Here is a 72089-nt window from a genome sequence, read left to right on the forward strand (position 1 = left end):
ACTTCTGTCTCATTTCAAGGTCCATGTACCTATAGTTTTTCTCTTTAAAAGTTTCTCCTCTCCACTTCACTTATCAACCTTCCTCTTAGAATTCAGCTCTTAGCTTAAACACCACTACTTCCTCTGGGGAAACTTTCCCGATTCCCTTAGGCTGTCACTGCTTTGTGCACTTTGTCTCCTTTAATGGACCTTATCCAGTTTTTGGAAGTCGAGGCATCTCTAAGTGAGGGGGACAGCTGATAAAAAGGAACGAAACAAGGTGGAAGAAATTAGCATGGACGTTCTTTAACAGAAAGTTCCAGAAGAATTTTTTGGCGATCGTGGCATTTTTTCTCAGTGTTGTACAGCACAAAAGCCACTAGCCACTTGCAGCTATATTGCACATGAAATGTGGCTAGTTTGACTGAGGAAATGAATATCATTGAAGAACTCATGAACTGAATTTTAAATTTTATTTAATTTTAATTTGTTTAAATTTAAACACCCACACATGGCTAGTGGCAACTGTATTGTTCCACAGATGTCTTATGGGAAGACACCTGCCTCAAGAGAGTACAGGGGCAGAGAGAGTGGAGGCTAAGCTTTGCTACATAGAGCAATGGCTCCTTCAGACTGGAAGAAACCGCAATAAACTAAATCTAGTGCCTCTGAAGTGCTGGCCAAGTGTAATGGTGCACCCCCCATAAGACTATTTATAATTTGAGCAGGATGCTTGGAACAATGAAATGGTCTAAAGATATTCCAAGACTGGTTCTCTTACGGCCAAATTGAGAAAAGTTTTTTTTTCTTTCTTTCTTTTTTTTGTTTAGGGCCACACACACAGCATATGGAGGTTCCCAGGCTAGGGGCCAAATTGGAGCTGTAGCCACTGGCCTACACCACAGCCACAGCAATGCCGAATCGTTAACACACTGAGCCAGGCCAGGGCTTGAACCTGTGTCCTCACGGATACTAGTCAGATTTGTCTCTGCTGAGCCATGCATGGTGGGAACTCAGAGAAAAGTTTTTTGGGTTTTTTTTTTTTTTTGTCTTTTTGCCATTTCTTGGGCCACTCCCATGGCATATGGAGGTTCCCAGGCTAGGGGTCGAATTGGAGCTGTAGCCACCAGCCTATGCCAGCGCCACAGCAATGCGGGATCTGAGCCAAGTCTACAACCCACACCACAGCTCACAGCAACGCTGGATCCTTAACCCACTGAGCAAGGTCAGGGATTGAACTCGCAACTCCGTGGTTCCTAGACGAATTCGATAACCACTGAGCCATGACGGGAGCTCCAGAAAAGTATTTTTTTTTTTTTTTTTTTTTTTGAAGGAGGGCTTTTGCCTACCTCTGCCACCTGGGGTCAGGGTCAGAGCCACTATCTTTTCAGAGGGTTAATAGTTACAGTGCCTGTATCCAAATTCGCAGTTTCAACACCAGTCTAGATAATAGCCTTCTGCCCTCCCTTCGTTTCTTGGCTTTTTACTAGGCTTTGAGAAGAGAAGGTGGAACAATTCAGTATCTTTTCCTTAAAAAGCTCACAGACAAGAGAAGATAATAAACATGGCCACACACTAGCTGGTTGCCAGATGTTCTAGGCTCTGCTGCTATTTTGCCAGACTAGCTAGCTCTCTGTGCCTCAACTCTCCCATTTGTAAAATGTCAGGGCAGGAGAGGACTTCTGAGGTCTCCGCCCTCTCTGACTTCCTGGGCACTTACATAATGTAATCAAAATTATAATGATAATAATAACAGCCGCATTAGCAGAGCCGCATTATGAATTCTAGGCATCGCGCTCCATGCTCCAGTGTCATTTCACTCAATCCACAGGACTGTTTTGTTAACTCCCATTTTGTGGATAAGAAAACTGAGGCTACTTGAGTTTAACTAACTAGGTCACACAGTAAATGGTAAATAGTAAATAGCAGTTGGGTTTTAAATCCAGGGATTCCGTTGCCTAAGCTTCTAATCCCTTTGCTGTGTGCACTGCTTCTCTTCAAGGGTGGATCAGTGAGGAGTTCTGGATTCAAGCAGGGAGGTATTTTTGTCACGATTATTAGCAATGACTGTTTTTTTGTGCGTACTCTGACCGCTATACTGTATACGGTGGTCCATACTAGCGCCCTCAGTGTACAGATGGGGAAGTGGGATTCAGGCTCAGTAAACTGCTCAAGGTCACACAAATAGCAAATGACAGGGGATCATATCCTGGAGGTCTGCCCCCACCCTCTCCACCTCCAGCTCAGCTCCCGCACCTCAAGCGCCGGGTTAGGGAAGAAGCAGAGAGGCCGCCGCGGACCAGGTCTGAGGGCTGGCTGGGTCTGCACGCCTCCGCCGCGCACGCGCTCTCGGGCTCCGGGTCCGGGCGCGCCGCGGGCGCGAGGACGGCAGCTGGGAGCGTGCGCGCGGTGACGTGCCGGGCGCCATGTTGGAGGGCTGGTGGTAGCGGCTCGGGGAGGTGCTCGCTCTCTCGGTCTCGCTCTCTTGCTCGCTTCCCCCGGCTCCCTTCGGTGCCCCCCCCGGTCGCCTGCGTGCCGGAGTGTGTGCGAGGGAGGGGGAGGGCGTCGGGGGGGTGGGGGGAGGCCTTCCGGTCCCCGGGAGACCCGCGGAAGGAGGCGGAGGCTGCGAGGGACTCCGGGAAGCCATGGACGTCGAGAGGTTGCAGGAGGCGCTGAAAGGTGGGGGTTGCTGCCCCCTCTCCCTTCCTCTCAGTCTTCGAGGCCCTCTCCTTTCTCCTTTTGCGGCGGGGGGCTCCGCGGGCCTGGGCCGGGCTGGGAGGAGGGCGCCCTTCACCAGCTCCCCTCCCCCTCCCACCTCCCCAGGGGCGGGGAGCCCCGTGGGCAGCTCCCTCCCGCCCCGCTCTGGGCTTTGTGTCGGCCGCCGGCGTCTGGGCTGGGGGAGGGGAGCCGGGAAGCCTTCGCTGGGGCCCCGGCCCCTCTCGTACTCCCCGAGCCCGGGTCGTGGGCCCTCAGCCCCCTCCCAGGCGAGCTTCGTTCTCCATCAGGCCCCCGCACGCCGGACTTCGTGGGGAGAGAGAAAGTAAAAGGTTTCGGGGGGTGGGTAGAGGGGCGGCAAAGCAACTTTCAAGTGTCTCTCGGAAAGCCTTTTTCGGGGCCTCTGAAGTCATTTCTTAACGCGCCCTAATTTTAAGGTGGTTGCCTTCCCCGCTCTGAATTGGCAGGCTGGCCTTCCATGCAACAGGCTTGGGAACAGTGGTTCTCAAACTTAGGATAGCGTGATTTCAGCGTTTTGAGAAATAGGCGTTTTTGGGAGATAGCTACAAGAGGTAGTTGGTGTTTCTTAAAATGTAGATTTATGAACGTACCTTAAAAACAATTTGTGGGCATCGGGATCTGGGGTTTGTATTTAATCAATCTCAGATGGATCTGGTCTTGGTGTTCCCTTGGACCACACTTTGAGAAGCATTGCATTAAGGATGGTTTGTGGAGAAATTTAGTGCCCCCTTTAGGACGAGTCTTGTTACCTGTGAAGAGGTACATTTGAAGTCGAACTAGGAGAGTCAAGAGGTGGATATTTGGTTGAGAGGCTGATTTTTAAAAATTTTTAAATTGATGCTTAATATGAGGAAGGACTGGGAGGAAAGTTTGTTTTTAGAGGACATTGGAACTGGTTGGTGCACTTTGAGAAATACTAATAACTTTTCTTTCTTTCCTTATCTAGATTTTGAGAAGAGGGGGAAAAAGGAAGTTTGTCCGGTCCTGGATCAGTTTCTTTGTCATGTAGCCAAGACTGGAGAAACAATGTGAGTGAAAACACGTAGTCGTTGTTATAGTTCAATGTATCCTTCAGAATTGCTTAGACAAGGGACTAAAGTCTATTTCAGAAGCGTTGAATAATTCATCTGTCTAAACTGTACAAGCCCAGTAATTTAAAGCATGTGTTAAGTGTATATAGCTTTATTTACTTCATAGTGCTCTATAATGAATTTTAAGAATTTGTTAAAATTTTCTTTGTGCGTTTGCACATGTAGTATTTATTATTCTCGAAGAGCTAGAGAAAGGAAGACTGCATATTCCATTATGACCACTTTTGGCCATAACAAACAGGCTTATTTCCAGAATTTTGTGGCTTTGATTCTGTTTCAGATTCTTTTGGTGGTATTTTCTCATATTGTCCAGTATTCAACCTTTTGTTGTTGTGTTTATATATGTGGGTGCTTGAAGTTTCACTTCTGTTTATTCTCTTGAGCTCTTAGGGTGATTATCTGACATATTCCAGATGCTACAGTTTTGACTGTCCTGTAAACTTTCTAGGATAGCTAGCTTGTTAACATATGCTCAGCATTTTATTAGGCTTGTTTCCAAATGTTGTGATGAAGTTGAGAACTGTTTCCAAAAGAACATTTTAGTTCATTGTTGTGTGTGTAGTTTGTTTGCCAGGAGTTTTCACACTGAGTCTACGTTTATTTGTAGAGAGAAGTGCAGATTTGGTGATTTACTTGTAATCTTTGTGTGAGGGATAGGGAGCTGGAAGGGGAGAGGTTTCTTTGGATGTAGTATTAAAAGGGGGGCTCTTTTTGGCTCCTCTATAAATGCCTAGTTTTATTTATTTATTTATTTATTTTTTTGAGATCTAATAGAAGAGTATTAGCTTCCACAAGTGATGTGTACTTGCTTTGGCTTTATTACCAAATGTTCGTTTCTCACAAGATTGCTTACATTTGCAACTTAGCCTTCTGATAACTAGCCTGATTTTAGAAAGAAAAAAAAAAAAACTATTTTAATGGTCAGGCAGGCAAGCTGAAACTCTTTAGTGCTTATTAAAATTATTAGTCATCTTAAGAATGTGACATGATATGTTCAATCTTAAATTTTTTATCTAGTACTTTTAAAAATGGAACCCTTTACGGGAAAAAAAAGGCAAATTTTTGCCTCAAAAGTACAGTAGCTCAGATACCTTGATTTAAAAAAATTGATGCAGAATGACTGATTTGTATTTGTATTGGTTGCTAGTGATCCAGACTTTTACCTGTCTACAATATCAAGAGGAATAGCATTTTACTTTCAGAGTTTTGACAGACAAGATTATTTGGAGTTAAATACTTAAAACCTCTAGGTCTATACCAACTGCCTTCCCATTTTGATAAAATGCATTGACCGTAAATGCGTAAGTAGTTGAAAGTTTCTATAAGAAAGCTTTTAAATATCCTGTCTGACTGGATCACTAAGTGCCTGGGGAAATTTAACCTGATTTTTCTGGACAATTATTTTTCCTGATAGAGGACTTAAGAGGTCATCAGTTGTCTCAACCCTGTCTCTTGTCCACCCCCACCCTCCAATCCTTAGGGGTTTTTTTACATTTACTAAAGTATTTTGTATAAAAATGATTGGTGGTGTTAGTTTCTTCATGGAGTTTGGAAAATATTTTAAAATTTATGATTGAAACGGTTTTTACATTTAGCTTTTATTTACCCTTTGTTGATTTTTTAAAAATCAATATGGGCATACCTTAACTTTTGATACATTAATTTGTAGTTTCTGTCATCATTTACGGGTAAACTGAGTTTGGTCTAACTTGTAACATTATAAACATGAGAGTGAAGACCTAAAGAATAGCAGTTCAGATCTTTTTAATGTTAGGTTGGATGGGTCCCTTAATATTAAGAATTCTGGGAGTTCCCTTCGTGGCTCAGCAGTTAATGAACCTGACTAGGATCCATGAGGATGCCAGTTCAGTCCCTGGCCTTAACTCAGTGCATTAAGGATCCGGCGTTGCTGTGAGCTGTGGTGTAGGTTGCCGACTTGGCTTGGATCCCTAGTTGCTGTGGCTGTGGGGTAGGTCAGCACCTGTAGCTCGGATTCAGCCTCTAGCATGGGAACCTCCATATGCCACGTGTGGCCCTAAAAAGGAGAAAAAAAAAAAAAAAGAATTTTGGGACTTCCTGTTGTGGCGCAGCAGAAACGAATCCAGCCAGGAACCATGAGGTTGTGGGTTCGATCCCTGGCCTGGCTCAGTGGGTTAAGGATCCAGCATTGCCATGAGCTGCAGTGTAGGTCACAGACGTGGCTCTGATCTGGCATTCCTGTGGCTGTGGTATAGGCCGGCGGCTACAGCTCTGATTAGACCCCTAGCCTGGGATCCTCCATATGCGTATGTGCAGCCCTAAAAAAAAAGACAAAAGACAAGAAAAAAAATTCTGTAGTTCTCTTTGTTTTCATTGATACGTTATAGCAAGAAGCACAACAAGAGGTATGTAAACCTTTGTTTATGGGCAAAAATTAGTGACAGTCTAGGCTATTTATCTTTCATTTAAAAAAATTGATTTTTAGCTGTTTTTAGCTTCAGAGATATTCTAGAAGTTTAGGTTCTTACTGAGGAGGTTGTAGGAAAAATTACAGAGCATTGGAACAGTTTTCTTTCTAGTCTATTAAAAATTACCTGTAAACATCTAATATGGGAAATTGGGAGATGCCAAGACATGGGTTATTGAATGGTATGAAGAGAAGATTCCTTGAAGCAATCCCCAAATGAGTTGCTTTTGGCTACTTCAAAAAATTATTTTTGTGTTGGTAAGTTTACTTTCTCCTGAAAATGGGACATTTCCTTGAGCAACACTTTTCTGAAGGTAACAGTAAATGCCAAGTATAAAGTCCTGAATAAGCAGATACACATGTGGTAGGTTTCCGTCATGAATTTAAACAAATGGGTTTTAATTGCAGTTATTCTATTTGATGGTCAAATTATCCCATATTTGGCCAGTGGGAGCCCCTTCTACTTGTTTTCCAGAGTCATTTTGACTTGACCCTAATGGTTTTTGATAGCACCCTTACTTTTCTGTTACGAGAATATGTTCTAAGCTCATTCCTGTCCCAGATCTGTAATCAGCCGTTTCTCAAGAAGCCCTGTCTTCTTTAAGTGGGAAATGGTGTTTAAAAACTACAGCTTGGGTGCTAGAGAAGCTTTTACTGAGTTTGTCATTGTTTCTAGCCTCTTCAAGAGACAGAACTAGATAAACTACTTCATGAATCATACTTTAATTTCTTCCAAACCAGTAATCATGGTTCTTAGGGACACGGGTTGGTAGAATTAGGGTATCCCATAATTATTGACTATATCTAACAAAGTCTAAAAATCATACCAATACCATTAATATAATTACTAAGAACATAAAATTTTTACATATGGTCTCCCAATTTCTAGCTCCTGTATAGGAAAACTACTTGTTATCTACATTATCTGAGCATAAAGCTGTTAAACATAATTTTCCCTTTTAACTGTCACTTAGTCCTAATTTTACAGTGGTTAAGTATCCATTGCTTTCTACCAGCCTGTATATCAGTGTCCCTAGTCAGTTTGGCTGTCTGAAGCTCATTCTTTTTTTCGGGGGAGGGTCTATTTAGGGCACATGGAGGTTCCTAGGCTAGGAGTCCAGTCAGAGCTGTAGCCGCTGGCCTGAACCACAGCCACAGCAGCGTGGGATCCCAGTCACATCTATGACTTACACCACAGCTCATGGCCATGCCACGTCCCCAATCCCAAATCCCCAGTCCCCAAATTGAGGCCAGGGATTGAACCTGTGACCTCATGGATACTGGTCAGATTCGTTTCTGCTGAGTCATGATGGGAACTCCTGAAGCTCATTCTTTAGTAGATTATTTAGGCAGGGCTCATGAGAACAATATGTCTTGAGTGAGTTCTTGTATGTTGCTAACAGTTTGTCTATGCCCTTTATTCTTAAAGGTCAGTTTGGCTGTAAATAAAATCTTTGGTTTACATATTTTGTCCTTGAGTAGCTTAAATGTGTTAATTCCAGTGTTCCCCCCCAATTTAGAGTTACTGTCAAAAAAAATCTGATAATCTGATTTCCTTTACCTATAAATCACCTATTCACCTTGCCTCAATTCCCAAAGGATGTTTTCTTTAAGGTGCAGTAGTTTTTCTAGACTATGTTTTCGTGTTGGGCTTTTTGGGTCGGCATACTCAAGTATGTGATGTGCTCTTTGAACATGTATTTTCACATTTAAAAGAAAAATTCAGGAAAATGATTCTTGAATTATTTCCTTTGGCTTTCTTTTTCAGGGATTTCTTGTATTTCTGTATTGAATTATCTTTGCGTATCTTCAGTATTTTTTTATTTTGTCCCGGAGTTTTTCCCCTCATTCTTGTTTTTAGGAGAGAACTTTACTCAATAATGCTAGGTTTTTTTTTGTTTTTTTTGTTTTTGTTTTTGTTTTGCATTTTTTTAGGGCCACACCTGCGGCATATGGAGGTTCCCAGGCTAGGGGTTGAATCGGAGCTACAACTGCGGGCCGACGCCACAGCCGCAGCAACGCTGGGTCCCTTAACCCACTAAATGAGGCCAGGGATTGAACCCGCAACCTCATGGTTCCTAGTCAGATTCATCTCCTCTATACCACGAAGGGAACTCCCAATAATGCTGTTTTTTAAAGCTTCATTGATGGAAAACAGTTAACTTCATTTATGGAAAATATATGGTTTGGTAAATTTTGACATCTACACTCAGTGAAAAAAAATCACCACACTCCAGATTGACAGTATATCCATTACTCTGAGAAACGTCCTCTTGCCCTTTGTAATCTTCCTTTTGTGTGCTCTCCTCCCTCAGGCAACAAAAGATCTGCCTTTTGTCATTGTAGATTATTTAGCATGTTCTAGAGTTCTGTATAAATGGAATCATGCAGTATATTCTTTGCCTTTTTTTACTCAACATAATTTGAGATTGATCCATGTTGTTTAGAAGTCAACAGTTCATTCCTTTTACTTCTTAGCATTCATTGCATGAATATCCTACTTTTTTGGAGGTGAGGGGGGTGTGCAACCGAGAAGTAGAAGTTCCTGGCCAGGAACTGAGCTGCAGTTGCATCCTGTACCATAGCTGAGGCAACACCGGATCCTTAACCCTCTGAGCCACACTGTAACTTGCAGATACCCTACAGTTTCTGATTTGTTCACCTGTTGATAGACATTTGGGTGATTTCTAGCTTTTTCTTTGCCTTTTTTTTTTTTTTGGTCTTTTTGCTATTTCTTGGGCTGCTCCCGCAGCATATGGAGGTTCCCAGGCTAGGGTTCTAATCAGAGCTGTAGCCCCTGGCCTACACCAGAGCCACAGCAACGCAGGATCCGAGCCCTGTCTGCAACCTACACCACAGCTCACAGCAATGCCGGATCCTTAACCCACTGAGCAAGGCCAGGGATCGAACCCGAAACCTCATGGTTCCTAGTCGGATTCGTTAACCACTGAGCCATGATGGGAACTCCCTAGCTTTTTCTTTGTTAAAAACAGAAACAAAAAAAACTGCTATGAACTTTTGTGTATATGTCTTTCTATGCATTCTTTTTTCTTGGTTAAGAACCCAAGGGGAGTGGTTGGATCATGTGATAAGTGTATGTTTAACCTAAGAAATGGCCAAATTGTTTTCTAGTGTGATTGTACTAGTTTGCTTTTCCACCATTATTAATGGGAGTGGAGATCAGTTTCTCCACATCCTTTCCAACACTTAGTATGGTTAGTCTTTCTCACTTTAGGTGTTCTAATAGGTGCACTGTGGTTTTAATTTGGATTTGCCTAATGACTCATGATGTTGAGCATCTTTTCATGTATTTATTTGTTCTTTGTATATCTTCTTTAGTGAATTGTTTCTTCACATCTTTGTCCATTTTAAAATGGGGTTTTCTTATTGGCTTTTAAAAATTTCCTCCTTTGAAGGGCTCTTAACTGCATTATCTTTTATGATCATTTGCTCTTGTATGGTTTCTAGTTTAGTCTTAATCTCATGAAGTAATTTTTTTTCCTCTTCTAATTGTTGTATTCTGTTGCTTCATTTTTCTGAGTTTCTCTGATTTTGACTTCTGTCATTTTTCTGTGTCTTTAGCTCATTTTGAAATAGTGTAAGATTTTGATCTGTTTTTGAACAAGTCTTTCCAGCTTCTCCTTGCTATCCTGAGGGATGTTATTCTGGTCCTTACTTTCCTTTTTTTCTTAAAATGATTTTTTTTTTTTTGGCTTTTTCCTTTTTTTTTAGGGCCACAGCTGCGGCATATGGAGGTTCCCAGGCTAGGGGTCAAATCCGAGCTACAGCTGCTGGCCTACACCACAGCCAGCTCTGAGTTGTGTCTGCAGCCTACACCACAGCTTGCAGCAATGCCGGATCTTTAACCCACTGAGTGAGGCCAGGGATCGAACCTGCAACCTCATGGTTCCTAGTCGCGATTGTTTCCTCTGTGCCACAACAGGAGCTCCTCTTACAACGATTTCGTATTTGATTTGTCCTTGATATTTTTCTCTTGGTTCATTTTTATGTGATACCAGTTTTCCTGAATGTTGAGGAAGAGGCATGGTTCAGAGTAGCTATTCCATAACTTCACAGCGCTCACTCATTGTTTTTGTGAAGTGTTAAGAATGTGGAGCTTGCTTTCAAAATTTCTGGACTCTGTTTTCCTATTTTTATTTGGACCTTATCTTTCCTTCATCTCTATTGTCCCTTTCTCTTGTCTGTCAGCTCTTCTCTGCTTGGGAGCTCTGGTGGGTCACTTTCAGGAGCTCATGGGAGCAGGGCTGCTTCTCTCTTCCAGCATTAACTGGACGTCCTTTCTGTCCACTCCTTACTAGTGTGGGCAAAACTTTTCTTAGTTTTAGGTGCTATTCTCAGATTGATCTGCCATTATTTCTTGGGAACTACTGGCTCTTTGTGGTTCTCTTATTTGTAGGCCTTTCAGATTCACTACAGCTTGTCTGTTTTCTCTTGTAGAGATTCTCTTAATGTACAGATTTTTTGACCATCAGTTTTTCCTCATCCACTTATTTTTTGGGGGTTTCTGAGACAATCTTGTCAGCTAGTTTTGTTGCAGATGTTTTTGTTTATTGGCTTTGGTATTTGCTGTCTAGTTATGTCTGATATATAGGGTTTTGGATAGATGAAAAATTGTAGCACCTCTGCCATCCTCTCAAAATTACACTTTTTAGGAGAACTTTTTAAGCCAGTCCTTATTAAGATAGTACCTCATAGTATGAGTATGTAGTACATAGAAAACTTAGGACACTGCTTAGTAAACAGAGTAAATGATCAGAAAATTGTAGTTGTTGTTATGTTGATAATGCTTACATTGAGTTTGCATCCACCACCCCCTGCAGTTTCAAGCTCTTTATGTTCAGCAATTTTGACACAGCAGTAAGAAAATAAAAGTTAAGTTACTTAGTCATGGTAATGAACAACAAATCTGCATTATTGTAAGTAAAATTTCCATAAGTTCATGAGATCCATCTTCTGTGGGCTTCTTGGGAATTTTTGTTTTGATTAACATAATTTTTATTGAACACTTCAACATTATTTCTTTTTTTAAATAAAACTTTAATTTTAGTTTTTATTTTTTTAATGGCTACTCCTGTGTCATATGGAAGTTTCCAGGCCAGGGATTGAATCTGAGCCATGCTGCACCCTTCACCACAACTGTAGCAATGCTGGATCCTTTTATCCACTGCACTGGGCCAGGGATTGAACCCACACATTTGCAGTGGCCCCAGCGGATTCTTAACCCACTGCACCAACAGCGGGAGCTCCCTGAACATTATTTCTAAAATGTCAGTTTTAGACATATTACTGTCACATACTTTCTTACTGATTTTTCCCACATTCTTAGAACATCTGTATAATTACTTACTTAATGCTCTTTTTTAGGTCAGCTTACTTTTTAACTTTGATGATTAAGATAGGACCATGAGGGAGTTCCCACTGTGGCTTAATAGTAATGAACCCAACTAGTATGCATGAGGATGTGGTTCAATCCCTGGCCTTGCCCAGTGGGTTAAGGATCTGGCATTGCTGAGCTGTGGTGTAGGCTGGCAGTTGCAGCTCTGATTTGACCCCCAGTCTGGAAACTTCCATATGCTGCACATGGGGCCCTAAAAAGGAAAAAAAAAAAAAAAAAAAGACCATGAAGAAAATTATAGTTGTTTTCATTTGTTTCATCACATATTGCTGTTAACCTGATGTGTTATGTATGCTGCACAAAATCTACTTAATGATGTGCTAGAAGCTAGGCATGCCAAAATCGTTTTCTTACTAGAATTAACCGGATCTTCAGTCTTTTTTGGTGTGCAGGTGGGTTCGTATTTTCCGTGTTCAGTCCAGATTTTTACTAGTAGTTGGTTAGTCCCCTAATTTCATGAGAGTTAGCATGTGGTAATGTCATTTTTAGAAGGAGCGTGGCTTGATTTTGAATTTAACTTGGCAGCTTATCGGTGCAAATTAGGGCAGATCATTTGTGAGTTTGTATCCTCAGTTGAAAAATGGGGTTTACACCATATATTTGCCTTGGCTATGGTGAGGAATAAATGAAAATATGTAGCTGTAGACAGTAAAATTTGGGAGATAATAGAAGTTAGGATGTTCTCTCTGTTGAGCATGCAGCAAGTCTGGGGTACTGCATCCTGTGGAAGGGGCTCTGGTTTGAGAGTTAGGAGAGCACAAGACAGACCTGGATTTGAAATCCCAGCTCCACCACTTGATTACTCTGTTGCCAGGGCTGACTTCTCTGTGCCTTAACTTCCTTGTAAAATACGAGTAATAAATATATCTTAAGGATGTTGTAGAGATTCACTGAGTTTATAAGTGTATAACGTGGTGATTAGCACATGGTGACACCCCCCTCACCCCTGCTACTATTTTAGTCTCCGTTAAGTCACTTAAATTACTGTGGGCCACACTTCCCTCATATACTAAGTGAGGAGCTTGTAAAAGATGATTTCTAAGTTTCCTTCCAGGTCAGAAGCCTATAGGAGTCTATGTTTGTGATAGTAGTTGCCCCAGTGGTATTGTGATTAGCAGTGATTAAAGGTGGGGCACAGTCACAGTGGTTCTTAAATGTCTACTGATGGTGAAGATGTTAACTGTTGGGAATGTGTTTGGTGACAGTGAAAACATTGAAAATCATTTGTCTATACTTAGATGAGGGAGAACAATCAATGTTACTTACCACTGACTCATGAGAACCACAAAGGGGCTTCCCAGAATGCCTGTCTTCACGTTACCTATTTGTACATGTGTGGTTTTTACCTTCATCTAGAGATGCTTTTTGTACCTTCCAGTGAATGAGGGTTTGTGATGCTTATTGTGGAATATTACTGGAAGCCTGTCACCAACTTCATGTTGCTTCAGAATTTCTTGTTAGTAAGAAGATAAGGAATTTATGGTCCAGAATTTACAGTGATTTATTTGCCTCTGTTTTGTGGACTGTAGGTTTTGGATATGGGAGTTTATTATTGGGGTAAGTAGGTGAGTGACGAGTGTGTGTGTTTGTGTCTGTCTACCTAAATCAATTTTTAGTATCACTAGCAAAAAATTAAATGATTAAAACAGTATGGACAGTTGAGTATAATATTGGCTGTTTTATTTAATATATATAGCTACAAAGGCATTATACTTTAATACCTAATGAATTTGAGAATGTTTTTCACATTTTCATTTTTGCTAGGCCCTCAGATGTGTTCAGTTGTTCATCCTTGTTCTGTCTGGTTTCACCCATAGCAATCCTTTCTGTATATCAGTCTGCCTGGGTTTTGTACTTCTAGTGTGGAATCTACCTTGTATAGTAGGCACTTCTGTAATAACCCCAAACTCCATTCCTACCAAAATAGATTGAATGTTACTGAGAACATACACCATTGTAAAGCATATAATAGCTAATTTAAGTCACAATTTAGTAAAAGTATAGAATAATAGTAATAGTAACCCATGGCTTTTAAAAAAATGTGCCATATATGTGGTAGTTCAATTACGGCTTTTTTGTTATCATCTACCAGTTTAACTTTGTAGAGGGGGGAGAGAAAGCTTTATGAGAGGATTTACTCTAGAGTGAAGACACCCTTGGATCTGTATGTGTCGACTTATTTCTGTTATCCCTGTCCTTGACCCTAGGTTATCAGGCACTCATGGTTAAAATTCTAGTTTCATTCATTATAACCTATTTGAATGACCATGGTGGAACAAGTTTAGTCACCTAAGCTATCTTTTCCTCTGTTCCTCAGCTGAAAATGTGAATAACGATGCTTAGGTCTTAGAATTTTTTGTGAAATAGCAGGCATTCAACAGATCTTATATTCTTTTGTTTATACACTGTGATGTAAGAAATAAAAATTAGTAGTCAAAGTAACATTTATTTAATACCAGTTTTGATACCTAAAGTTTTTGCAGCTTACTGAAATGAAGTCCTAAGTTTGAAAACATACCGACTAGTAATAGTGATCTTTCTCAAGATCCAAAAGTTCCCTAATCTCATCAAGCTGAGCAAGCTGTTCATTTGGCTTGCCAAAATTTTGCTTCAGCTATTATGTTTTCTTTCTTTCCTAAAGCTAGGTCTGACTTAGATTCTCTCAGACATGCAGTACCTGTTCTTGTACTATTTCCTTATGGTTTGTCTGGCCTCGCTGCAGTGGGTGGGACCTCTTCAGTACTTTAAGTCTCATTCTAATGTTATTTTTTGTTTTATGTGGTGTTTGTCAGTACTTCTATCTACTTAGAGTCTTTGATTTTAAAATCTTTATGGTACTAGGATTTTCATATAAAAACTTTGTTTTGGGTTATTGTTCCTTTTCTTCCTAAAAGACTTTTAATGAACATTTATTTTGTACCAGACACTATCAAATGTTTTGATAATCTAATCTGATCTTTACTACTATTCTCTGGAGTAGGTGTTGCCCCTTTTTAAAAATAAGGATACTGAGGCTTGCAAACTTAAATAATTTTAAGATTGTGCAACTGATGAATGACAGAATTGGGATTTAAAGCCGGGCATTCTGGCTCAGATTCTCTCGTTACCTGTACTTCATACCACTTGTTACTTGTTGTCTTCTCACATCTTTACTCTATCTTTCTAGAATCCTTCAGAACTACTCACAATTTGAAGCTATGCATTTGGTAGGAATTTATTATGACTGTTGTTTTTGTAATTTCTGAGGCTTTCAAGCTGCTTATCTAAGCCAGACCCCATGTACCTGTCCAGCTCTCTTTCCTTGTGCTGTTCTATAATATGACCTTGTAGGTACTGACACCACAGATAGTTTTCTGGGCCAGGGAGGGGATTGTGGCAAGTATGGGAGGAGGCTGGTTTTGGTGGTAGGTGATTTAAGAAAAACTATAGTAGGGGCTATTTAGTGAAAGGGTCAACAAGTAGGTGACTTGATGTACACTAACATTTTTGATTTTGACCATTTTCTGGTGACTTCAAAGACTGAAAACTTTCAGTAATTATAATTTTGCAGAGGTATAAATTTGAAGCATGTAGGTGGTGTAACTGATGTATGAATTTCAGCTGGAAAGTGTAAGCCTCTGTAATATATGCTTCTTGGATTTGTTATTCTCAGTCACCCAAAAATCTTACCTTTGCAATATTGGGAGGTAGTTGATAGTATTTGGAGGTGGTGAAACTCCACTAAATGTATGCTACAGAAGGATTTGATATTTGAGAGATGTAAGAGGTCTTGTGAGTATATTTATAATTTTTGCGCTATTGTGTATTATTGGTGGGAAGGAGGGTGAGGTGGCTTTTCTTTAACAAAATACTTCTATTCAGAATTGTTTGTACTAAAGTGCATTTAATATTTTTGAAAATTGTCAGATATTGTCCATGAGGACTTCTGGATAACTTTTGAGATTATGGCTATTTCTGTCTCAAAGTGGTTCTTGAACTGGAGGCTTGTCCACCTTTTCTAGGGCTTTTGTGCACAAAAGTGTTTCTGCTAGGAGTAATCTTGAATGTGAGTCGAATGTGGCCTGGTTTTCTTTTTTTCTGCCATTGAGGACTTTTGGTCAGCTGTGGCTTTTCCTATTCATAGGCTGTTGTAAGACAGCTTGTTTTTCTTTTCCTGCTGTATAGATATTAGTTCCTCTCTAATTTTGTCTTAACCTTATCATATTAGAGGCTGAGGGATAAAACCTTGTTACTGTGTCATCCACTTTTGTAAATATTGTCATAGCATTTAGCTTTGCTGTCTTATTAGTTGCCTCTAGTATATGGTGAAGTTAATGCCACATCCAGGATGTTGCCACTTGAAAAAATTCCAAAATATTAAGTGACTATACTAACAGTTGATAGATATTAAATACTTATTTTAGAACTTTCAGTCTTTCTGAAAGTATCTTAAATATGGAGACTATCATATAATGCTTTTAATTTAATTTTTTTAAAATTTATTTGGCTTTTTTTTTTTTTTTTTTTTAGGGCTGCATCTGCTGCACATAGAAGTTCCCAGGCTAGGGGTCAAATCAGAGCTGCAGCTGCTGGCCTACACCACAACCACAGCAACTCAGGATCTGAGGTTGCGTCTGTCATTTACACCATAGCTCACAGCAACACCAGATCCTTAACCCATTGAGCAAGACCAGAGGTCGAACCCTCATCTTCATGGATACAAGTCTGGTTTGTAACCTGCTGAACCACAGCTGGAACTGGCATAGTTTTTACTTTTAATTTTTGAATTTTTAAAAATTTTATTGGAGTATAGTTGATTTAAATGTTGTGTTAGTTTTAGTAGAGTGGTTCATTTATACATATACATTTATCCATTGTTTTCCAGATTCTTTTCCTATATTATTACAGAATATTGAGTAGAGTTCCTGTGCTTATACAATAGGTCCTTGTTGGTTATCTATTTTATATATAGTAGTAGAGTATATATGTTAATAATACCAGACTCCTAATTTATCCCCCCCCCCCGCCGACTCCATGTTTCCCCTTTGGTTACCATAAATTTGTTTTGGAAATCTGTAAATCTCTTTGGTAAACAAGTTCATTTGTGTCCTTTCAAAAATTAGATTCCGGAGGTCTCTTTGTGGTGCAGATGAAACAATCCGACTAGGAACCATGAGGTTGCGGGTTTGATTCCTGGCCTTGCTCAGTGGATTAAGGACCTGGTGTTGCTGTGAGCTTTGGTGTAGGTTGCAGATGCAGCCCAAATCTAATGTTGCTGTGGCTGTTGCATAGGCCGGCAGCTGTAGCTCCAATTTGAGCCCAAGCCTGGGAACCTCCATGTGCCATGGGTGTGGCCCCAAAAAGCAAAAACAAAACAAAACAAAAACAAAACAAAAATTGCACATGTAAGTGATACTTTTTTCTTTTTTCTGTACATTTTTTCTGATTGAAGTGTAGTTGATTTACAGTGTTGTGCCGATTTCTGTTGTATAGCAAACTGACCAAGTCTTACACGTATATGCATTCTTTTTCTCATATTGTCTTCCATCATATTCTATCCCAAGAGACTGGATATAGTTCCCTTTGCTCTACAGTAGGACCACCTGGATTATCCATTCTAAATGTAATAGTTTGCATCTAGTAACTCCAAACTCCCAGTCCATCCTCTTCCTCCCTTCTCCCCCTTGGCCACCACAAGTCTGTTCTCTTATGTTTGTGATTCTGTTTCTGTTCTATAGATAGGTTCATTTGTGTCATATTTTAGATTCCACATACAGGTGATAACATGTGGTATTTGTCTCTTTCTTTCTGACTGACTTCACCTAGTACGATAATCTTTAGTTGCATCCATGTTGCTGCAAATGGCATTATTTTGTTCTTTTTTATGGCTGAGTAGTCTTCCATCGTGTATATATACCACATCTTCTTAATCCATTCATCTCTCAGTGGACTTCTAGGTTTTCGTGTCTCAGCTATTGTGAATAGTGCTGCTATGAACACAGGGGTGCATTCTCTTTTTGAATTGTGGTTTTATCTGTGTAAAAGAGTGGCATTGCTAGATTATGTGGTAATTCCATATTTAGTTTTCTGAGGAGCCTCTTTACTGTTTTCCATAGTAGTTGTGCCAATTTACATTCCTACTTACAGTGTAGGAGGTTTCCCTTTTCTCCACACCCTCTCCAGCATTTGTTATTTGTAGACTTATTAATGATGGCCCTTCTGGCCGGTGTGAAGTGGTACCTCACTGTAGTTTTGATGTGCATTTCTCTAATAATAATCAGTGATGTTGAGCATCTTTTCATGTGCTTTTTAACCGTCTCTCTTCTTTGGAGAAATATCTGTTTGTGTCTTCTGCCCATTTTTTGATCGGGTTGTTTGGTTTTTTCTTTTTCATATAGAGCTGCATGAGCTGTTTGTATATTTTGGAGATTAATTTGATCACTTTTGAAAAGATTTTCTCCCATTTTGTGGGATGTATTTTTTTGTTTTCTTTATGGTTTTCCTTTGCTGTGCAAAAACTTTCAGGTTTAATTAGGTCTTATTTGTTTATTTTTATTTTTATTTTCATTACTTTAGGGGGTGAATCCGAAAGATACTGCTGTGATTTGTCCAAGAGTGTTCTGCTTATATTTTCCTTTAAAAGTTTTTATAGTATCTGGCCTTGCATTTAGGTCTTTTTAATCCACTTTGAGTTTGTGTATGGTGTTAGAGAAGGTTCAGATTTCATTTTTTTTTTTTTTTTTTTTTTACATATAACTGTCCTTTTGCCCAGCGCTACTACTTAAAGAGACTGTTTTTGCTCCATTGTCCATTCTACTTTGACCATAAGTGTGTGGGTTTATTTCTAGGCATATTTTGCAAAAACCTGAAAAGGAAACGAATCATAGTTTAATAAATAAGAGAAGATAGAAAACTACGAACAGCAGTAAACAAATGGAATGATGCTGGTGTAAAATAAAGAGGCCAAATTAAAATGAGATACCAATTTTCACCCATCAGATTTTCAGAAGTGACAGTCACTCCAATTTCTTTGTCCCCAAATGTGCTTAATATTTACATGATCTCAGTAAAATAAAAAAAAAACAATTTAGTAAGTAGCCTTTAAAGAAGTCATCAGAAAAAACTAAAGTATACTTGAGCAAACCTTTGTGTTTTGAGGAATTAAATTCAGATTTTTCAGGTATACTTGAAAAAAGAAATCCAGTAGCCCTTTAGAAATAAAATGGTTCAACTTGGCTTTTTTGTATTCAGTTTGAATGCTTTTTTTTCTGAATTACAAAATTTCACCATTTGTGGTTTAATTTTTCTAAATTTGTAATTTCACTGACTTTAAGCAGTTATCTTTTTTTGTTTGTTTGTTTTAGCCGTAACCCAAGGCATATGGAAGTTCCTGGGCCAGGGATTGAACCTGAGCCGCAATTGTGACCTATGCTACAGTTGTGGCAATGCCGGATCTGTAACCCACTGCACCACAGTGGGACCTAATTATCTTTTTTATACTTTTAAAAGGTGAAAAGCTCATACTGAAAAGAAAAATTTTATACATATGATTGGTTGAAATGTACAAACTTTAGTCTTTCAGATTCATAAATATACTTACAAATCAGATCTAATTTTTAACGTAGGAAAATCAGACTTTTGGCCTGATGCAGGAGCATTTATATATTTTGAAGGCCTAGGATATTTATATTGGAAAAAGATAAAATTCACCCAACCATAGTCAGTGTTGAAGTTCAAATTAGGAAGAAAGTAGCCATAAAATAATATGTCATAAAGAGATTATTAGTGTGTATAAGACATTCTGGATCTTTGACAGTCTGGGGAGTTATATGTGGAGAAACTTAAAAACCCAGTTCTCTGAATACCGTGGGTATTCTGCTAGATCGAATTCTCAGATGGCTCATTTGGGAAGGCCACTCAGACTTGAATTAATGTACTACTGTCACAGCATTTTAAATAATAAAATATAAGAACTAAACTTTTAAGTTGTAATTTGAAAATCCAGAAGAGACTTTTTCCACAGCTCAGATTTCTGCTTAAACCTAGAGCATTAAAGATTTAATCCCAAAGGAATTTTTAGCTTCCTGAAAGCATGAAATTAATTTAAAACTTTTTTGCTTTCAAGCATCACAAACTGATTTTGGTTCACATAAGCCCAGAAGAAAACAAGAAGAGAAAAAGATTTACTGGAAGAATATCGAAGTAGTGCTTGGAATCAAAGGTTGAGTTATACCACCAAGCCAAGGATATGAGGATGGGATACTTCACGGCATTAGCAGTAGAAGTTGCTGGAGTTTTTTTGGGTTTTTTTTTGTTTGTTTGTTTTATAAGTTCCTGACAAAGGAATAGCTCCAATAAATTCCTTTCCCTGGACTCTTTCTATTTTGGGCTCTTCCTATTTTATGTTGGCCTACTTGAGGATTAATTCTCTTTTAGCAGGGGAGCAGATGGTATAGGCAGGGAACCAGCTGACTACTGCAGGTCCATCCTCATATTCTTTTCTAGGAAAGGAAAGTGGGAAAACAACTCATTGGTATATGCTGTCACCAGCATATGTATATACAGTATCCTCAATTTTTGTTATACAGGTAACATGTATTAAAATGGGCTTAAAATTGTGGTGAGGTTATAGCTCTGACTTACATATGAGCAGGAAATTACCTTGACTTTTAAGGATCTAGGTAAAATTAGTACTAACCCCTATTCTATTGTGAGAAATTTGGTATTCTTACCAACTTCTCTGAATTGCTGAAATGCTTAATTGTGATTTAAAGCTGTAGCTTTTGCCAAGTTAGTATCAAAGTGTTTTCATGACAGAGTTTCCTCCCCAAAGAGAAAGTCTGTTGAATAATTTTTAACTTCTTGAGATTCCTAACCAGATCTTGTAAGGAAAAAAAGACGTAGAACTATTGCTCATGGTCTGGGGCAGAATATAATAGTTGTTTTAAGGGTTAAATACATAAACTAAGTGTTTTGGGAGCCGTAGTGTCAGAATTTGATTTCTGGCAAGGAGAATTAGGGAGAGCTTCATGGTATAAGGAAAAGCTAGAAGGAAAAGTGAATGAAGGAATAGAAAATTCAGGGCTATGAAGATAGATTTGGGATAGATCAGGGAGTGTCTTGTTATCACATAGAATTTTGTGTTTAGAAAGACTTTACAAGTTATTGATGATTTTTGAGCAAGGGAGAGATAAATCATAGCTTTGTCTGGGGAAACTTGAGTCTAATTCAGGGGAGTTAGGGCAGTCACTTAGGAGGCTATTTATTACCAGCATTTAAGCTAGAGGAAAAGAGAACTTAAAATAGGGTAGTGTTAGTGTGAATGGACAAGTGTGAATGAACATGAGGATTCAAAGATCACATCAAGTTATGATTATTTAGACATTATCATTTTCCTCTTGCTTGAGTTTCTGTCTAGGCTTTCTAAATAGTTTCCTAACTGGAATTCTACTTGCCCTTTTTAGTCTGTCTAATCTATGCTATTATCAGTGATTGTGCCACTATGTAAGTATGTTCTTCCCATGATTAAAATCTTTACTTAGCACCTTCCCCCTTGCTCAGGTAATAGTTTAAGATAATTATAATGACATTTAAAATGTATATGATAATGGAGGTTGGCATGTGGCACAGCAGGTTAAGGATCTGGTGTTGTTGAAGTTGCAGCTGTGACACGGGTTCAGTCACTGGCCCAGGAACTTCCACATGCCCCTTGTGTGCCCCCCTCCCCCAAAAAAGCATATGATTGTTCATGACTCTACTTGGCTAATCTCTGCTTTGCTTCTTTTGTTTTTCTGCTCCTAAACTACTCGCAATTCTCAGGTGAATCACTCTTCCGCATCTTAGTGCTTAAGCATATATTGTTTCCTCTCCCTGGAGCAAAGACCTTTCTTTTCCTTTGTGTTCATCTTTTAGGATATGTACAAATTGTCTGAAAAACCTTCCATGACCCTGGATTAAGTGCTTCCTAGCCTATTCTAGAATTTCATTGATTACTTCTGTCATTGCATTTTTGTTAAATTTTTTGTTTAGCTTGTGAATTCCCTGAAGGCCAGTAGACTTTTTTTTTCCTGTCACAGGATAGCTTAGAGATAACATATTTGCATTGATTGGGCTTTGCCTTTTTGGTGAGGGCAGGGTTGTGGGGGAGAGCTTATTGTTTTCACGTAACTAGATGTATTGACTTATTAAGAGTCAGTGGATTCTGAAGCCAAAATGCCTGGGTTGAAATTTTGGCTCTCTTGCTAACTAGCTCTGCAACCATGGGTAGGTTATTGAACCCCACCTTATTTCTTGGTTGCTTTATTGGTACTAAAATAAGCGAAATAATATTGTTTAACTCATAGGGTTGTTGTGAGGGTTGAGTTATTAGATACATAGTGCTTAGAACAGTGATGCTAGTTGTGTGTTTGCTGCTCTTAATATTATGCATTGCATTTTAAATATGGATCTATGCTCCTATTGCTAAAGTAACAGTTGCACATATAATATTTCTCAAAGCTACTTGGAAAGTGGTGCTTTTCTTCCTGATTTCTTACACTGTAGATGAATTGCTACTATTATTCTAGAGTAGGCTTCAGGATATTTACCAAATAATTACTGAGCACTTACGTTTGCCAGACATATTATTGGTACTTGTGTTATATATTGGTGAACAAATATGTGAGCAGACAAAAATATGTAATAAATACATAGTGTTATGTTACTGGAAGAATAAGAAATATAGTAAGGGAAATGAGAGTTTAAAGGTGGAGAGGTAGTTGTAATTTTAAATAAGGTGGTCAGAGTAAGCTTCATTTTTAAGGTCATATTTGAGCAAGACATCAAATTGGCCATGCATATACTTAGTAGAAGAGCATTCCAGTTACAGGACTTGCAGCACAATGGCCCTTAAGAAGGAGTGTGTCTCACTCTTTCAAAGACTAACAAAGGAGACCACTGTGGCTGGAGTAGACTACAAAGGAGAGGATATCAGAAAGTTAAGGGGATTGAGGTCAAATCATGTAAGGCAGTGTGGATCATGGTAAGGACATTAGCTTTTACTCAGTGAAATCAGGAACCACTGTGGAGTTTTGAGTTGATAAGTGACATCAGATTTAACTATTAAGAGAATTGTATGAACAGCTTTGCTGAAAACATGCTTTAGGTAAAGGAAGCTAGAAGCAGGGGTTGTTGTTTAAAATATTTTTGAAGAGATGAATTAAGTGGTAGCAGGAGGTGGTGAGAATTAGTCACAGTTTTTAAATATTTTGAAGGTACAGCTGCTAGGATTTCCTGAAGATAGGGTGTGGTATGTGAGAGGAGTAGTGTCAAAAATGGTGCCCGTTTGCCTTAGCAGCTGGAGGGATGGAATTTCTCCACAGCTGACATGGGAAAGGCTGTGGGAGGAACAATGTGGAAAAGACCAGGAGCTCAGTTTTGGACTTGCTGAATGCTCTTTTGATATAAAGCAGGTGCTCGGATGGGTGAATGTGGGGATCCAGAGATATCAGTGACAGATAGATATTATTTAAATTCTCCAGTATTACCAAGTGTAGAGAAGTGATTGACTAAGCTTTGGATCATTTCCAGCATGGAGCAGTTTGTGAAACCAGGAAAGGACAATGAGCAAAAAGGATCAGCTAGTTAAAAGATAGTATAAGAAAGTAATTAAGGGAGTTCCTGAAGTGGCACAACAGGATCTGTGGGGTCTCTGCAGTTCCTGGACGAAGGTTCTATCCCAGCCCTGTACAGTGGGTTAAAGGAACTGGTGTTGTTGCAGCTATGGAGCAGGCCACAACCGCAGCTCAGATTTCATCCCTGGCTCTGGAACTCCATATGCCTTGGGGTGCCAAAAAAGGGGGACGGGGAGTAATTCAGGATGAATGATCAACTATGAAATACTCATTAAAGGCCAGTTAAGTCGAGATGTGAGGAATGATCATTGAATTTAGTGGTATATGGAGGTAATTGATGATCTTGATACGAACAGATGAGTTTTAGTGGTGGGACTAAAAGCTTGTTTGAAGTGAGTTTCGGGGATTATGGGAGACAACTCTTTCCAGGAACAAAGGAGAGAGAATAAATTATGTGGGGCTAGGAGGGTAAGTGGAGGGAGGAAAAAATTTTTGAGATGAAGGAAGTGTAGATGTATTTGTATGGTAGTGAAAATGATCCATTAGAGATTAAAAAGTTGATGTAGTTGATGAAAGGGAAGAATTAACACAAGTGATGCTTTTGAGTGGATACACAAATGGAGAATATGGCATATGGGTAGATGAGAGCATGGATAGTTTATAATAGGTGGAAATTAAGAGTGTGTTCATGAGTATGCTAGTGGGTGGGTAAATGTGGGACTCTGGAAATTCAAGGTCTTTGAGTAGGAGAGTGGGGGGGAGAACTTATTGAGGTTGAGGGGAGAGAAGATATGAAATACTTGTCTAGAAGAGTCTTAAGAGTGAATAAACTAGGCAAATATTAACCTGGGAGTTCTCTTGTGGTACAGTGGATTAAGATCAGACATTGTCACTGCAGCTGCTTTGGCAGCTGCTCTGGTGCAGGTTCTATCCCTGGCCTGGTAACTTCCACATGCTATGGTCATGGCCAAAATAAAATAATATTTTTATTTTATACATCCCTGGGATACTGGAAACCAGGCAACATGGTGATGTATTTTTCTATAACTTGGTGTTTGTACCCATGTGTGCTGCTGTATAGGCTCAGATTTGGTAGGAATTGCATTTTAACCAGTAAAATTGATCCTTGTGAGTACAGTGAAGCCAGAGAGGGACTAGAGAATCAACTGTATGCAAGGGGGTAACTAATGATAAATTAGTTAACATCCTGAGTTTCTTGAGGGCAGATAGATAACCATTGTGTGCTTCCTAGATGTCAGCTACTTTGCTAAGCACTTTGCTTACACTAATGTAATCCTCACAGCAGTTCTGCGAAGTAGATACTGTTACCCCATTTTACAGATGGGAAACAGAGGGAGACGTGAGCCATAAATGGAAAAGTGACTGAACTAAAATTGGAACTCAAACAAGCTTTCAGACCCTAGAACAGTGCTTTTAAATTTTTTTCTTTTTTACTATGTTGTTTTTACCTTTTTTTTTTTTTGTCTCTTTGCCTTTTCTAGGGCTACTCCTGCGGCATATGGAGGTTCCCAGGCTAGGGGTCCAATCGGAGCTGTAGCCACTGTCCTACACCAGAGCCACAGCAACGCGGGATCTGAGCCACGTCTGCGACCTACACCACAGCTCATGGCAATGCCAGATCCTTAACCCACTGAGGGAGGCCAGGGATCGAACCCGCAACCTCGTGGTTCCTAGTCGGTTTCGTTAACCACTGTGCCACGATGGGAACTCCTGTTGTTTTTACTTTCATCAAAGTTTTACACCTGTGAGATTTGGGGAGTTTATTAATAAACACAGGTAACAAAAAGAACTTCTGTATTCTTTCCTTTATTTCCTGTTTCCTAGAGACAGACCCTGTAAAAGTCATTGGTTTTTTTTTTTTTTTTTCTTTTTTTCTTTTCTTTTTCTTGAGGGGAGTAGGGGTGTTAACTTGCTTATTTCTAAGTTATGGTCATACAATATTACTTTTTTCTTTAGATTTTTAAAATCAGTTAATTAATTTTTGCTTTTTAGGGTTGCAGGTTCGACATTTGGAAGTTCCCAGGCCAGGGGTCAAATTGGACCCATAGCTGCCGGCCCATGAGCGAGGCCAAGGATCAAACCCACATCCTCATGGATATGAGTCACATTCATTTCCCTGCGCCACAATGGGAACTCCCAATTATTGATTTCTTAATAATAACAGTGGAGGATTTAGTTTCTTTTACCTGCCCTCCCTGGCTCCACTTCTCACTTCCATTGCCCATTTTCTTCAGTGTAATTAATTACATTGAAACTTTAGCTCAACATTTGTTACATACATTGTTTTAGTGAATGCTGCTTTTTCATTTAACTTTCATTATATTTATGGCTCATTCAACCCCAGACTTGAGTTATTTAGATCTCATTGCAAAATACGAGTTGTATTGGGTCTTCTGTCAATTTTATATTAAAAAAATAGCAAAACTCTTGTGGAGCCTTTTTAACTACTCCATCCTAGACTGATTGCTCTTAGACCTGCCTTAATCCTCCCGTCCTGAAATCTGTCTTTATCATCATCCTGAAATTCACTTGTCTTGGGTCTTTAGTTTCCTAGCTATCATGTCATACTCTTTCTTGGTTTATTTCATTGTTTTGGTGGAGTGAGAGAAAGCAAGTAGCAAATACATCTTTTTTGTACTTTCACCATCTGAAAGTGTGTTTTTCTTCTACTCACACTTAAGTGGATAGTTGGGGAACAAAATTCTGGGTTGAAGAAATTCTCTTCAAATTTTCAAGGCATTTTCCTTTTGCTTTCTTGCAGTGAAGCCCCATACGCGACCTGTTTTATATCTCTGGAATTTTGTAGACTCTTTTTGATTCTAGAATTACACAGTTTTACTATGATGTCTTATTAACCTGGGTCTGTTTGTTAGGCTTTGTGAGGCTCTCTCAATTTGAAAAGTAGTGTTTTTTAAATATGAGAATTTAAGTTTATGTATTAAATTTATATGTATTTTTTACTATGATGAAAAACACATAAAATGTATGTACCACTTAGCCATCCCCCCAGTTTTATTTGAGACATAGTTGACATATAACTAACCATTTTTAAGTGTAAAGTTCAGTGACATTAAGTATATATACAATAGTGTGCAACCATCCCCACTATCCATTTTCAGAACATTTTTATCATGACAAACAGGAATTCTGAGCCCATTAAATAATAACTCCCCATCCTCACCTGCCCTGAGCCCCTGGCAACTGCCATTATACTTTTCTCTATAAATTTGGCTGTTCTAGTTTATCTCATATAAGTAGAATCATACAGTATTTTTTTCTTTTGTAGTTGGCTTATTTCACTTAGCATAATGTTTTTGAGATTTATCCATGTTAGCATATGTCAGAATTTCCTTTTTTTAACAAGGCTGAATATATATGGGAGTGTCCTTTTTTAAGGTTGAATACACACCCACATGTTTTGTTATCTATTCATTTGTAGATGGACATTTAGGTTGTTTTCACCTTTTGGCTGTGGCAGGTTATGTAGCTGTTAACATCGGTGATCAAGTATCTGTCTGAGTCCCTGCTTCCAGTTCTTTAGGGTATATCCCTAGGAGTGGAATCACTGGATCTTATGGTAATTATGTGTTTTAACTTTTTGAGGAACTGTTTCATGTGGCTGTACCATTTTACATTGCCACTAACAATGTACAGGGATTCCATTTTCTCCACATCCTTGCCAGTGCTTGTTATTTTCTGTTTAGAGGAAATGTTTTTTGATTTAAAATGGAAATCCATTTTCTGTGTCCTTATTTTCTTTGAGCTCTGATCATGGAAACCTTGAACTTCTCATGCTACCCTGATTTTCTGATAGCTTACCTTTCTTTTTTTCTGTTTCTTAAATAGTAAACCTTTTAAAAAGTGTGTTAAATGGAAATGGTGCCATTATTAAATTAGAAGTTCTGTGCAGAATTACCCAGATACTGAGAAAACTCAATAGAGATTCCTATTGCTCTAATTTTTTCATATTAAAAAAATCCTAATTCTATTTGATAAGTATGAGTAGTTTTTTCCCCTTCAAAACATTAATAACCCTTTTATTTGAGGAGCTCAGTGCATTCCTTTTTTTCCCCTCCAGCTCTTTTGAGGTAAAATTGATAAGAAAGTTAAACATTGTGCTGATTCTATATATATATATATATATATATATATATATATATATATAGAAAGGATTCCTCCCATCTAGTTAACTAGTGCATCTGTAACTTCACATATTTATATATTTTCTTTTTTCTTTTGATTTTTTTTTATTTTGAATGAGAATATTTAAGTTCTACTGTCAGCAGATTTCAGTTATACAATAGTGTTACCAAACTATAGTCATCATGTTAGGCATTAGATTCTCAGACTTTATTCTTTTTTTTTTTTTTTTTTTTTCCTTTTTAGGGCCATACCTGCGGCATATGGAGGTTCCCAGGCTAGGAGGTGAATCAGAGGTAGAGCTGCCAGCCTACACCACAGCTGCAACGCCAGATCCTTAACCCACTGAGCAAGGTTAAGAATAGAACCTGCCTCCTGAATGCCATTGAGATTTGTTAACCTCTGAGCCACGACGGGAACTCCAGACTTTATTCATCTTAGAGTTGCACGTTTGTACCCTTTATCTTCCTCTTCCTGTTTCTCCAACCCCAAGGCCCTGGCTACCACTTCATGCCCAGAAGTTGGATTTCTGGATCATATAGTAGTTGTCTCTAATTTTTGAGGAATCTCCATGCTGTTTCTCATGGTGGCTGTGCCTGTTTATATTTCCACGAACAATATACGGCTTCTCCTTCTCTACACCCTTGCCAGCACTTACCTCTTTTTGATAATAGCCATCATAATAGATGTGAAATGTTAGCTCATTGTGGTTTTCATGTGCATTTTCCTGAAGAGTAGGAATGTTAAGCGCTTTTTCTTGTATGTGATGGCCATTAAATGTCTTGGTTGCAAAAAAATCTCCTCTGCCCATTTTCAAATAAAGTTGTTTCTTACTATTGCATTGTATGAATTCCTCATGTCTCTTGGAACCGTGAGGCTGCCACAATGGGAACTTCTAATGCAGTCTGCAAATAGAGATGGTTTTATTCTTCCTTTCAGACATGGTTGCCTTTTTTCCCCCTTGCCTAGTTGCTTTGGCTAGGACTACCACTACCACTAGTGAGAGTGCACATTCTTGTCTTATTGACATTAGAGGAAAAGCTTTTAGCTTTTTGCCACTGTGGGGGCTTGTCAGTTAACTTGTTTTTAAAACATTTCTATTTTTAAAAAAAATCCAGTTTATCCTCTTAGTTTCATTTTATGTAGATGGAGATTTTCAGGAAGGATTATCCATTTCAGTGTTGATGTGTTCATTTTTCTCATATTCAGACAATTCTTGGACCAGAATACAAATCGTTCTTGCAGTAGATGCTATACTTCTAGTGTTTATTATTTTGCTTCATTTTGAGTATGTAGATGCAGAAAAATGTTTTCTAAATAATTATATCTTTATTAGTAATTGTAGCCCATAACACTGAAGCATACTTTAGAATACTAATAAAAAATTATCTCTCTATATATGAAATAGCACAAAATAGACACCTACCACACTATAAAAAAACCAATATTGCAGACACTGTAAGGACACTTGGAGCTTTACCTTTAGACTCTAAAAAGGATTCTCCAAGATGAAACCTCTGTACTAGAATGTACAATAATCTGCCGCCACTCCTGTGTCAACTCATTTTATATAGCAGTAACAGATTATAAAGAGTAATCATTTATGTGTGTTCACTCCAGCCTCTTTAAAAAAACTGGTATTTCATTGCTTCTTTTGTTTTGCACCACATGAGTTGGTCTCTGGGTCCACATGGAAAGGTTTTTTTGTTGTTTTGTTTACTTCACTTTTTTCAATGAACAGACGACTACACCAGAGAAAAAAATTCTAGATCACATTTCTACAGCACATTTTCCTGTATGACTGGAATGATTCATAAGATAGATTTTAATGCTAATGAATGTTTATTTTTTGAATGAATCTTAGATTTTAGAATTTTTCTTCTGCTTCTTCACACACACACACACACACACACACACGCATGCTATTTTGTTCTTCACATTTTGTGAGAGTTTGGTCTTGTCCCTCTGATTTTCCCAGCCTTAGGGTTTTTGAGAAACCAGTGTACTTTCCAACTAAAGGGATTGTGTATTGCAGTGCTTTTCAAAGGGTGCAGCTCCCCCACCTCCAGTTCATTTGGTAGTGTCTAGAGACATTTTAGCTGTCACTATTTGGTCAAATTTGTGGTAGGAATTACTGCCATCAAGGTGTAGAGGGCCACAGATGTTGTTGAACATCCTACCACAACAGAGAACCCTCCAGCCTAAAATGTCAATAGTGCTGAGTTTGAAAAATTCATTTGCCCATGTTAAACTCCTTCTGTCTTTAAGGTCTATACTGTTCCACTTCCTTTTTCCTTATTCTACTCATGCTTTTAAGGTCCACCTTAAAGTCCAACTTTGTCTGAAGCTTTTCCTTGATGTTTGTAAACCTGCCTTTCATCTCTCTTTTCTCTGGGTTCTGCTATACCATCACTAACATCTTTGCATGTAATAGTTTATGCAGTCTTATTTCTATTTATTATCTTTTGTTTTCCAAACTATTTTTTTTTTTTAATTTTTTGTTTTTGTCTGTTTAGGGCCATGCCCGTGGCAGATGAAGGTTCCCAGGCTAGGGGTTGAGTGAGAGCTGTAGCCACTGACTGGCCTATACCACAGCCACAGCAACACGAGATCCAAGCTGTGTCTGCAACCTTCACCATAGCTCATGGCAACGCCAGATCCTTAACCCACTGAGAGAGGCCAGGGATCAAACCCGCAACCTCATGGTTGCTAGTTGGATTCGTTTCCGCCACACCACGATGGGAACTCCAGAACACTGTTTTTTGAACTTATTGTTTTAATTGGTAGGGAGAGATCAGTGTGTGGAGGAACATCAGTCTTTAGCCATATTAGAATCCTTACCATGAATATACGGGTTGCCAAAGAAGAAACCCGTTTATACTGAGGCATTATCTGAACGTTAGTGTTACCTATTGAAGCTTTATCTTCCATATGATGAGATCTTTTGTGTGTACAATCATCATTAGGTATTTAAAACTTTTTGAAAAATTCACTTTTAGTGGCAAGTACTTTCTCTTCAGAATTTGTTTCATAATTTTATTGCTTTGGAGCAGGTATTGTCCCATTTTCGAATATGAGTTTCTGAGTAAGGAAATGTATGGCGTTTCAAAGATAATATTTAAATGGGAACAATTAGATAAATATTTTAGTGTCACTTAAACATTTATATAAAACAGCAACTTTTGTTTTTGTAGCAGTTGGTATGAGAACCCAAAAGTTATGTTCATAATTGTTATACAGAGTAACTTTACTTTTTGTATATTACCACGAGAGTAAGAAAAAGACAATTTTAAAGAGGCTGAGTAGGCAATGGTTTTTGTTTTGTCTTCTTTTCTTTTTTGGCTGCCCTACAGCCTATGGAGTTCTTGGGCCAAGGATCATATTCTAAGCTGCAGTTGCTACCTGAGCCGCAGCTGCATCAATGCCAGATCCTTAACCCACTGTGCCGGGCTGGGGTTCGAACCCTGCATGCCTGTGCTCCCAAGGTGCAACCGATCCCATTGTGCTATAGTGGGAACTCTAAGTGGGCGGCGGGTTTTAACTGGGGATACCTTTTGCCTCCAGTGAACATTTGGCAACATTTATAGACATTTTTTATTGTCAAAACTTGAAGGCGGCGGGTGTAGGTTGGTCACTGCTGACTTCTGATGGGTAGACATCAAGGATTACTGCTCACAGAGTTCCCATTGTGGCTCAGCGGTAACAAACCCAACTAAGTATCCATGACGATGTTGGTTTGATCCCTGGCCCTGCTCAGTGGGTTAAGGATCTCGCGTTGCGGTGAGCTTTGATGTAGGTCGCAGAAACGGCTCAGATCTGGCATTACTGTGGCTGTGGATTAGGCATTGGCTGTGGAGTAGGCTGGCTGCTGCAGTTCCAATTCGACCCCTAGCCTCGGATCCTCCATATGCTTCAATTGTGGCCCAAAAAATAATTTTAAAGGATTACTGCTCAACCATTTTACAATTCATTAGGATATCCCCTTTTGATGAGGAATTGTTGGGCTTACAGTGTCAGTGATGCTAAAATTGAGGAACTCTGGGGAGAGGGATTGCAAAAGACTTACTCAAACTGAAAAATGTCTTGTGGCCAGTAAACATAGGTAAAAAATCACTCGCTAGCAATCAATAAAAGACAAATTAAAGTGTTTTTCTACTGTTAAACATTTAAGTGTTTTGAAAGCATGCAGTTTTCAAAATAGGTTTTTCTATATTGACAGCACTGTAAATTGATGGAGTGTTTCTCAGGGACTTTTGAAATATGTATCTAAAATGTTTATATTTTGTACTTTTGACTTGGTAATTCCACTTGATTGGAATCTGTCCAAGATAATAAACAGATGCCTATGTTGGAAATTAAGATAACTCTGGCTCAGGTTGTCAGTGAGACATGTGGACAAGGAGAAATTTCGACAAGGCTCTTTACTTCGGCAGAAGGGCACGGGTACTCCAAAAAGCATGCACTCAGAACAAAGGACTCTCCCTTATTTATCCCTAACACAGGTGATTTACCTGTCCCCTTCCCATTGGTCAGGTCAGGGCGCACACTCTTCCCGGTTGGCCTGAAACAAATTGTTGCTGGGAAAAGAGGTAAAGAAGAAAGGGGTCGTAGGGGGTGTTTCAGCCGAAACCAGAGCAAAATGGAGTAACCAAGATTTCCTTTGATAGAAAAGACATGTTACTTTCCACACCTACAAAGTTTGTTACTGGGATTTTAACCATAGTTATTTTTAACTGTAATGTGCTGGAAGCAAACCTAGATTCTTTTAAAAAATAAATATTGGTGAAAAAATGGAGTAAAAATGTACTTTAGTAATGATTACTGGGCACATTATGGACAGTTTTCATTTTGTTTCTGTCTTTCTGTGTTATATAAATTTTTCCAGTGACTATCCTATTTATGGAATCAGAAGAAGGGAAGACAGACCAGACGTCTTTTTAATTTTTAAACTCTAGTAAAATTTTGTAGTAGTTTTGTCATTTCTCAAAATATTTATTGAAAAGTCTGTGCATATAGCAAGTTCCCATTTATGCGTGGGCCTGTTTCTGGGCTGTCTCTTCCACTGATATATTTTAATATTTGCTCAATAAAGTATAATATATATACTTTGTAATTAGGCAAAAGGAATGCTCTTTAGATTGGGCCCCACTCGTAGAGGTTTTCTGAACTAGTAATTTGTATTTTTATAGTTCATGAAAATGTCATGATTTTGTGTAAGCAGTTGTGTTCTTATTTTTGCTCTTCTTTCGCTCATGTAATTCAATATTTAGATTAAATATACTTGTCTTTGTTTGCTTCATTCAGAAAGTTAAGGCTGAATTCTTTGACACTTTGTGTCCTGATTCAAAGTCTGTCACTGTGTGTCAATGACTGCCCATTAAATTTCCTTTGTTTTCTTTCATTTGTCTTTTTCCATATTCCCCTTTGCTTACAAGTGGTACAGTATGTGCTGTTCCTTGGAGGTAATTACAGCACTCCCATGTTCTCTTTTGTTAGCTTTCCACACAGATTTTGGGTGGAAACAGGCTAAATAGGGAGTAATCTTAGTAGAATTTGGAACTGTAAGAGGCAGCAAGTTAGGATGTGACTTGATACTTCCCCCTAAAATGTTCTAGAACTGGCTAGGAAATAACAGTTGGATTTTGCTCTTGAACCTGTGAAAAAATACCTTTAACCTGAGCATTGTCAGGGAAATATGTTCGTTTTAGTATAGACTTGTGAGTTCCTTTGGAAGAAAAAGGTCATTGTGGTGTTGGTAGGAGGATATATTTATCTGAGTTGTTTTGCCTTTCTAGAGGAAAAGCTGCATAAAGGGAAAGTGGAAGGGAAAGAGAAGAAGAGGGAGTTGAAGTTACTTAAAAAAATTAATGGATAATGAATTTCATTAAATACTTAATTCTAGCCAAGTAGATTTAAATTCTGAGTATGTATTTTATCTTGGGAGGAAATTTTTATGTGAAAGAATTGATTCTCAAGTTGAATATGTGTTTATGTTTCATGAGCATCTGTTTAGAGTAATTTATTTTCATTTGAAAAATAAGGGTTTTTTTGTTTGTTTTTTAGCTTTTTATGCAATGAGTACATTACTAGGAAAATTATTTTTGTTGCCAAATTTTTAGTTGATTTATTCATGGCGTGGTTTTGTGCTCAAATTACATAATTTCCAGTGATGCATTTTCTGCTTTTGTTTTTATCAGATGGTTGTGTTGCATCAAAATGCATTCTTCCATTTTTTCCACACGTATTTTTTCTATTGTATATGGCACAGTAACTTTTGAATTGCATCTCAGATCTGATTTAGGATAACTTTACCTGATACATTCGAAACTTAAAATACAAGTTGTACGTAATTGATTTTATGGCATTTAATTCCTGACTGATCTAGAGTCTTTGATGCTCCTCATAGTTTTGCTTTACCTACTAGTTTCCTTCACTTCTCCTCTCCCTATTCCTATTAATATGTTGTTGATGTTTGGATGTCATGGGTAGATTTGCCAACAGTTAATGGGAAGATGGGTTAGAAAACTGTGTGTGTATGGAAATTCTAATTCGTGAAACAGGTTATGACTAAGTGGGTGATTGTTAAAACTACAGGAAGAATTCTTAATTTAAGAAATGAAAAGTTTAAGACTCCTATTTCAGTAACCTTACCTGGTGTGTTTAAGTATTAGTTAAATGTCTGTAGGGAGTGTAGTGAAATTTAAAGATTAAATTTTAGTAATCACTGACAGTAGTATAGTACACAGAAATTAATATTAGGCAAGTCAAAAATTACAATGTGCCACCTCCTGATTGTTAAACCTCAAATTCTCCTTCCCAGAAAAAAACTTGGGAAAGGAGGGAAAAGGTAATCATATAAATAGCTTTAAATAATGACCCTGAATGAATTTTTTAAATAATAATAAAATTTACCTGCCATGTAATTCACTCATTTAACAGAGTGGAGTTGTCAGGTTACATATCAGCTCTGTTTAACTTTTTGAGAAGCTGCCAAGCTAAACTTTTCCAAAATGGCTACACCATTTTGCATTTCCATCCATGTATAGGTTTCCACTTGACCTTCATCCTCTCTAGCACTTGTTATTGTATTGTCTATCATTTTTATTATAACAGCCTTAGTGGGTGAGAAATGCTATCTTGTGATTTTGATGAGTACTGGCTAATAATGTTAAGAATCTTTGTGTGCTTATTGGCTATTTATCTGTCTTCTGAAACTCTGCAACTCATTAAACAATAACCTCTTACCCATTCCTTTTCCAAGCCCCTGACAAATGCCCTTCTGCTGTCTCTCTGAATTTGACTATTCTAGATTACCTCTGACAAGTGGAATCAAAATATTTATTCTTTTGTGTCTGGTTTACTTCGAGGGTTTAGCATAATGTATTCAAGATTCTTTGTTGTAGTATGTGTCAGAATTTCCTTCTTTAAGGCCGTATTTCATTTTACATATATATTGTACATTTTGTTTATACATTTGGGTAGTTCCTACCGTTGCGTATAAGTGAATTTCGTGCGATTGAGTTTCTGTTTTCACATTTTTGGAGTGTCCAGAAATGGAATTGCTGAATCATTCGGTAAATTCTTTAATTTTTTTTTTTTTTTTTTTTTTTTTTTTTTTTTTTAAGGAGGACCCACCATACTGTTTTCCGTAGTGTCCTCACCATTTTATATTCCCACAAGCAATGAATAAGGGTTTCTTTACATACTACTGGGCAGTGGTTGTTATTTTATGTGTGTGTTTAAAATAGTTAATGTAATGGATGTGAATGAAGTTCTATCTTCCTGTGATTTTGATGTTCATTTCCCAAATGATTAACATTTAATCTTTCCATTTGCTTGTTGGCCATTTGTAGATCTTTAAAGAAATGCCTGTTAATATACTTTGCCCGTTTTTATATAAGTTGGTTTGGTTTTTTGCTGATGAGTTGTGGGAGTTCTATATATATCCTGAATATTTACACTCTACCAGATGGATGATTTGCAGATAGTTTCTCCCATTCTGTGGGTTGCCTTTTCACTCTTTCTGATAGTGTCCCTTTGATGCACAAGGTTTTTTTTTGTTTGTTTTGTTTGTTTTTATGACCACACCTGAAGCATATGGAAGTTCCCAGGCTAGGGGCTCAATTGGAGCTGCAGCTGAGGCCAGCCATGGCAACACTGGATCCAAGCCACACAAGAAGGTAATCACTACCAGTATTGTTTGGTATTGCTGCCTTGATTTGTGCAAGTATCGTCCGTTTTACTCACTGCTGTTTTTGCACCAATCATCGTTGCAGATGTCAACTCAGTGAATAAGTTATCTCTATTCTTAGGGAGATAGCTTTGACCTCTTGGGCCACACTTAGAGAATTGCTGCCTTAGTTTATAGGGTTGCTGGATGGAATGGAAGAGTGACTATGGAGTAGTAGTCTTATCTTGCCTGAGTAGTCTCTTGTCTAAGATGTTTGGAGAAATGGTTGCCATTCCTCACTCTTGTATTTCCTGTAATTTAGGCTATTCAGGCTGGTATCAGCATAAAATTTCCTTATATTAGTGGTAGAATGTGAGGGGACCGGGATAAAAAGATGTTAAATTCATGAATAGATATGGAATGTACATAATGTATTATGTATTTTTACTTTGCAAGATACATTTTGGATAGAACCCTATGATAAATACTTTTTAAATGACAAAATATTTAAAAAATTAGTTGAAAGCAAAAGAAAAAGGAGAAATTAAAGGGTTTTTTTTTTGGTACTTATCAGATACAAGACAAGAAATATTTACTAGTCTTATAAGCATTATGGCTTGGATGATAACAACTTGAGGTATGGAGTCATTCTGATTTGTCCAGTTAAAATTATCACTGTAAAGTTGGCCTAGTTTCTAGTAACCTACTTTAAAATGGGGGCAGTAACACCTCCCTGGTTAGGTTTTTATGAGGAACAGAGTCAAAATAATGTTTTAAAAATGTGAAGAATGGGACTTAGACAATAAGCTTTAATTGAGAAATAGTTAATTTTAAAGATTTTAAGCTGAGATTTAGATTTTGTTTGGGTCGGGAGTAGGGAGAATTTAGAAGGAACCAAGTTGGAGTGTGTGAGTCATATTGATCAGGCCTGGTACAGGATACTGAAGAAACACACTCCCACTACTCCTTGTCCAAATCTTAAGCTGTATTTGTGCTTTGTGTTCAAGCTACATGGTATTACATTTTCAAAATTTTTTACTTATAGGATTCAGTGGTCCCAATTTAAAGGCTATTTTATTTTCAAACTGGAGAAAGTGATGGATGATTTCAGAACTTCAGCTCCTGAACCAAGAGGTCCTCCTAACCCTAATGTCGAATATATTCCTTTTGATGAAATGAAGGAAAGAATACTGAAAATTGTCACTGGATTTAATGGGTATGCATTTAATTCTACTTTTAAAGGTTTAATTTTTAGCTGAACAGTGATTGTTCTCTTAGTTCTGATGTGTCTGGTTCTTTAATAACTGATTATCCATTAGAATAAATTCTGTCTCTTGTGGTATATATAGTAGTTACTGATTTCCAGCTTACATATATTTAAAATAGTTACACCTTTTTTTTTTGAAACTCGAATCATCTTTATATGGTTTTGTGGCATTTTAGATTTTAAATGTGTATGACAGTGGAAATGATATCAGGAAATATTTAAAAATTTTTCTTTCCATTTTTTACTTAATGTTATAAATTTTTATACTTTGTCTAGAACCTGTTTAACATTGAGATAAGTAACATTTCTTTTAAAATGAAAAATAACAATTTATGGAAGAATTCAGCTTAGTGACTTTTTATTTTAAAATATTTTTTGGAGTCCTTTTTTTCCCCTCAGTAAGTAACCATTTTAGCCCTTTGTAAAACATGGCTCTGGAAAGTTACTCTTCACTGAAATGAAACTGACCTTTAAATGGCTGTGTGTCATACTCTATGTTGTTTTAAATATTTCTCTTTTTAGGACTTTGTATTTTTACGGTTTCCTTCATTGAAGGAACGAAGTATTTGTAAAGTTGAATTGTTCAGTATTTAGATTGTTATTAACAATTTGGGTGGTGACAATACCTAATCTGATGTATTGTGTCTATGTTAACCATGAATTCATATTTACGGTCAATTTTTATTTGAAGGGATTTCATTTGTATTTTTAGGTAGCATAAATGCTTTTGTTTTTTTCTTCAGATACTTAATGACATGGGATTTTGCAACAAGATAGTGTAATTCAGATAACCTTTTTGCTGTATGTACTGTTCCCCACTTTTAAGTTTGTTTGGTTTAAAATATCAAATCCTTAAGCTTTGGTTTTAGGTATTGTTGCCAAAATACTTTTCTTTTGGGAGAAATTAAAGCTTTATCTTTGAGCTGCCCTTGGGGATTTGGAATTGGAGGGAGACTTACTTTCACTGTCTACCCTGTTGTATTATTGAACATCATTTAATTGTATGCATATATTTACTTATAAGTACTAATTTTTTTTTAAAGCCCATACCCAGATGAAGCCACATGCTATGTATTAGAAATATGTAAGATTTACTGTTGAAATGAATGTGCCTAAGAGTACCTCTTGGGTGTTTTTTTAAGGGCCTCACCTGAGGCACATAGATGTTCCCAGGCTAGGGACTGAATCGGAGCTGTAGCTGCTGGCCTGCACCACAGCCACAGCAACGCTAAGCTGCCTCTGCCACCTACACCATAGTTCAGGGCAGCACTGGATCCTTAACCCACTGAGGGAGGCCAGGGATTGAACCCGCTTCCTCATGGATACTAGTCACATTTGTTTCTGCTGAGCCACTATGGGAACTCCGGGGATATTGTTAAATAGTGCAGAAGCAGATAGGTAGTACTTAGATATTATAGGAACTCATCTTTTATTTCAATGAATTATGGCTATCATTTTAAAATAAGAGTTACAGTGAAACAGGTCAGATTATACCACTACTTTGTGAGTGTGAAGCTACTTTACTTGTTCTGAATTAGTAATACTGTTTTCACTTCTTTCAAATTAAGCTGGATGAAACACAGATATATGGGTATTAAATAAATTAAATATTTGTAATTTCTTAATTTCTGAAACAGGTTATTGACCTACCTTTGAAAATGACTTGGTCATTAACTGCCTAAGCATAATTAAACATAGTTGCTTTTAAAACATTTTTCATCTTTGAACCATAAATGTTTTGTCTGTATATTGATACATGCTACATTGAAATAATGTGTATAATATTTTTCAATTTCACTTTTGTGTTTTGAATATACACAGATTAGTTGTTGGCTTTTAAAACACATTTTTGCTGGGAGTGGTAGGTAGAAGTATCATTTTGTATTTTTTTTTTTCAGTACATGTAAGTTTGTCCTTGCCAGCATACCTTTCCTGCTATTTGTAATAGATTATCTTTCAAATTATAAAAGTGTCATAAGTGTGTTAATAGTTTAAAAAGATCCCTAGTTGTCCTCGGAATATATAGAGAAAAGAAACTAGGATAATGCTAGTTATAGTTTACTTGACCCATCTTCTTTTTTTTTGTCTTTTTGCTATTTCTTGGGCCGCTCCCGCGGCATATGGAGGTTCCCAGGCTAGGGGTCGAATCGGAGCTGTAGCCACCAGCCTACGCCAGAGCCACAGCAACGCGGGAACTGAGCCGAGTCTGCAACCTGCACCGCACGCAGCTCACGGCAATGCCGGGTTGTTAACCCACTGAGCAAGGGCAGGGATCGAACCCGCAACCTCATGGTTCCTAGTCGGATTCGTTCACCACTGCGCCACGCTGGGAACTCCTGACTCATCTTTATATCAGTATATTTACAGCTTCTGTGTATTTGAATTATTTTCTACTATATGAATAGATTATATAGTTCGTTTTCCCTGTTCCCATTGGTGGTGGATGTTTGGCTGTTACAAGTGCAAGTGCGTACAAGTGCGCATCCTTGTACGTAGTTTTTTGTGTTGGTGAATGTCATATGTTGAATATATGTATAGATTGTTGCTTTTTTTTTTTTGGTTTTTAGGGCCGCACTTGCGGCATCTGGAGGTTCCCAGCCTAGGGATCCAATCAGAGCTACAACTGCCAGCCTATACCACAGCTGTAGCAAAGCCAGATCCAAGCCCTATCTGCGACCTCCTCCACAGCTCAGGGCAGTGCCGGATCCTTAATCCACTGAGCAAGGCCGCAACCTCATGGTTCCTAGTTGAAATTTGTTTCCCCTGCGCGCCATGATGGGAACTCCTAGATTGTTGCTTTTTTTTTAATTTGTAGAAAAGGAGTTAATAGGTCATAGTGTATGCACACTTAAAATTTCTATTAATACTGCCAGATAGATCTTACAGAATGTGTTTATTTATGCTTCTGTGTGTATATAAAAGCAGATAGTTTATTTCTTCAATATTTTTGTGGGTATGTGTGTGAATTTGTGTCTCTTTGATTGCAAATGAAATTGAACATCCATATCTTTGATGAATTGTGGCTTTATATCTTTTTTCATTTTTCTTTTGCTGATTTTCTTATTGGTAAGTTCGTATTGTTTTTGTTTTTGCTTTCATTTAGTAGAACCTCTATTAAATACTTCAGAATACTTTGGCATGAAAAGATTATCCATTTCCCAAAATTAGTGTTATTAGTATATAAATATTCCCTCTTCATAAAGAGGAAATTGTCAGTTCACTTGATTAATCTGCTTGATCGATTGTTTGCTTGATTTCCTGATCTTGGATACCAGGGGTGACTATCTTTTTCATTACAAGGCCTAGAATAGTGAATGCCTGAACATCATAGCTCTCAAATAGATATTGAATGAGTGAGTGAAAGGAATAAAAGCATGTTTCTCTATCTATATTTTGTTTAATGGGGCATGGTAGATAGAAGTCCATAGTTGAATGCTTAAAGGTCTTTAAAAAAATTTTGGTCATATTATCCTTTTAAAATTATTTTTGAACTTTAAAATTTTATAGGAGAAAATGGATTATAGCTACTCTCCAGAACTGAAGTTAAAGTTTCTTAGGTGAGAAAAACCAAAAATTAAAAATCAACAAAATTTAAAATTTCAATGAATGGTCGATTAAAAGACATTTGTTAGCGTCTTATGCCCTCTGTATGGGATTAATATGGGTTTACTCACACTGGGGCCATTTATGAAAATCCTCTTCCTATCAAAGATACCATGAATAAATTTAGAAACTGCTTGTAGCTAGTAGTTCATTCCTATAATGGTACACAAAGATTTTGAGAGGTAGAGAGAATATAACTTACATTCCTGGTAGTTTAGAAAGATCATTTCCTCTAAAGTAATGAAATGGAAGAATAATGAATTTAAATTAATTGCTTACGTCTTCTTCCACCTTTGACAGTCTCTGTTAGACCTAAGATCTCTCTAAAGTAAGCAGTAAGTCTCACTTATGGTGAGTAGTTGACTGAAAGGTCATGGCTATGTATTTATGACAGGATTTAAGCAAAGTGCACAACAATTTCACACCTAATAATCTTTAATTGTTACATCATCTCTAAGTCGTCATTTTGTAACTGAGGAGTGCTTATCTTTTGTCATGTTAGTCTGACTATTATTGAATTTCTTCTCCAAAGTTATTTTAATGTACATAATTGTGTTTTGCCTAAATCTTAAAAACATTCATGATTGTTTTACATATGTGTGTGCACAGATACGTTTTAAGTTTCTACCCTTGAGAGTTTGCCTCTTCATACTTTTTTAAAAGGTTCTTATGCAAAGTTTTTAATACTTGTAAATCTAGACTTGTAGATTCAAAACATTCACTCCTTTTCTGATTTTGTAATGTTTTACAATATTATTACAATCTTATTATAAGATTACTCAGGAATGGAAGGAGGGGTTCTATCTAGCCTTTTGTTACTTTGTTCTTTTACTCCTGTGACCTGTTTTATTGCTTGCTGGAGTGTCTACTCCTCTGTTCAGAAAAATAAGAGTTTTTCATTTTTTGTTAATTATTTGTGTGAGTATTTGTTGAGCATATTGAATCTATTAGGTGAAATTTTTTTTTTGTCACTCCTTTTCTTAGTATAACTAGTTCAGAATAAGAATTAGTTAACTTCCCTCCTTACTCTACTTCCTGCCTTGCCTTGTCTAATAGAAATAGAGTTTTATGTGATTTTTTTTCCCATAAAATATTATAATTGAAAGAGGAAATAGCAGAAATATATTTTTTCTTAAGACATTTATTTGATGTGAGGAAAGTTTAGGCGCTACAGAAAATGATAAATTTGATTAAAACTTGACAGTTGCTATAGATTTGTTTTGGTGTGGGGAATAGTGCAGATACTAGTTCAGGGTTACTTAAAGGAGTTAATTTTTCATTTTCCTAATTTTTTTTTTTTTTTAATCTTTTTAGGGCCGTGCCCTCGGCATGTAGAGGTTCCCAGCCTAGGGGTTGAATTGGAGCTTTAGCTGCTGGCCTACACCACAGCCACGACAACTCAGGATACTAGCCACATCTGTAACCTACACCACAGCTCACAGCAGCGCCGGATCCTTAACCCACTGAGTGAGGCCAGGGGGGATCAAACCTGCAGCTTCATGGATACTAGTCAGATTTGTTTCCGCTGAGCCACTGTGATGGAACTCCCTCATGAACTCCCTCAAGAAAAAATTTTCTTAAGTTTTTATACTTGCCATTTTACAGTGCTGTTTTCGATAAATTTCAGAATTTCTAACATTTGATATAAGGTATAAAATATATTCATATTAATATTTATGATGTGCATATTTATATAGATGTTAAGTAAAGCCTGATACAGAAACAGCATGTTTAAGTAAGATGATGTGCTTTAAGTAAGGTGATGTCGCTTTAAGTAAGTGTGGTGATTTCTGACTTCTTTAGGACTTGGGTAAATAAAAACTTAACCCATTTAACCTTTGATATTTAAGAGATATTTAAGTTAGTTTCCACTTAAATGGTTCAGGTAGTACTCAAATAATTCTGTAACAACCAAGGCACAATATAAATATGGCCATTGGGAAAATTACATCTTTATGTATAAAACAAAAGTAAATTGTTATATTAGCATTTTTTAATAGGATGTCTGATTTTATGGTTATCTCTCTCCTTTTTTTTTTTTTTCTGTCTTTTTTTTTTTTTTTTTTTTTTTTTACAGCTGCATCTGGGGCATATGGAAGTTCCCACGCTAGGGGTCTAATCAGAGCTCCAGCTGCCAGCTTACACCACAGCTCACAGCCAGATTCTTAACCCACTGAGCGAGGTCAGGGATCAAAGCTGCATCTTATGGATACTAGTCGGGCTCATTTCTGCTGAGCCACAAAGGGAACTCCTGATTTTATGGTTATCTCCTTAGTCTTTTACTCTGATGGCCTCTGTATTTTCCCTCTTTGATCTTATTTTTATGAGTCATGCTCCTTATATAATGTAGATTTAAAGTATAGGTTATCTGATTTTTTTTTTAATACTAAGACTGAAATGTGCGTTTCTCTTTTTTTGTATGTATCTAAAAAAATATGGCATATCTTTTTTTTTCCTTTTTTCTTTTTAGGGCTGTACCCGTGACATATGGAAGTTCCCAGGCTAGGGGTCAAATTGGAGCTGCAGCTGCTGGCCTACACTACTGTTACAGCAATGCTGGATCTGAGTCATGTCTTTGACCTACACCACAGCTCACAGCAATGCTATATCCTTAACCCACTGATCGAGGCCAGGGATTGAGCCCTCATCCTCAGGGATGCTAGTCAGGTTTGTTTCCACTGCACCACAATGGGAACTCCTTAATTGATACATCTTGATGATGAGACATTTATACAGATTAAGATAACTTAAAAGCAAAATATAAATTGTAGTCACTATAATCTTTCTTAGGTTAAAATACAGTATAAAAAAATTTCTACCTTTAGGGCTTAGTGTTATTGTTTAAAATTTCCAGGTTTTGCTTAGATTCTTTCTTTGATATTTAGTAGCTTTCTTGGTATTTGAATTCTCATAGTGTTTAGGTATACAAGATTTCATTTTTTTTTTTAAGTCAGTAGATGGGGCCAGATTGCAGAAAAATTCAGATCTGTAAGTCATGTAAAACGTATGATCCTATTTGATCAGGTTTGTTACTTTCTTTGGAATAAAAAAGAATATTTTTTAAAACATTTTTTGTATTATTGCGCTATAGCTGGTCGTTGGAGGGTTTCTGCCTTTTCACAGTCTACAACAAATACTACATGGGATCCGGATGATGATAGGAACTAAAATTTATTGAACACTTGTAAAATATTTCAGACCCTAAGTGGTTTATATGTATGGCACCATAGTCATTGCTCATGATAATCACATGAGAAGTGCACATTTACAGTCCTTGACTTCCAGAAAAGGACATGAACACTTGAAGAGATATATTCACTTGAGCAAGGTCTGCTAGTGGACTGGCCAGTATTTTTGTTTTTAAAACTACACTACCTAATATGTAATTTGTAGACATTAAAAGTAGACTGGTTGATTGTATTCTGTAGCATTTCTTAGTAATACAGTTTGAAATACTTAATTTTTTTAAGTGTTATTGGATATTATAGATGTACATTTTTTTGGTTTGCACAATAAAATGGAAGCTGGTCGTATCCTAAAAAGTTTTTCTTTCATTTCCTTAGTTTTCATTTTATGTGGGCTAAGAAAATGATAGATTTGGTAGTATTTTTCAGAGTAAACTGAATGCATTTTATTTTGAATAACCCAAGGTATTTCTTTCCTCCTTTTTTCTTTTTTTGTCCGTGCCTACAACATGTGGAAGTTCCTGGGCCAGGGATTGAACCTGCGTCACAACTTTGGCCCAAGCTGCTGCAGTGACATTTCTGGATCCTTAACCCACTGCACCACAAGGAAACTCCCTAAAATACGTTTCTAGTAAATGATTTTATAGTACACCTTTGCTAATGAACATCTTCCTCCATCTTCCTCATTTCAGGATTCTGGTTCACATTTTTAATTGAGTGTTAGTAACATTTTTTTTTCTCTTTTTTCTTCTTAGCATGTGTCTTAATTTAGCTAGTGATATTTATTGGGAAGAGTGTTAACATTTTCAGGACTTAGAATAAGGTGTCTTTGTGTGCTTATGTGTAGTGAAAGAGTAACAGAAGGCAGAGCTTTCATATAGTGGTACCCGACATTCATTTTAGATTTATCTGGTTTATTTTTATACCTCCTTTTAAAGACCCACCTCAAATTAAGTTTTCCCACATTTATGTTCCATACCCTGGCATACATTTTATTCTGTTTCCATAGCACCATATATATAATTTTATTAACATTTATTTTTGTAATTTTTTTTATTTGTAGTTATTTACACTTCTGACAGGTCTGCTATTGAGTATAAATACTTCTAGCTGATAGTAGACTTTCTGGTTATATAAAGGCTAAGAAGTACAAACTTTATGGAGAGACCTTCAGTGCAGTTGTCAGAATTACTATGTTGTTTCCAATGGTTACCTTGATCTACAAGGAATGCTGTTAATTTTAAGGCTGTTCACTTGAGGAAAGGGGAAGTTGTCTAACATTTTAGTGCCATCTATTGGACACTTGGTAAAATGACTTTAAAAGCTGGGAGTGCCTAGGAATTGTTGCTAAGAATATGAGAACTAAACATTGTTTGTCCAGCTAGAAAATAAACACATGATTTTTATGTATGCATGGGTAGTCGAAGAGAAGGCATGGGATTTGAAGTTAGAGAAACTGGGTTTGAGTCTTGTGCTATTAATCACTAGCTGCCTTTCTTTGTGGGGGAGAGAGTTTTGTGTTATCAATAAAACTTATTAACAAAAACAAAAACTTTGTGAATGATAACTATTAATTTGAGGCTTTTAAATTGTCTTTTTAAGGAGAAGAAATAGATTTGTGTGGCAAATACTGAAGTCTTAAGCTTATGTTTACTTTTTAGCTGCATTTGTCATATCTCTGCTCACATGTTTGCTGTTAATGTAATTCTAAGGCATGCTAATATATGAGATAAAACCATTATTTATAAAATGACTTTAGGTCCACTTTATGTTTTATATTTGCTATGATCAAGTGAAAGTTTCATTGTGGTTATGGTTGAAATATTTGGTGAAGTTAATAATAAGGTACTTACCAAAATACTGAGTGTATTTGTAGGTGTTTTAAGTTTGATGAAACATGTAGGTTGTATATAAAATTGTAACTATGAAACAGAACTATTTTCATTGGTATCATTTGTCAGCTGATAACAAAACATTTATAGTTTTATTTGTGTGCCTAAGAATATGTGGGAAAGTTTTCGTAAATAAACTCATTTGATTATTTGTGATTCCTCTTGTAAACTTAAAATTGAATTATCATAGTTAAGAATTTTAATATTTTCATAGTTTTGTAGCTTTCTCAACTTTGGATGTTCTTTCTTAATGCTTTTTAAGGCAAGGGAGGGAAAATTGTTTCTTTTAAGAGGACTAGTGTGCTTATTGATTTGCCTGTTTTTAAGTAACTCACTCATCCATTCATTCATTTGTAGCGTTTTTGTTTGTTAGACTCAAAAAATCCTTTAATGATTTAATAGGAGTTTCTCAACTACTCTGTTTTATTTTAATAGACAAGTATATCAAGAACAGCTTTGGTGATAAAATTCATAACCACTTCTTTTATGAACCAAATGAATTCTTAATTGTTTTCAGAAATGAATCTCCACCCATGAGACATTCATAATAACAGAACAAATGAAAATTCAGTCTTTTTAAAGTAATGTAGCATTTTCTTTTGTAGCTTAACACAGGGGTGACTGTATAAAGCTTTAAATAGCAAGAGTAATATTATTCCTAATTTCCTTGATAATTAATAACCTCAAACAATAAAATTATATTCTTTTGCAGTATACCTTTTACTATTCAGCGACTATGTGAATTGCTAACAGATCCAAGGAGAAACTATACAGGAACAGACAAATTTCTCAGAGGAGTAGAAAAGGTATTTATTTTATTATTGGAATTATATTAAAATGTGTATAATAGATTTCAGGAAAGTACTTTGAGTAGGTTCTGTTTCAGGCACCGGCTGCCCCAATATTTTAATACAACTTTGTATTGTGAGATAAATAGGCAAAACAGGCAACAGATGGCCAGGAGCCTTCCACTCAGCTTCCCTGCAGAACTAGAGCAGAAAAACACAGTAGATACTCAGGTTTCAGTTATATTTGATACAAAACAAGCAGGATCAAACTGCTAAGTTCTTTAAAGGCTAATTCCCCAGTACCTGAGGGATATTGAGTCATACCTCTATTCTTCAGGAATATGGAACATTAGTAGTCCCCCACTTCATTTTGTTTGCAATACCCTGATTGAAACTGAAACAGTTTCAAAATGTGCAAAGGATGAGGGAAGCTACTTCCATCTGGAGTCAGACAAGTCAGACAAGACGCACATTTCCTTGAAATAGGTTTTTCAGCCTACCTGAAGTATTTCCCAAGTTGTTTTCCACATTGTGTTCTAAGTTTTAGAGAAAGATTCAATAGGAGAGAGGCAAAGGAATATTTTAGATCAGTTAAGTTTGGGAAAAGCAGTTGATTATTGTCTCTTGGAAATTCCTAGTATACCTCAACATATTAACAGTTCTGAGAAGTTCTGTAATTATTATTTTAATAATAGAGGGTTTTGCAAATTTGTTTATCCCCAGAATTAATTTCTTCAGTTTTAGAGTTCAGAGATACGTTATTTGGAAAATCACTCATACAAAGCATAGATACTAAGAAAGATACAGATCGTGTTTAAGAATGATGGAAACATTAGGTTTTTAGGTAGGTGAGGGGATGTTAAAAGGGCATTCTGCACCAAGGAAACAATCTGAGAAACAAAGACATCCATGTGGTTGAGGGAAGGAAAAGCAAGAAATTATTTTGTCTGGAGTAAAGAGTGAATGAAAGAGCCCTGTGGGAACCAAGATTGGACCTTTAGTTTTGCTAATTCCCTTGGTGACTGATCCTGAAGTACAGTCCAGTATTCATTTTGGATTGATACGTTTTGTTGAGCTTCTTCTATACGTTCAATTTATTAATAAGATTCTAAAGGGCAGGAAACTGAGATGATTCTTCAGTACTTATTTTCAGCTCAGAGACTTTAAATAATTAAATCTTTGGCAATCTCTGGATGAAGAGGCAGTGTCACAGTAATCATAGTTGTGTGACCATGGCGTTTCTTGTCCACAAAGTGTGGATTATAAGTCTGTGAGAGGAGAATGAAATGTAAAGCATGTACTTGGGCTCAGCAGACTTTGAATGAATATTGACTACCCTTAAGAAAGCTATTATCAGGAAGATTTTATTTTAAAAGAGGTTTGAATCTCTTTCCTTGTGGTGTATGACTGTACACCTCATGCTTTTGATTGGGTACTGCTTTTATAAGGAAATTCTTTGCAGTAGCCCTGAAGACTTCAACTTCTTAAGTATTCGGTTTGATTCTATCTAAAATAAGAGAGCGTGGTTTCATTCTATTGCGTATACTATATAATGTCAGGACTCCAAAGTAACTGGAGTAGAGTTTAAAAGAGAGAGAGACTGGCCAAAAAAGCCATAGTTTAGAAGTTCCCACTGTAGCACAGTGGCTTGGTTTGCTGTGGAGGCTTGGGTTGGATCACCAGTTTGGCCCAGTGGGTTAAAAGATCTGGCATTGCCACAAATGTGGCATAGGTTGCAGCTGTGACTTGGATTCAGTCCCTGGTCTGGGAACTTCCATATGCCTGGCCATAAAAGTAAACAAAAAAAACATAGTTTAGTAGAATATTAGATTTTAGTCTTTTGTTGTTCTAGTTTTTGTGTAGTAGTTTAGTTGTTAGAATTTTTTTTTTCCTTTGGTCTTTTGTCATTTTAGGGCCACACCAACGGCATATGGGCGTTCACAGGTTAGGGATCTAATTGGAGCTACACCTGCCGGCCTATGCCACAGCTCGGATCTGAGCCTCATCTGTGACTTTACACCACAGTTCAGGCAACGCCGAATCCTTAACCCAATGAGCGAGGCCAGGGATCAAATCCGCAACATCATGGTTCTTAGTTGGATTCGTTTCTGCTGTGCTACGACAGAAACTCCAGAAGTTTTAATTTTTAACTGTTTATTAGTGAAAATAGAATAAATGGAAACTTAATACCAGGGTGATTTTGAGAAATTAAAAACACATAATTGGGAGTTCCTGATGTGGCTCAACGTGTTAAGAACCCAAGTAGTGTTCCTGAGGATGTAGGTTCAATCCCTGGCCTCCCTCAGTGGGTTAAGGATCTGGCCTTGCCATAACCTGAGGCATATGTTATGGATGCTGCTTTGATCTGGTGTTGCTGTGGCTATGGTATAGGCCAGCAGCTGCAGCTCCCATTCGACTGCTGGCCCAGGAATTTCTGTATGCTGCAGGTGTGGCCATAAAAAAACAAAAAACAAATTATTAAACTTTATGTTGTATTTTTTCTTCATACTAATCACCAATTTTTGTTATTCCAGAATGTGATGGTTGTTAGCTGTGTTTATCCTTCTTCAGAGTAAGTATAAAGATTTTTCTTCTTCTAGTATATTCTTATTATTAGAGAATTTCTAATATATTGGTCTTAAAAATAGGTTGCATTTATTTTATATGTAATTATGATAACATTTGTAAGTACTTAGGAATCCTACCACCCAGTCCCCTAGGTAGAATATTATTAATGACATTACCTATATGTTTTTGCAATGAAAAGATTTGTATTAAAGAGGTTCATGATTTACTGCAGTCTTAACATTGTTGGATTCATGTATTGTCATGACATTCAGGACCTTGGGATCCCATCCTAGATGCCTCTCCAGGGCATAACTCATAGGTTTTTAATAGCTACTTGATGACATCATTCTTCATGATGTAAAAGTATTTCCAGTCTTCAATTTATATAGTAAATTAAGATAGCAGTTTAGGGTATGCTCCTTGGCACTGATATTTTATTATGAGTGGATGTTCTGGGATTACAGGTTTAGCAGTGTCCGTGGCTTCCAGTGAATGCCAGTAGTGTCCCCCACTTCCCCCAAAAAATGTCTTTAGACATTGCTAAATGTCTCTTGTGGATGAGGAGTGAGGGACGGGGGATTATAGGAGGGTGTTGCCTCCCATTGAGAAACATTGGTTTAACGGTTAAAGTATCTCTGATTTCACAGAACAACAGTGAATTTGTTTTTAAAACTCTTGAAGAATATACCTGTATGTTTTAAAGAAGATAGTAAGATAACCCCATAATTATGTGATTTCTCTCAGAGGTCTTTCATTTGGTTCTGTGACAGTGAGATCTTACCAAAGATCTTTTAGGCCCATGATTCTTATCAGAATTAAAGAACTAAACTGTCTATAAAAGTATTTGTTCTTTTTTCATAGGAAGAACAATTCCAATAGTTTAAATCGAATGAATGGTGTTATGTTTCCTGGAAATTCACCAAGTTACACTGACAGGTGAGATTATTGATTTTTATTATTCAGAGTTGCAGTTTCTTAATTTTGATTAGGAAAATCAGTATACTTTTAAAAAAATTTGAGTATTTTATGGAGCGTATAGGATACCAAACAGAATTAGTTAATTTGATAACCCATGGTTCTGAAACTCAAAATTACAGCAAGTATTTCTGTGATGTGTTCAAATAAATCCTGGGAGGGATGACATTGCAAAAATGGGAAAATGATGTTCATTTTTCTTACTGCAGGTCTAATATAAATGGGCCTGGGACACCGAGGCCACTTAATCGACCAAAGGTTTCTTTGTCAGTCCCCATGACAACAAATGGCTTGCCTGAGAGCACAGACAGCAAAGAATCAAACTTAAAGCAAAATGAGGACAAAAATCACAGGTTTGTATGCAATTTATATGTTTTTTTAAAGTTTTCATAGAAAATTGACATTTACTGATGTTTTTTCAGCACTCACTATTATTATTTACAATTTACTGTTGTTTTAAGGGCTTGCAAAGGTTTTAATGGAATTTAGAAGGGCTGTGGCTTCAGTTGCAGCATTAGTAAATGCTGACGGTAGAGAAAGGGCTTTTAAAAACAGCTAATTTGGAGAGATCCTTTTTATAGGTCTTAAGTAAGTGGTCATGACAGATTATTTTGTTTGTGAAAGTTACTTAAGATACTTGTAAATGAGTAAATTTTTTGAATCATTTTTCACTGTAGATCATCAAAGGATACCTTTTTATTTATATCACATCTTAAATTTTCTCCATCACATTAAGGTAAAGAAGATTGAGTGAGGAGAATTAAAGAGTATGTCCCTATGGAAGACTTGTAGTTTTATTACAGGACAGTTAACTTACTGGAGAATTGAACAGATAGCTCATGTAACTTACTGTCTCATTCCTAGTGAGAAATATTTATTTATTAAACAATTTAGGTCTCCTTGAAATTATTCTCAGAGTTCCCGGTGTGGCTCAGTGGGTTAAGAACCTGAATAATATCCATGAGGATGCAAGTTTGATTGCCAGCCTCACTTAGTGGGTTAAGGATCTGGCGTTGCATGAGCAGCGATGTACATTACAGATGTGCCTTGGATCCTGCATTACTGTGGCTGTGGCATATGCCGGCAGCTGCAGCTCTGATTTGACCCCTAGCCTGGGAACTTCTATATGCCGAAGGTGCAGCCCTTAAAAAAATAAAGAATGAAAAAAAAAACCTTTAAAGAAATTATTCTCTTGTGTTTTTCTTTCCTACATGTTATAATTTAATTTGGACACTGAAATACAGTTAAGACATTATTAGACCTTTGTAAAAATAAGAATGTAGAAGTTGAAGAAACAATCTTATTAATGGACACTTTAAAAAATTATTTACAGTGACTCTTCAACATCAGAATCAGAAGGTTCCTCAGTGAGCCCTATAAAAAACAAACATCCAGATGAAGATGCTGTGGAAGCTGAAGGGCATGAGGTAAAAAGACTCAGGTTTGACAAAGAAAGTGAAGTCAGAGAGATGGCCAGTCAGACATCCTCCAGTGAAATTTCTTCAGATATGGTAGAAGAAACAGAAGCTCCGTCTTCATCTCAGAATAAAGACAAAGAAAGTAGTTGTACCAGGCAGCACTGTACAGAAGAGGATGAAGAAGAGGATGAAGAGGAAGAAGAAGGTATTTAGAGACCATCTGTAAAAGGGTGGAGTAAGGAGATCCTCAAATTCTTGTACTTCATTTTTGCGTGAAAGAATTTAACATAATGGAACTCCTTATAATGCTGATGTTGGGCTTTTCTCCCACCTGTATGTAGTTGCCGCTGAGTTTCAGGGGATATGATTTGAACTATAGAATATCAGAATTCATGAAACTTAACAAACTTAACTGTGGAGGTATTTTGAAAAGTAAATTTAACTACAACAACATTTGCTTATTTTTAGAGTCTTTTATGACATCAAGAGAAATGATCCCAGAAAGAAAAAATCAAGAAAAAGAATCTGATGATGCCTTAACTGTGAATGAAGAGACTTCTGAGGAAAATAATCAAATGGAGGAATCTGATCTGACTCAAGTTGAGAGAGATTTACATTCTGAAGGTAGTGAAAATACAGGCCCTGTAAGTAGTGGTTCCGATTGCCATGAAACAGAAGAATTAGTAGGATCCAATTCCAGTAAAACTGGGGAGATTCTCTCAGAATCAACCATGGAAAATGACGAAGCCACAGAAGTCACAGATGAACCAATGGAGCAAGACTAACTGTTTAGAAACATTTAGATGCAGTATTTTACATACAGTTCTGGTTTTACACTGTATAAAACTTTTATGTAATAAAGTGGACCTTTAGTTTTACAAGAGAAGCAGGTTGTAAAATAAAGTACTTTATGGGATAAATCCTGAAAGAGTTGTACATGTAAGAACTGTGACTATCAGCTCCTCTGGGTCCTGCTTACCGCTGACTTTTTTTGGGGGCGAGGGGGTGGGGGGGGTCTGGTCAAATCAGTGGTTTGTGTATAGATTTTTTTTTTAATTTAGAATTAAAATTTTTAAACTGGAAGATAATTATAATTTTGAAAACTTTTTGGAGATTATCACATTTAGTTTATACATCATACACAAGAAAGCTTTTTGTCTTGTCTTTTTTTCTGACAGCACTAGTAGCAGTTTTCATATTTTGGTCATAGTTTCAGCATTATAACATGTGAATTATAGGGTTTCATGCTGGTTTCCAGATTTTATTGTTTGTGTACAATGGAACTTTAAGTCATATATACACATACATATATATATATTATTCTAAGGGGGGGAAATGTTATATTTTTCTGTTTCTATGAGAGATGAATACAGTGGATACTTTTTCTATTGGTAATGATTGAGTTCACCTCTTTCAGAAGACAGTTTCTTTCTCTTCTGAGTAAATTCAAATAAAATCTGGCCCTTGTGAAACCCTGGAAATCTTAAGTCTGTTGAAATACCAGGTTAAACACATTCCAAGACATCTGTTCAAACTAAAATTCTTTTGTATACTTCTGAGGTGCCTGAGAAAAAGACTTCATTATTTATGAGAAAATGTGCTTTATCTTGGAAATTGTGTTCACACATTAGCTTACTATTTTGTAGAATGAATGCTTCTAAAGCTGACATGAGACCATCTCAGAAGGACCGGACAGGTTCCTTTACCTTTTGCTTGCTTTTCTGAACATTGTGAATATTACACATTTCTTTCTAAATTATTCTAGAGTATGCAAATGTCAGTGATATGATGAAACACCACTGTACTGGAAGAATTAATATATTACTTTAGTAATGTACCCGAGCTAAATGATGAAGCTTTAGAGGTGCATAGAAGCCACCATAATTTGTATGACATTTTGAAGTGAATTAAATATTTTTGAACATGCTTCTTCGACAGCCAGTGTTATATTTTTCAGATCAACACAAAGCACAATGATTACTCTAAACTCAATATTTTCAAATTCACATTTAAAGTCATGCAAGCTTCAACTTCCCTGTCTAAATTACTGGCTGCCAAATTTATACCTGTTTCTTCAGCTGTACCTTTTGATATTTAGAATTTTTAAATTTCTGTAAAGTAGATTTTGTAGAATGTAATGTGTTCACTGCCTTTGTGAAACGGTATATAATTGTATAATTTCTGTGTGTAAACTGAATGCTTGGGCTTTCAATACAGTATTCATATAAAGCAATAAATATTAATGTTATAAAATATTCGAGTACATTTTTATCAAAATATACAAGAATTCCTTTTTTAATTTCAGATACCTGAAGTACACAGATGAACTTATAAAACTGATGCAAACATTTTCTGACACTGTTATCGTATGCTCTGGGGTAATTTGGGCAGCGACCACAGGTTTTGCATTTTTGACTACTTCAATTGCTATGACTAAAAATACCAAAATTAGCTGGCTCCATTTGTCTGTAGGGTATTATACTACTGACTGACTTGACTGTCAGGTTCACAGCAGCTAGATGATGTATTTGTGAATATGTCTTATAGTTGAAATAAGAACTGGATATTGACTTACTGTATCCAAGAGGGAAGAATCACACGTTGTAAATTTTTTAAAAATTTTTGCAAAAATGTTAAAATGAAGCAAATTTTAAATGTGACATTCATTTGTAGTGACCTATTCTTTATTTTGTTGAGGGATATTTTGCCAATGAGAACAGATTTTAAACATTTTAAGTTTAGAAATTTTGAAGTTTTCTTTAGAATATTTATGAAATTATTGTCAATAAACCTATTCTTTAAGATCCTGAGACCTTTTGATATTTTTATTTTAATTGTGCCATGGACCATTTGTAAACTGATTGATTTACTTTTGTTGGATATTAGTTGAAGGTTTAGCATCATGACTTTGAGGTCTGTGGTTTTATTTGTAAACTTGCAATTACTATTTTTGCAAGGGCAAATGTATTTCTTTATTAAATAAAGTACAATAATGGTGAATGTACCAAAATGCCATCACTCAACTCTATGAGAGATCTGCATTTTAATCTATAGTTTAATAGTTTTAATATTTATTAGATATTCTTATGTTGATCTTAGATCAAACTTGTTGCTGTTTATACAGATAATTGTAGAATGCTTATGGAATATTTTCTTTAGCGTAGGTGGAATACTTTAGTAGTTAAACCAGGAAACCTTGTTCAGCTGGTTTAAGATATTGATGCCCGTTGGGAAGTAAATTTCCTCAAGTATGCATAGGTGCACTTACACAGACTTTGCTTCGTAAAAAATGTCAGTTCTAATAGTAACTGATTGAGATGTGTATTTTTGAAAGGCTAATTTTAGGCACATTTTTCTTAACACATCAGCAAAGTCATATTATGAGATCTAAATGGAAAATTAAGACCTCAGTAATTTAAAATACTATTTTCTGTTTGGCCTTGAGCAGATTGTTTACCTGTTAGACTCTAGACTCTGAACCCAACATGTGAAAAGATTTGAAATGCTGATGAAAGTGAGAATATATATAATATGTTTTTAGCACTTTTCCCTTAAAAGAAAATGAAGCATTTATCCAAGTGCATTTAAAAAAAAAAACGGTATCTTTCTGATTTTGAAAATGTTGGAAAACAGAGATGAGTAGTGGAAAATGCCATATTTTAAATGTTGATTATTAGGTAAATTTATTTCACTTAAGAGTTTATTATAACTATTCCTTTCAAAAGTGCAGCTGGAGCAGTGGAATTGCCCATCAGAGCTTTAAAACCCTCTGGGTTGGAAAGGCATCCCAGAAGTCCTGGGTCAGAAGGTGTGGCCTGTTAAAGTATGGAGGTTCAGAGTATTTTGTTTTGCTGGTGTAGATAGGCATGTACTTATGCATTTTTGCATTTGTAAAATCAGCAACTTTTCAAATAATGTAACTGTAATATACTAGTTTACTTAAAAAGGTACTTGGGGCAGAATCTGAAGCTATGATGTTTGATTATGAGAAATGTAACATGGTAAGGATGAAAATGCAACTTGTAGAACCAAAGGAAATAAAAATTTTGAATAGTGTTTCAAAATGTCTTCTTAACAGGAATTTCTTAAATATATTGGTTTTTGATCAAATGAAGCTCAGTTCTCTCTTGAGATTTGTGCTAATCATAAAATGGATGAATGCAAAAAAACTTGTAATTTCATATGGAATTATTATAATTAGGTTTATTGGATTATTGGCCTAGTAAGAATGCTAGTATGTATTGGTTAGAATACATCTAATATTTCACATTTTAAAAATAATCAGTACACTTTTCTTCAGCATTTTCTTTTATCTCAACTTGGAGCCTAGATTACTTTGCCAAATAAATGTATTATTTTCATAATGCAATAAAATATAAATTAGAAGACTGTCTTTATGTGTGTAATTATTTCATTTGTCATAATAGTACACACTCCTCCCAACACCCCATCTTTGCTCGCCTCAGTTGTCGCTCTAGATCCACAAGCATGTATGTGTAGGGAGAAGAGATGGCATGTCTGAGGTGAATGAACAGTTGTTCTTTGCTGGGTAGCTCAAACCTGATACCTGAAAAATTCAGACCTACTGTGAAAATGTCTCTGGGCATAATTCGACAGTAGTTGGCACGCACAGATCTCCAACGTTTGTATTTGAAATGTTTTATAAATGTCAGTTTCAGACAACTACATGGCGAGTGTAGAATGCTAAGTGGAGAGGAAGAGTACCATTTTCAGTTCTGGATTCTCATTTCTTCACAGTATTGCACAGTAGGTGATGGTAAATACCGACCTCTCGCTCTGAACTCAGAAGATGGTACTAATGCGCGTGTTTCTGGATTTAAGTATTTTTGGCTTTGAGTTTATTCACGTGAGCTCTAACATCCCCACTTATTACTAGATGGTGTAGCTTATACAGAGTTGGGTTCATGATAGGAAGACTGATTACCACTGATTAGGAATAAAGCACATAGTCTGGCCACTTGCTCATCTAGAATGAAGAGTACACTGCTGCTTTATTCTGTTAGAACAACAGATTACTTACCTTTTTTTTTTTTTAGCTTAAAATTCAGCAGTAAATGGTTTGTGGTCTTTGGCTTTCACGCTTTCAGAGTTTTTCTACCCAAAGGCAGTGCATTTTTTAAAAACTAAAAATAATAAATACACAAAATATGCCAGCAACTAATTGTCCTTGTCGGAAGATGCCACTGTTTTACTCAATTTTATAATCTCAGGCTAGTCCTATGCTTGGCAAGTCGTTAACAGTTGAAGTCAGGTGTGCTTTGTGGATACAGGCTACAAACACTAGTGATTACTGTGACTACCTGCTGCCTCCTAGAAAGGTTCCAAGTTCATCCCTGAAGTCTTTCATTGCTGTTGGGTTTGTGGAGTTGGGGGCAGTACACGCTTTTGAATGTCCTGCCTATGGAATTCCACAGGCAGTTAGACTGGGAATTACCAGAAAATGTGCATCCCAGTAAGACCACTTTGACTGTACAACCAGCTCCCTCTGACATAAAGGCACAGTACCACACCCTTGCCTGATGGGAAATAGGTGTTTCTGTGGGTGCAAAGTTGGTTCCTTAAACTAGCAAGACTAGTGTCTGTGTTTGCTGAGACTTGGGATAAACACATGGTCAGTATTTGGCTGTATTCATTTTGGATCATAGATTTTCTTTCCATTGCTCACAGTGCTACAGAATTGGGGGTAAAGCCTGATTGATGGTGACTAACCAAATTCCCATATGCATTTAGGAATGCCCACAATCTCCAACTTTCAGTCTGGGCACCTAAGGTTTTTTGGTGGTAACTTGTATGAATTGCAGTGTATTGGCGGGGGCTGGTCCATTTAGTCACCTGTGGAGAACAGTAAACTAGGCAAGTTTTTAGCCAAAGGTGGCCTATGACTTGAGGAGATGCACAGGAACGACATTGTGAGGTCGTGGCAGTCTGGGAAGGCTTCTGTGATGAGGTAGGGTTTGGTTTGCCCTTGAGAGGTGCACGGGGCAGTCTGGGAGGTAGCGTGGTGTAGAGTACAGAGGCCACAGGTGTAGGAATTGCCATGATAGGGCTTAAGTCACAGCTTCACTGTCACCATATGAGGTTCCGTGGGTCACTAACAGTAATTCTTTGAGCTTCAGTTTCCTTATTTATGAAGTGGGGAAAATAATAATACCTACCTGGTAGGATTGTTGGGAGCATTCATGGAGTTACAGGTATAAAGCTTGATCTAGTCCAGGACCTGACACTCTTTTAAGGAGGACAGTCATGGACAGGGAAATATGGGTTGTTCCTGGGGAAAACATCAGTATTGCTGAAATCAAAATCAAAATCAAGGTTTCACTACTGGTCAATACCTGGGTAATAACAGAAAGCACCCACTGAATCCTTACTTTATGTGCTATGTATCCTTAGCTTGTGTCATGGATTATCTCATTTAACCTTTCCATGAACCCTATGAGATTCTCAGTATTAGCCTCATTTTACAGATGAGCTATCTGAGATGATGGGAGCTTGTCCCGGAACCCTTCGAAAGTGGAAGGCTAGAAATACAAAGCCTGATGATTTTTTTATCCATTATGCTTAGGTGGCGTCTAGTCTTAGAAGACCTGTAGACTTAAGGTGAAGGCAGCAAAGAGGAAGCCATTCCGGGCATCACAAGATTCTCAGAGACACTCAGACCTGCCCACATGCAGGTACATCAAAAGGCTTCACTAGGGAGTTCCTGACGGGGCTAAGTGGTTAACGCTAAGTGGTTAACGAACCCAACTAGTATCCACGAGGATGTGGGTTTGATCCCTGGCCTCGCTCAGTGTGTTAAGGATCTGGCATTGCCCTGAGCTCTGGTGTAGATCGCAGACTTGGCTCGGATCTGGTGTTGCTGTGGCTGTGGCATAGACCAGCAGCTACAGCTTCGAATGGACCCTTGGCCTCTGAAACTCCACATGCTGTGGGTGCAGCCCTAAAAAGACCAAAAAAAAAAAAAAAAAAAAAAGCTTCGTAAGTCACAAACGCAAGGCTTGGTTTCATACTCCTCTGCCTACATCACTTTCTAGCCTCACCTTATTTTTCCTATTACCTTTGTTTTTCCAGCTAGACATTTTGAGTATGTGATTCATTTAATTTTTTTTCTCCCTATGCTTTTATAGATAGACTTTATATTTGAGAGTAGTTTTAGGTTCACAGAAAAACAGAAAATTATAGAGAGTTTCCATATGTTCTCTGTCCCCACACATGCATGGCCCCTCCCACTATCAAAATGGTAAGTAGTGTATTTTTTATAATAGATGAACCTACACTGGCACATCATTATCACCTCAAGTCCTTAGTTTACATTTGGAGGGATAACTCATTGTACAATCTATGTTGATTATTTTTAAGGGAAGAAGCATATTACAAAATAGTATAAAGCATACTATCCCTTGTTCATTAAAAATATGATTTAGAAACTTTTGATCTATGAAACAAAATATTAATGTGTATTATCAATACATTAGTAATGAAGTTAATTTTCAATGATATGTACATCATATATATATAAGAATATTTTATATTCTTTTTTTCTAGTTGTACAACAACCATCATAAACTAATTTCATATCATTTCCAGTCCAAATTGGATTCATCCTCCCACCCCCCCAATCTGTCTCATTTGGAAATTATGTTTTTCAAAGTCTGTGAGTCAGTCTGTTCTTCAAAGAAGTTCATTGTGACCTTTTTTTAGATTCCACATGTAAGTGATAGCATATGATGTTGGTGTCTGACTGATTTCACTTAGTATGATAAATTCTAGGTCCATCTTTGTTGCTGCAAATGCCATTATTTTTTTTCTTGTAATGGCTGAGTAATATTCCATTGTGTATATGTACCACCTCTTCTTGATCCACTCCTCTGTCGATGGACATTTAGGATGTTTCCATGTCCTGGCTATTGAAAATAGTGCTTCAATGAACGTCGGAGTACATGTGTCCTTTCGAGTCATGGTTTTCTCTGGGTAGATGCCCAGGAATGGGATTGCTGGATCAAATGGTAATTCTATTTTTAATTTCCTGAAGAATCTCCATACTGTTTTCCACAGTGGTTGCACCAATTTTCATTCCCACCAACAGTATAATAGGGTTCCCTTTTCTCCACACCCTCTCCAGCACTTATTGTTTGTAGACTTTTTGATGATGGCAATTCTGGCCAGTGTAGGGTGGTATCTCATAGTGGTTTTGATTTGCATTTCTCTAATAATAAGTGATGTTGAACATCTTTTCATGTGTTTTTTGGCCATCTGTATGTCTTCTTTGGAGAATTGTCTGTTTAGATCTTCTGCCCATGTTTTGATGGGGTTGTTTGTTTTTTTTGATATGGAGCTGCAGAAGGTGTTTATAAATTTTGGAGATGAATCCCTTGTCTGTTGATTCACTTGCAAAGATTTTCTCCCACTCTGTGGGTTGTCTTTTCATTTTGTTTAGGGTTTCCTTTGCTGTGCAGAAACTTTTCAGTTTGATTAGGTCCCATTTGTTTATCTTTGTTTTTATTGTCAATACTCTAAGAGGTGGATCTGAGAAGATGGTGCTGTCGTTTATGTCAGAGAGGGTTTGGCCCTATGTTTTCCTGTAAGGGTTTTATAGTGTCTGGTCTTATATCTAGGTCTTTAACCCATTTGGAGTTTCTTTTTGTGTATGGTGTTAGGGAGTGTTCTCATTTCATTCTTTTCCATGTGGCTGTCCAGTTTTCCAGGCACCGCTTATTGAACAAGTTGTCTTTTCTCCATTGTGTATTCTTGCCTCCTTTGTCATAGATTAGTTGGCTGTAGGTGCATGGGTTGAATTCTGAGCTTTCTATCCTGTTCCACGGATCTGTGTTTCTGTCTTTGTGCCAGTACCATATGGTTTTGATGATTGTCGCTTTGTAGTATAGTCTGAAGTCAGGGAGCCTGATTCCTCCAGCTCCCATTTTTCTTTTTCAGGATGTCTTTGGCTCTTCTGGGTCTTTTTTGCTTCCAAAGAAACTTTAAAATATTTTGTTTGAGTTCTGTGAAGAATGTCCTTGGTAGTTTCATAGGGATTGCATTGAATCTGTAGATTGCTTTAGGCAGTATAGTCATTTTGATAATGTTAACTCTTCCAATCCAAGAGCCTGGTATATCTTTCCATCTATTTGTGTCATCTTTGATTTCTTTCATCAGTGGCTTATAGTTTTCAGAGTACAGGTCTTTTGTCTCTTTAGGTAGGTTTACTCCTAGGGATTTTATTCTTTTGGATGTGATGGGAAATGGGATGCTTCCTTAATTTCTTTTTCTGCTCTTTCATTGTTAGTGTATAGAAATGCTGTCGATTTCTGTGTATTAATTTCGTATCCTGTGACTTTGCCAAATTCGTGGATGAGCTCTAACAGTTTTCTGGTAGTGTCTTTAGGATTCTCTAGGTTTAGTAACATGTCATCTGCAAATAGTGATAGTTTTACTTCTTCCTTTCCAATTCGGATTCCTTTTATCTCTTTTTCTTCTCTGATTGCCATGGATAGGACTTCCAAAACTATGTTGAAGAGTAGTGGTGAGAGTGGACATCCTTGTCTTGTTCCTGATCTCAGCAGGAATTCTTTCAGCTTTTCAACATTGAGAATGATGTTTGCTGTGGGTTTGTCATATATGGCCTTTATCATGTTAAGGTAGGTTCCGGTTATACCCACTTTCTGGAGGGTTTTTATCAGAAATGGGTGTTGGATTTTGTCAAAGGGTTTTTCCGTGTCTCTTGAGAGGATCATATGGTTTTTATTCTTCAGTTTGTTAATGTGGTGTATCGCACAGATGGATTTGTGGATGGTGAAGACCCCTTGCATCCCTGGGATAAATCCCACTTGCTCATGATGTACAATCCTTTGAATGTATTGTTGGAAGCAGTTTGCTAGTCTTTGGTTGAGGATTTTTTGCATCGCTGTTCATCAGTGAAATTGGCCTGTAGTTTTCTTTTTTGTGTGTGGTATCTTTGTCTGGTTTTGGTATCAGGGTGATGGTGGCCTCATAGAATGAGTTGGGGAGTATCCCTTCTTCTGCCATTTTTTGAAATAGTTTCAGAAGGATAGGTGTTAGCTGTTCTCTAAATGTTTGATAGAATTCGCCTGTGAAGCCATCTGGTCATGGACTTTTGTTTGTTGGAAGTTTTTTTTTCATCACAGTTTCAATTTCAGTTCTTGTGAGTGGTCCATTCATCTCTTCTATTTCATCTTGGTTTAGTCTTGGAAGATTGTACTTTTCTAAGAATTTGTCCATTTCTTCTAGGTTTTCTGTTTTATTGGCGTATAGTTGCATATAGTAGTCTCTTATGATCCTTTGTATTTCTGTGATGTCCATTGCTACTTCTCCTTTTTCATTTCTCATTTTATTGATTTGAGTCCTCTCTCTTTTTTGCTTGATAAGTCTGGCTAAGGGTATATCAATTTTGTTGATCTTTTCAAGAACAAGCTTTTTGTTTCATTGATTTTTTCTATGGTTTTCTTTGTTTCTATTTCATTGATTTCTCTGATCTTTATGATTTCTTTCCTTCTACTAATTTTAGGTCTTGTCTGTTGTTCTCTTTTGAGCTGCTTTACATGTAAAGTTAGCTTGTTTAATTGGGCTTTTTCTTGTTTCCTGAGGTGGGCTTGTATTGTTATAAACTTTCCTCTTAGAATGGCTTTTGCTGCATCCCATAGGTTTTGGAGTGTCATATCTTCACTGTCATTTGCTGCTAAGTATTTTTTAATTTCCTCTTTGATTTCTTCAGTGATCCATTGGTGGTTTAGTAGCATGTTGTTTAGTCTCCATGTGTTTGTGTTTTTTTGCAGTTTTTCTTCTTGTTGTTGATTTCAAGTTGTATAGCATTGTGGTCAGAAAAGACGCTTGATATGATTTCAATTTTCTTAAAGTTACCAAGGTTGGATTTGTAGCCGAGGATGTGATCAATCTTAGAAAATGTTCTGTTTGCACTTGAGAAGAATGTGTATTCTGTTGCTTTTGGATGGAATGTCCTATAAATATCTATTAAGTCCATCTGGTTTAATGCTTCATTCAGGGCCTGGGTTTCCTTATTGATTTTCTGCCTGGATGATCTGTCCATTGCTGTAAGTGGGGTGTTAAAGTCCCCACTATGATTGTGTTATTGTTGATTTGTCCTTTTAAGGTTGTTAGCAGATGCCTTATGAATTGTGGTGAAGCTATGTTGGGTGCGTAGATATTTAAAATTGTTATATCTTCTTCTTCTTGGATTGATCCTTTGATCATTATGTAATGACCTTCTTTGTCTCTTAAAATAATCTTCATTTTAAAGTCTATTTTTTCTGATATGAGTATTGCTACTCCAGCTTTCTTTTTCATTCCCGTTTTCGTGGAATATTTTCTTCCATCCTCTCAATTTCAATTAGTACGTGTCCCTAGAAGTGAAGTGGGTCTCTTGAAGACAGCATATATATGCGTCTTGTGTTTGTATCCATTCAGCCAGTCTGTGTCTTTTGGTTGGGGCGTTTAGTACATTAACATTTAAGGTAATTATTGATATGTATGTTCTTATTGCCATTTTATTAATTGCTTTGGATTTGTTTTTGTTGCTCTTTTTTCTTTCCTTCCTCTCTCCTTCTCTCCTCTTCTGGTTTGAAGACTATCTTTAGTGTGGTATTTGAGTTGATTTTTCTTTGTTTGTGTATCAATTGTAGGTTTTCAGGTTGCAGTTATTCTGAAGCTTTGATATGAGTCTATATGTATATGAGATTGTTTTAAGTTGTTGTTCTCTTAATTGCAAGTTCATCTCCAGTGCCCTGCATTTGTACCCACCTCTTCTCATGATTTCTGATTTTGGTGATATAATTCTGCATGGATGACTTCATATCTTTGCTGTATATATACTTTTATCGATGAGCCTTGTCATTTGTGGAATATTTGTTTCCTGTTGCTGTCTTTTCTGCCTAGAGAAGTTCCGTTAGTATTTGTTGTAAGGCTGGTTTAGTGTTGCTGAATTCTCTCAGCTTTTGCTTATCTGTGAAGGTTTTGATTTCTCCTTCAAATCTGAATGAGACCCTTGCTGGGTAGAGTAATCTTGGTTGGAGGTTTTTTCCTTTCATCACGTTAAGTACATCAGGCCACTCCCTTCTGGCCTGCAGAGTTCCTGTTGAAAAATCTGCCGATAACCCTATTGGGGTTCCCCTGTATGTTATTTGTTTCTTTTCCCTAGCCGCTTTCAAGATTTTCTCTTTGTCTTTAATTTTGGTCAGTTTGATTAATATGTGTCTCGGGGTGTTCCTCCTTGGGTTTATTTTATATGGTACTAGTTGTGCTTCCTGGATTTGAGTGAGTGGTTTGTTTCCCATGTTAGGGAAGTTTTTGGCTATTATCTCTTGGAATATTTTTTCTGTCCCTTTCTCTCTCTCTTCTCCTTCTGCCACCCCTATAATATGGATGTTGGTGCACTTAACATTGTCCCAGAATTCTCTGAGACTCTACATTTGTTTTCAATCTTTTTTCTCTTTTCTGTTCTGCATTTGTAATTTTTTCTAATCTGTCCTCCACCTCGCTTATTCATTCTTCTGCCTCCTGTATTCTTTTTTTTTTTCCTGCTGTACAGCATGGGGATCAAGTTATTCTTACATGTATACATTTTTTCCCCTTGCCTCCTGTATTCTGCTGTTAGCTGCTTCTAGTGAATTTTTTATTCCAGTTATTGTATTTTGTGTTTCTTCTTAAGTTTTATATCTTGTATCTCTTTGCTCAGTGTTTCCTGTAAGTTACCCATCTTTGCCTCCAGTTTATTTCCAATGCGTTGCATCATCTTCAGCATCAACAGTCTAAAGTCTTTTTCCTGGAGGCTGAGAATCTCCTCATCACTTAGCTGATTTTCCGGGGTTTTTCCTTTCTCCCTCATCTGAGTTATAGTTCTCTGTCTTTTCATTTTTATAGGTTTTTGGTGTGGTGACCTTTTTACAGATAATAGGGTTGTAGCTTCTCTTAGTTCTGATGTCTCTCCCCCTTGCAGCCAAAGTCGGTATGGGGGGCTTGCTGTAGGCTTCTTGATGGGTGGGGCTGATGCCTGCCCACTAGTGGGTGGAGCTGATTCTAATCCTTCTGGTGGGTGGGGCTTAGTCTCTGGATGGGATTAGAGGCAGCTGTGTGCCTGAGGGGTCTTTAGTTAGCCTGTTTACTGAGGGGCAGGACTGTGATCCCACCTGGATTGTTGTTTGCCCTGGGGCTTCTCAGTGCTGAGTGACAGGTGGGGCCAGATTTTCCCAAAATGGTCACCTCCAGAGAAAGGCACACTGCTGAACATTCCTGAGAGCTTTGCTTCCAATGTCCTTCCCTCACAACAAGCCACATTCACCCCTGTTTTCCCAGGATGTTCCAGAGGCCAGCTCTGGTGGCCAGGGAGTGTACACTTTTTCCCGAAGGAGATGGACAGTGGAGACAGCCTCTTTGTCCCTTCTTTCAGGGTTCTGGACTGCTCAAATTTTATTGGCATAAGTGGTTGATTATATAGACAGTTTCTAACTACAGATTACATCATAGTGTTAAAAGTACATCGGTTAATTTTACATGGTACAGCAGCTATACATCACCTTCTAAGATCTTTGTTTTAACTAAATTTAGTGAGTACAATTTAAAGGCAGTCAGGTACAATACATTACATTAGGAATGGAGGAGACTCAGTACAAGTCCCATGGCCAGCCAGTCTCCACAAGTTGAAGAGGTCACAGACACACGAATTTGGCATTCACAAATCTTGTTTTTAGACTGGTGCTTATCTTTAAAGCATTATGGCAAGGGACAGTGTAAGAAAATATAAACCAACTTAACTAGCTGCCACTTAAAACCTTCTATAACTCATAGCTAGGTGTCTTTTGATCAAGAATAATATATGTCTAACTTCTATGAACCTCATTAAGATTCTAACTCTAAAGTTTACTGTATAACTAGTTAGTAGTTAAAACACTATGTTTTAATTAAGTTGAATTTAAACAGGGAAAAGTTCTTCAGGATGAAATTCTTATTATATTATTGTTGTAATTTTGTTAAATCAAAAATCACCACATGAAAATAAGAATGGAAAATAAGAATAATAAGCAAATAATCAGGAAAGACTGAGGAAAAACTGAATAACAAATAAAACAGGAAAGATTAGGTCACCCGAGAAACAATCCCTGTTCTCCAGCGCAAACATGGAAATTTTTTTCCCAGGAAAGCCCCACTTCTTCCCCATCAGCATCAGAATGAGAGCTGTGTAACCTGAGGCCTGTCCTCAGTTTATACTGTACAGGCAGGCTTCAGCCTGACCAGAAGCCCACCTTTGGCATGCACTGTTCAGGCAGGCTTTTATCCTGACCAGAAGCCCATCTTCGGCTTGTACTGTTCAGGTGAGCGCCTTTCTTTGATTAGTAACCTGCCTTCAGGTTTTTCTGCCATTAGGCAAGGTCCTTTTTTCGAGTCCCTGCATCTCCTCTGCTCCCTGCAAGGATGTCCTCCGAGAACTGCAGTCAGGTTTGACCCAGATTCCTATGGATACTTTGCTTTGCCCTGGGACCCAGTGCATGTGAAAGTCTGTGTGTGCCTTTTAAAAATAGGGTCTCCATTTCCCCCAGTCCCATGGAGCTACACAAGCCCCACTGGCCTTCAATGCCAGATGCTCCAGGGGCTCTTCCTCCCAGTGCCAGATCCCCACATGTGAGAGTTTGTTGTGGGGCTCAGAACTCTCACTCCTGTAGGTGAGTCTCTGTGAACCAGTTAGTTTCCAGTCTGTGGAGCTTCCCACCCAGTGGGGGGGGGTATGGGGTTGTTAATATCGTGAAATCACCCCTCCTACCTCTTGATGTGTCCTCCTCTTTTTCTTCTGGAGTAGGATATCTTTTTTAAGGTTTCTGGTCCATTTGAATGAAGATTGCTCAGCCTTTAGTTATGAATTTTGTTGTTTTTAGGAGAGAAGTTGAGCTCCAGTCCTTCTATTCCGCCATCTTAATCCCTGGGTTCTATTTTGTCTCTTTAGGTATGTTTATTCATAAGTATTTTATTCTTTTTGATGTAATGGTAAATGGGATTGCTTCTCTAATTTCTCTTTCTGATCTTTTGTTGTCAGTATATGGAAATGCAGTTGATTTCTCTGCATTAATTTTGTATCATGTGACTTTGCCAAATTCATTGATGAGCTCTAACAGTTTTCTGGTAGTGTCTTTAGGATTCTCTAGGTATAGTATCATGTCTTTTGCAAATAGTGATAGCCTTTCTTCTTCCTTTCCAATTTGGATTCCTTTTATTTCTTTTTCTTCTCTGATTGCTGTGGCTAGGATTTCCAAAACAGTGTTGAATAGTAATGGTGAGACAGGACATCCTTGTCTTGTTCCTGATCTCAGCAGGAATTCTTTCAGATTTTCAACATTGAGAATGATGTTAGCTCTGGGTTTGCCATATATGACCTTTATTATGTTGAGGTAGGTTCCCGCTATACCCACTTTCTGAAGGGTTTTTATCAGAAATGGGTGTTGGATTGTCAAAGGCTTTTTCTGTGTCTCTTGAGAGGATCATATGGTTTTTGTTCCTCAGTTTGTTAATGCGGTGTATCACACTGATGGATTTGCGGATGTTGAAGAACCCTTGCATCCCTGGGATAAATCCCACTTGATCATGATGTACAATCCTTTTAATGTCTTGTTGGATTCGGTTTGCCAGTCTTTTGTTGAGGATTTTTTGCATCAATGTTCATCAGTGAAATTGGCCTGTAGTTTTCTTTTCTTGTGGTATCTTTGTCTGGTTTCGTTATCACCTTTGTTATGAGGGTGATGGTGGCCTGATAGAATGAGTTTGGGAGTGTTCCTTCCTCTGTGGGCTTTTGCAATAGTTTCAGAAGGACATGTGTTAGCTCTTCTCTCAATATTTGATAGAATTCACCTGTGAAGCCATCTAATCCTGGACTTTTGTTTGTTGGAAGTTTTTTTTAAATCACAGTTTCAATTTCAGTTCTTGTGAGTGGTCCATTCATCTTTTCTATTTAATCTTGATTTAGTCTTGGAAAATTGTACTTTTCTAAGAATTTGTCCATTTCTTCTAGGTTTTCTGTTTTATTGGCCTATTTTTTGCATATAGTAGTCTCTTATGATCCTTTGTATTTCTGTGATGTCCATTGTTACTTCTTCTTTCTCATTTCTCATTTTATTGATTTGAATCCTCTCTCTTTTTTGCTTGATAAGTCTGGCTGAGGGTTTATCAATTTTGTTGATCTTTTCAAGAACAAGCTTTTAGTTTCATTGATCTTTTCTATAGTTTTCTTCATTTCTATTTCATTGTTTTCTGCTCTGATCTTTATGATTTCTTTCCTTCTTCTAACTTTAAGTCTTGTCTGTTCCTCTGCTCTTTTTTCTTCCCTTCTTCCCTTGTTCTCTCCTCGTGTGGTTTGGTGACTCTCTTTAGTGTTGTATTTGAATAGATTTTTCTTATTTGTTTTTTTATCAAGTGTAGATTTTTGGTTTGCAGTTACCCTGACGTTTTGATATAGGAGTCTATATATACACAAGATTGTTTCAAGTTGTTGGACTCTTAATTGCAAGTGCATCTCCAGTGTCCTGCATTTGTACCCTCCTCTTCTCATGATTTCTGATTTTGGTAGCATAACTGTGTGTGGATGATTTCCTTCCTTTACTGTATATATGCCTTTACTGATGAACCTTGTCATTTGTGGTATTTTTGTTTCTGATTGCAGCCTTTTCTTTTCTGCCTAGGGAAGTTTCTGTGGTATTTGTTATAATGCTGGTTTGGTTGTGCTGAATTCTCTTAACTTTTGTTTATCTGTAAAGCTTTTGATTTCTCCTTCAAATCTGAATGAGAGCCTTGCTGGGTAAAGTAATTTTGGTTGGGTTTTTTTTCCTTTCATCACGTTAGGTATATCATGCCACTCCCTTCTGGCCTGCAGAGTTTCTGCTGAAAAATCTGCCGATAACCTTATCGGGGTTCCCTTGGATGTTATTTGTTTCTTTTCCCTAGCTCCTCTCAGTATTTTCTCTTTGTCTTTAACTTTGGTCAGTTTTATTAATAGGTGTCTCAAGGTGTTCATCTTTGGGTTTATTTTATATGGTACTCGTCATGCTTCCTGGATTTGAGTGAGTGGTTCCTTTCCCATGTTAGGGAAGTTTTCAGCTATTGTCTCTTTGAATATTTTTTCTGTCCCTTTCTCTCTCTCTCCTGCTTCTGGCACCCCTATAATAAAGGGTCTCCATTTCCCCCAGTCCCATGGAGCTCATGCACACTAGCCCCACTGGCCCTCAATGCCAGATGCTCTGGGGGCTCTTTCTCCCAATGCCAGATCCCTAGGCATGGGGACTTGAAGTGGGCTCAGAACTGTCACTGTTGTAGGTGAGTCTCTGTGATACAGTTACTTTTCAGTCTGTGCGCTTCCCACCCCTCTCTTATGAGGTTGCTTATATCACATAATCACCCCTCCTACCATCTTGATGTAGCCTCCTCTTTGTCCACTAGAGTAGGATATCTTTTTGAAAGTTTCCATTCCATTTTGTTGAAGGTTGTTCAGCCTTTGGTTGTAATTCTGTTGTTTTTATGAATGAAGGTGAGCTCCAGTCCTTCTCTTCCACCATCTTATTGCCATCTCCTCTTCAGACTTTCTGAAGACTCTGGAGACTTCCTCTGTTCTGGAGACTGGAAGTCCAAGGTCAAGGTGCCAGCAGGGCTGGTGTCTGGTGTGGCCACTCTTCCTGCCTTGTAGAAAGCTGTATTCTGGTTATGGGCTTACACAGCCTTTCCTTGGTGGGAGCTTTCCTATCTCTTCCTCTTCCTATAAAGGTAGTGGTGATTCATTTTAAAAATTTATTTTAGGGAGTTCCCATCATGGCTCAGTGATTAACGAATCTGACTAGGAACCATGAGGTTGCGGATTCGATCCCTGGCTTTGCTCAGTGGGTTAAGGGTCCAGCGTTGCTGTGAGCTGTGGTGTAGGTTGCAGACGTGGCTCAGATCCCACGTTGCTGTGGCTCTGGGTGTAGGCTGGTGGCTATAGCTCCAATTAGACCCCTAGCTTGGGAACCTCCATATGCCATGGGAGCAGCCCAAGAAATGGCAAAAAGACAAAAAAAAAAAAATTATGTTAGGAGCTTCTGTCATGGCTCAGCAGTTTACCGAATCTGACTGGCATCCACGAGGTTGCAGGTTCAATCCCTGGCCTCGCTCAGTGGGTTAAGTATCCGGCATTGCTGTGAGGTGTGCTGTAGGTTGCAGACACAGCTTGGATCCTGTGTTGCTGTGGCCCTGGTGTAGGCTGGCAGTTACAGTTCTGATTGGACCACTAGCCTGGGAACCTCCATATGCCTTGGGTGTGGCCCTAAAAGGAGAGAAAGACAAAAAAAATTTCTTTTAGAAGCTAGACAATGCACACCTGGCAAAAATTCAAGTAAAATAATATATATCAGACTTTCTGTCCTACTACTTTTGCTTTCAAACCCCTCAGTTAAATCCCTGCCCCCTCAGCCCCTAAACCTTCCCAGCCAGGTTTAGTGCTTGAAGCAAAGATCCCTGACTTTCAGTCCCAAATCTGCCACTGGCTGTTGTATGATTTCTACATCTGTAAGATGAAGTTGGTGTCCCAACCTCACAGGGCTGTTATATTAACCATTAGAAATGAGTCTGGCCCACATAAGCAATACATGCATATGGGTTTAAAAGTCAGAATTTTAAAGAAATTTGCTGTATCTGAAAATAACCTAAGACTATTGCATGCACAATGTTTTTCCCTCCTCCCCCGATTTCCTTTTCCACAATAAATGCACATAACACACACTGAGATAACCCTGCTCATTTTTTCTTCCAAATTTATTATATCTGTGTGAGACTTTTTCTGCTTTCATACCTGGAAAACCACTCCAGTCGTTTTAACAGCTGTAGAATTTCAGGAGTAGATGAATCATAATTTCTTTAACCAGTTTCCCTTAAAGTGACCTCATGATGTTTTGACTTGTGGCCATTTGCTCAGTGTGAGTAGTCTGATTTAAAATCAAGCCCTCTTCCCCAGAAACCAACAACTTAACCATTGGATTTGAAGTATTTCTTAAAGAATTTGTGTGAAACAGGCTCCTTTGCCCCCAGGAATGTGGTGGAAGAGATGATGGGAAATTATCTGTCAGGCAAGCCACATACTCTATTTCAGGCCATTTAAATTAGGAGTTCCTGTCATGGTTCAGTGGGTTAAGAACCTGACATAGTCTCCACGAGAACATGGGTTTGATCCCTGGCCTCACTCAGTGGGTCAGGGATCTGGTGTTGCCATGAGCTATGGTGTAGGTCAAAGACTTGGCTTGGATCTGTCATTGCTGTGGCAGTGACATTGGGTGGCAGCTACAGCTCTGAATCATCCCTAGCCTGGGAACATCTACATGCTGGGAGTGGGTCATAAAACAAAAAGAAAAAAAAAAGAAAACGAAATGTCTTAGTTAATAAAACTCACAAATTTGGGAACCACATCTTTGTGTATTAAGCAATGGAGTTGCCAGGTAGCATTTCACAAGCCTGGGTTACAAACTCCTGCAATTGCTGGAAACTTTAAAATTACATTTGGCAGATATGATCATCCAGTGAATTCTTGAGGAACCTCTTGTTAACTCTCGCAGTGTTTTTTGGAGAAAGACTCCTTTAAAGAAGAATGTGGCCCAGTCCCCTCTTCCCTGCTCCTCCCTTCACCCCTAAACTTTGTAATAAGCAGGCTTTGGGTGATCTGTGAAACCTGTGTCATTCAAATGCTTTCTAAAGTATTTTGAAAATTCTTTTAGATCAGCCATCAACTGGATGTTGAAATCAACAAGATAGAAGAGTAAGTCCTTAACCACCTCTCTCTCTACTGTAGTAGGACAGTCTGAAGGAAGGCAGTTATCAAGGGGTGTTACTTTTTAGGTCTTTGAATTTGAAACTCCTTAAATCTTTCCTGGAAGGTCTTGTGGAATTTCAAAGGGGACCTAATTCATAATCCATAGCAACATAGAGACATTTCCTTTATGGACACTCAGAGGTGGCATTTGTCCAGTCATTTCACCTGTCCACCATGAGCATGTGAAGTAATTTAGTGTGACTTTTTTAGCATCCCAACGCTAACAACCAGAAGGACTATTATCTCATTGTAGAAATTTATAAAAAAGGTAGGTGCAGAGGAGTTAATGGATCTCTCTAATGACACACAGTTAAATAAATATCAAAAGGGTTCTCCAATGTCAGTTTTCCTTTTTGCCTCAACCCTATGTTAGGGCAACTGATAACATCTACTTACATGTTTAAAACCTTTTCCTATTCCCTTCCCCCACTTCTTCCAAATTCATCAAACCATCCCATTTACAGTATTATTGAAGGTGACAAACAAGTTGTGTTACTACCTAAGAAGTTGATGGAGTAGGATGGCTCTGTTGGTGACAAAAGAGTCTAAGTTTCCCTTTATCCCTTTCAACTCTTCCATTAGTCTGGTTTGGAGATTCTATGATGGAGCAAATTCTCCTGAAGGCCATAACTTACAGGAGTTTTGGGTTTCTTTGATCTATGCTTATAGCTTTGACCTGTTTCACATATAACACTTTCACTCAATCCTGATAAAGAACTTAGAATATTTGAGTAAATACGGTACTTTTGTTATGTCACTATTAACTGAAGTCCTGCAATTTGTTATTTACTGTCATTATTATTAATGTTCTCCAAGCCTACTCCTGGAAGGGTGTGGGACCAATGAAAAATGAATGAAGAAAGATTAAGGGTCCAGGTGTTTTTCCATCCATTTTACACAAAGCAAAACATGGCCTCAGGGTGCCCTCTCGTGGTCCTACATTTAGTT

At 37.6% G+C, this 72089-nt stretch overlaps 1 protein-coding gene across 2 annotated transcripts; it reads left to right on the top strand.

Annotated features, from left to right (window-relative positions):
- On the top strand, positions 2380–55679 carry PPP4R2 (protein phosphatase 4 regulatory subunit 2). Of its 2 annotated transcripts, XM_021069219.1 has the most exons (9): positions 2380–2658; positions 3662–3743; positions 36636–36806; positions 46250–46343; positions 48860–48897; positions 49755–49829; positions 50078–50221; positions 51202–51491; positions 51755–55679. In XM_021069219.1, the coding sequence occupies exons 1-9, from the start codon at positions 2625–2627 to the stop codon at positions 52069–52071; spliced, it is 1245 nt and encodes a 414-aa protein (XP_020924878.1). In that variant the 5' UTR covers positions 2380–2624; the 3' UTR covers positions 52072–55679. The 2 variants fall into 2 exon arrangements, with proteins under 2 accessions (XP_020924878.1, XP_020924879.1); XM_021069220.1 differs by lacking the exon at positions 36636–36806 and having other exon boundaries at positions 2402–2658.

Source organism: Sus scrofa, chromosome 13 (genome assembly GCF_000003025.6).
Source record: "Sus scrofa isolate TJ Tabasco breed Duroc chromosome 13, Sscrofa11.1, whole genome shotgun sequence".
NCBI lineage: Eukaryota > Metazoa > Chordata > Mammalia > Artiodactyla > Suidae > Sus > Sus scrofa.

Bases quoted from the DNA above. Each gene is read 5' to 3' on its own strand.
- PPP4R2 (XM_021069219.1), top strand. From the start codon at position 2,625: ATGGACGTCGAGAGGTTGCAGGAGGCGCTGAAAG. The intron at 36,807-46,249 runs GTATGCATTTAA...ATTCTTTTGCAG, and splicing joins ATTGTCACTGGATTTAATGG to TATACCTTTTACTATTCAGC. The intron at 46,344-48,859 runs GTATTTATTTTA...TTGTTATTCCAG, and splicing joins TTCTCAGAGGAGTAGAAAAG to AATGTGATGGTTGTTAGCTG.